This window comes from Syzygium oleosum, unplaced genomic scaffold, assembly GCF_021117445.2.
Source record: "Syzygium oleosum isolate NSW1041296 unplaced genomic scaffold, Sole_v2.1 Sole_v2.39, whole genome shotgun sequence".
Lineage (NCBI taxonomy): Eukaryota > Viridiplantae > Streptophyta > Magnoliopsida > Myrtales > Myrtaceae > Syzygium > Syzygium oleosum.
The window spans coordinates 1,959,236-2,031,324 of NW_026607523.1; the positions used below are offsets into that span (position 1 = coordinate 1,959,236).

A 72,089-nucleotide genomic window follows, 5' to 3' on the forward strand; every position below is an offset into this window, starting at 1 on the left:
CATCCAGTTCTTGGTGGCTAGATAGCGGTGCAACTAATCATGTTGCATATACCATACAGGGATTCACAAACAGAAGGAAGCCAAATCAAGATGAATTAAAGCTCACTATAGGAAACAACAAGAGAGTCAACGTGGAGTTCGTGGGAGATGTCATATTAATTTTGGATTCTGGTTTTAATATGATGTTAAGAAACACCTTTTATGTGCCTTCCTTCAGACGGAACTTAGTTTTCGTATCAAGTTTGGATGTTTGTGGCTACTCTTTTGAAATAAAGAACAATATGGTTTCTATGTTCTTTGATTCAAATAAGGTTGGATGCTGCAACATATCGAATGGATTGTATAGATTGTGTTTATCTCCCAATGATATATACGTCGCTTATACATCTGAAAGGGTTGTTTCCAAAAGACCTCTACCTAAGGAACAGTCTTATGCATTGTGGCATAAACGACTTGGTTACATTTCTAAGAAAAGAGTGGAAAGACTGATAAAGACAAACATCCTGCCTACTCTTGAAAGTGACCTAGATACTTGCGTAGACTGTTGTAGGGGTAAGATGACCAAGATAAAGAAAAAAACCGCAGTCCGTAGTTCTGACTTGTTGGAAGTCATTCATACTGACATCAGTGGACCCTATACTGCAACGTTGTGTAGAAATTTCTATTTCATCACATTTACAGACGACTATTCCCGATATGGTTATCTGTTCTTGATTAATGAGAAGTCTGAGTCTCTTGACAAGTTCAAGATTTTTCGGACTGAAGTCGAGAAACAGCTGGGAAAAGTCATAAAGGTTGTTAGGTCTGACTGAGGTGGTGAGTATTATGGCAAGCATGGCGATGCTGGACAGCTGAAAGGGCCATTTGCCAAATACTTGGAAGGTTCTGGAATAGTGGCTCAATTTACTATGCCCGGCAGTCCTGAACAAAATGGTGTGGTCAAAAGACGGAATCGCACCCTTATGGACATGATGAGGAGTATGATTAGCAGGACGAACTTACCTGATTTTCTATGGGGTGAAGCCTTGAGAACAGCTCTCTACATTCGAAATCGTGTTCCTACCAAGGTTGTTCCACAGACTCCTTTTGAATTATGGACTGGACGTAAACCTAGCCTAAATCATCTTAAAGTTTGGGGGTGTCCTGCAGAAGTAAAGTTATACAATCCAACATTGAGCAAGTTGGAATCCAGAACCACTCGATGTTTCTTCGTATCTTACCCAGATCATTCGAAGGGGTATCGGTTTTATAGTCTCCATGGAGGCACAAGAATTGTCGAGTCACAGACAGCGAAATTTCTGGAATTTGATGTAGCCGAGAAGGGTAGTTGCTCACAGACCATTGAGGATAATAATATGGTAGGTACTACAGTGTCGATTTCTCTACCTGTACATATGATAATGGAGACCCCTACACCACAGACTGAGCCTATTGTGGCTCAGGATCCTGTTATTTAAGCAGCTCCTGATGAAGTACTTCAAGCCCCTCAGGTGCAGGATGAGGAAGTAGTAGCTCCACTCAGGAGATCTATTAGGCAGAGACGATCGGCTATATCACCGGATTATATGGTCTATCTGGGAGAGCATGACTACGATATAGGCTGCGTGGTTGATCCAGTAACTCATTCAGATGTAATTTCTTGTCCTCAATCAGATATGTGGGTGGATGCAATGAAAGACGAGATATAGTCTATGAAATATAATGGTGTTTGGGAGCTTGTTGAATTACCTAAAGGTTTCAAGCCCATTGGTTGCAAATGGGTATACAAGACTAAAAGAGACTCCAAAGGAAAGATTGAGAAATTCAAAGCCAGACTGGTAGCCAAGGGTTTCACTCAAAGAGAAGGAGTAGACTATGAGGCGACATTTTCACCAGTATCTTCTAAGGATTCTTTCACAGTGATCATGGCATTGGTAGCTCATTTTGATATGGAGTTACACCAGATGGATGTTAAGACTGCCTTTTTAAATGGAGACCTTGATGAGGAAGTCTATATGGTGCAACCCGAAGGTTTTGCAGCTGATGATTCGGGTGAGCTTGTGTGTAGATTGAAGAAGTCTATTTATGGCCTCAAGCAAGCTTCTAGACAATGGTATTTGAAGTTTCACAGTGTTGTCACTTCATTAGGTTTTGTTGAGAACAAGTTGGATCAGTGTATATACAGCAAGGTCAGTGGGAGGAAATTTATTTTTCTCATACTCTATGTAGATGACATCTTACTTGCGAGTAGTGATATTGGATTGCTATATGAGACAAAGCAAATGTTGTCGAAGGATTTTGACATGAAGGACCTTTATAAGGCGTCGTTTGTCCTAGGCATTGAGATCCATAGGGATCGTTCTCGCCGAGTGTTGGGTTTGTTTCAGAGAACATATGTTAATCGTATTCTGGAAAGATTCAGTATGCAGGACTGCAAGCCAAGAATTGCTCCTGTCATAAAGGGTGATAAACTGAGTCTGTCACAGTGTTCTCATACGGATGTTGAGAAAACCCAAATGAAGGATATACCTTATGCTAGTGCACTTGGAAGTATCATGTATGCTCAAGTTTGCACTAGGCCAGACATTGCTTTTGCAACAGGACTTCTAGGCAGATATCAGTCAAATCCAGGACACAATCACTGGGTTGCTGCCAAGAAGGTTTTGAGGTATTTAAAGAGGACAAAAGACTATATGCTGATCTACAGACATGTTCAAGACCTACAGTTGGTAGGGTATTCGGATTCAGACTTTACTGGCTGTCAGGATGAAAGGAAGTCAACAGCGGGTTATATCTTTAAGTTAGCAGGAGGTGCAGTATCATGGAAAAGTGAAAAACAGAAATCAATGACATCCTCTACCATGCAAGCGGAGTTTGTAGCATGCTTTTCGGCCGCTACTCAGGCAATTTGGCTCCGGAACCTCATTAGGGAGTTGACTGTATTTGATTTTGTGGATCGACCCATACAGTTGTATTGTGACAATAACTCTGCAGTGTTGTTTGTTAACAACAACAGAGGTCTCAAGGGGTCTAAGCATATGGAGGTCAAGTACTTGACCATAAAGGAAAAAGTCAGGAATGGTGACATCACAGTAGAGCACATTTCCACAGATGATATGGTAGCAGATCCACTACCTAAAGGCCTTCGCCCTTGTATTTTTGAACGACATGTCGTTAGCATGGGCTTAGGAGTATCATGGGATATTGTTGTTTAGTGGGAGCTGTTTTTTTTAATTTATGCTCTCATAAAGTTTACATCTGTGTTCTGTTACTCTTTGTAACATTTTGGATGTGTATCAACTCATTTGCATTCAATAAGGTGTTTCTGAATGCATTGTTGTCATGTTAAATACACATATAAGGTGAAAATCTTAAGGTACTGTGTAAACCTTGAGTAAAGGCTATGGGCATTCAGTTATTGGTGTCACGCCCCGTACTCTACCGGAATGCAACATCCCGTCGACGGTCGATTATGGTGCAACGCTCCCAGGAAGCATTGCCGACCCAACGCCCAATCAGAGATCAAACACATACGGAAGCCACGTATATAAATAAATATATACACCCATACAATAAATCGCACGAGACTAAGGATAGCCAAGCAATAAACAACGATCAACGCAGAAAATATGTACATACTTATATCACTATTTTAAAACTCTTTTACAGTGCTCCCAACAACTCAAATAAAACACCAACTCCTAGGAATAACCAAACAACCACTTCTCCGATCTGCTCCGTCTCCACAGGGGTGCACGCTCAACGACCGCTGGATGAAATGCAGCATCCCAAAAAGTGGTGGTGTCCTCGGCATCCTACGGTTGGGGGTCTGAAAATGTTTCGGTTTACACAAACGTGAGACGAATCTCAGCGAGTATGACCCCCTAAACCTAGGTTAGGCTAACATGCAATCTCCTGACCGGAAACAAATATTTATAATCACAACACGACAATAATCAAACCATTCTTAGACCCTGCAGGTTAGACGGATCAACATATAATAATCACAGCACATACGTGGCACGCATGATCACCCGTATGCCAATCACATGCTCATGCACTGATTCTCACACCTTCGTATGCCAGTCTGTGCATGTTCATGCATGCAAATGTCGTCGACATGTCATGCGCATTTCTCCGGCCCACTGGCCCACACTGGCACACTTGCCCAATTCATTATTATTATAACTCGAGTCATTAATTTTTCACGGCCCGGTGCGTGTAGCCTGCTTCAAAGTGCATGAGGCGCAGCAACCGATCTGGCCCAGTGTCTCTAGCCTGCTTCAAAGTGCATGAGGCGCAACACTGTTCTCCTTGCGAACCAGAGCCTACTTCAAAGTGCATGAGGATGGTTGCCTTCCGGACGTACCGGGCATCGTCCTGCTTCAAAGTGCATGAGGACGGTATCGACCCGAAGGTCCTTAGGTGATCACACAACTTATTATTATCTGAACCCAGCGTATAACGCTTCAGGGTATTTTAGGTGATCACATGCTCATGGCAGACACGCATTCTCGCACAATTTCACCACATGCCACACTCTTGGCATACACAATGCGTGTCCATGTTATGCAATGCAATGCACCACGAGCGCCAATGAAATCCAATCACTCAATATCACAGCACGTGCTCAATTGACCCAATTAATACCGTGTGGCCCAACGTGCGATTCACAATTCAAACACATATTTCAAACCAATCATTGGCCAATCGCACTCCACAAAATCAGCCACACAATGTCACGAGAGATGAATACAAGCCAAGGCACTCAAGGTCGATCTCCGACACTAATATACCAAACATACTCATGCTCGATTTAGACGCATTCAACTCATCCTCAATACAATCAATTTATTTCCGTTCTCACCCAACCCATTCAACATTGATTCCGCACATTTATTACAATTCAATGTAATGCGCCTAAGGCCCGCCTTGGCAAATTAGACTTAGTCCTCATTCTCATTGGTACGGGGTCAATAGATAGGATTTATATAAGTCCTAAATAACTCCTAAAAATGCCTAATTCCTTGCCATCAACCAATGACTCAACTAAGTACTCAACTTGGACAAATTGCACAAATTCGGTACTCAATGAACAGTACCAGGGGAGGACACATTTTGTCTACTAAACCACAATTAAACACCCTCATTAGGCTCTAATCTCAAACTCCAATCACCCAACAACCAAATACACTTAATTAGGCCTCAATTAAGTCCAAATAACACTTGAATTGCCTAATTTCAAGTCTTGAATCATTGAACTCAATTAGTGCCACACTTAGACAAATTTGTGCAATTTCGGTACTAATAAACAGTACCAGGGCATATTAAGCCTTAGTCACTAGTTCACACTTAAACAATCACATTAAGGCCTAATCACGTACCCTAATCACCCGACTACCAAATACACTTACTTAAGCTTCAAATAAGCTTAATTAGCCCCTAAAATGTCCAATTCTAAGTCATTAACCATTGAACTCAATTAGTACAAAACTTAGACAAAAATACACAATTTCGGTACTCAAAGGAACGTGCTAATTCGAACAGGCGTTTTTGGGCCTTAATCCACCATTAAAACATCTCATTAGATCCTAATGACCCATACAAAACATCACACGCACAATTAAACCTAATTAACCCTCAATTAGACCTAATTAACCCCTAAAAATGCACAATTAAACTAATTAAGGGTTTAGGGGTTTATACTCGCCTATTAACGACTCGGGACGACGGGAACGGGCGGTCGATCACCGACGCGCGGTAAGGATCGACGGCGGCGTTCGGGTGCAAGCCGGCGGTTCGCGGCGACACCCGGCGGAGCGATTTGCTGCTGATTTTGTTCGTTTGGGCTGGAAATGGGATTGTGGATGGCCGAACGAGGTGAGAGAAAGGTCAAGGGTCGTGCAGGCGTGCGGTGGTAGGTGGCCAAGCGGCTCCGGGCCGAGTCTTTGTTCCGTCGTGAACGGTATCGAGAAAATGCGAAACGTGAACTGCAGAACCAGAAACGGAAGAGAAGAAGAAGATTTTCTGGGGAAATGACCGAATGAATCTCACGAGAGAGAGAAATGGTCTGGTCCAAGTGAGTCAACAATGGGTGAGTGGATTCCAAGTGTCAAGATCTAGGGCTATTGGACAATTCTGCCCTTGATCCAATGGCTATAATTCCTTCTTATCCAATTATTTAGGGGTAAAATGGTCATTGGTCCTTAACCCAAGCCGAGTGACCAGACCTGGTTTAGCCCTAACTCACCTTGGTTAGTCCCCTAATTAAATCCAAAATTCGGAATTACCAAAAATGGGTCCAAGGGCATTTTGGTAATTTTTCGGTCCCGGGTCAAAATTCCAATTTTCGCACACATGCGTTCCATATGTGCGTGGCCAACATAATATGGCGTCGGAATCGCAAAATTCACTTTTTAAGTCCTCGAAAACTGACTGCAAAGTTTCGGGAATAAAATAATATTATTTTTCCAATTTTTGTCGATATTCCACTTTTTGGCCAAAACCACTCTAAATGTGCGTGGCCACCCCAAAATGACATTGGCCGTGAAAAATAACCTCAAACGGCCTCCGAATCTGGCCTCGGTGCCCACAGGGGCAAAACCGTAATTTCTCACCCCCGGACCGAAATTCCAATTTTTACTCGTACTAACCCCAAACGTGTGTGGCCAGCGTAATAAGACGTCAGATTCCCAAAAATAGTCTCTTAAGCCTTCGAAAATCGACCTCGAAATCCGGGCTCAATTCCGTGAACAAAACTCGCTAAACTTTCAATTTCAGGGTCTCTCACTAACGGGCGGCTGTTTAGGAGTTACGCGTATCGACCTAGGGCTATCCATATCGTAATGGTCTCGATCATTGAGAGAATGAGAAATTATCATTAGTTCCAGAGGTCACGATCACTCGGTTCAAGTTCAAGACTGGTTGGCCACGTGTAATTTCGGTCTTGCAAAATCACCTGCGATCCGATGGTACATCGTTGGCCTTGGCCAAACCAGATCCGTTACCTTTCCTAAGATCGGTCCATACTGGTTCATAATATTCTCTCGTCATTTCTCGAGATCGGTGCCCAATTCACGATCGGGTCCCTGGTCCACGTACCATTTTTCTAGTTAGCCATACCCTATTGGTTAGTGTCCCGAGAGTGATCAGCTCTGGGCGAGACTTACTAAAATGAAATGCGAAATATGGTCAATTTATTGATCCCGGAATTACATCGAAATTCAGGCTGTTACAATTCTTCCCCCCTTACAAAAATTTCGTCCTCGAAATTTGTAATCTACGCTTACTCCTCAAACAAGTGGGGGTGTTGACGTTTCATAGCTTCTTCGCTTTCCTAAGTGGCACCTTCTGTTCCGTGGTGTTCTCAGACAACTTTGACCACTGGGACTGTCTTATTATGTAACCTATGATCCTTTCTGTCCTTAAGCTACACTAGCCTCTCCACGTACGATGCTTCGTCGTCTACGTCTGTCTTCTCTTAACGTGGGTCATATTTGGTTCATAATTTCTCCACATCGACTTGTGGAATACGTCATATACTTAGGACAGATTAGGCGGCGAGGTAAATCGATAGGTCAGATTTCCAATCTTTTCCAGCATATCAAACAATCCGACATACCTTGGCTCAACCTTTCTTTCTTGCCATATTAGGGCAATCTTTTCATAGGGAACACTTTGACTCACATTTGGTCCCCAATCTCAATACTCTAAAAGTCGTCGTCTCTGATCGTGTAAATTTTTCTGATGACTCTACTTATCTGTCCGACTCAAAGTCCCTTTCGCACTGCCAAAAAGTGCACAAACCTAATCGGTCTATCAGTTGTCGTCCCAATGGATCATGTCCTTTCTGACTTCTCAGTAATTCCTCTACAACATCCTTTGGGGCAGGTTCCCATTTTGACATTGGAAATTTTTCGACGGTCACATTAGCCTTCCCGGCTTATAGTGCTGCGCCATCTCTCATAGGCACGTCAAACACTTGATCATGAGCTTGGCCACATTTATTCTTATACTATTCCACCAGTAATGTTGTTACAAGTTTTGACACACCCTGGGTACTACTTGGGTGGACACTATACTTACTGTGGAAATTTCCACTCAAGATTTCCTCCTCGAGTTTTGCCTCATCGGGTACACACACTCACCCTTAGAACCTCAAAAATTTCTATCCCCGAATACATGAAAATTCGACTTCCGCTTATCAGCATTCACCTCAATGACTCTTCGTATCTTGTGATCCACATAATGCCGTTCCTTGTTCTGGGCTTAGATTTCCAAACTAATCCTCAAAGAGGACAACAGATTCAACATTTGGCTTACCTCAAATTTAACTTCCGAGTCCTTGAGCCTTCCTAACAAGGTTCATTCCTTGATCACCCCATAAGCCTCAATCGACTCACGACTTAACGCATCTATTACTCGTCTAGCCATTCCATGGCGACACCGATCATTGCAATCAATTCTCCGTCGTGCATCAGATAAATCATCTCGTACGGCCTCAACTGGCACGACGCATAATTTGTTACTCTATCGTGTTGCCTCAACACACATCTACATCTTCTTAGTGAAGCGTCACTATAGACCTCGAATCCTCCCGGTCCAGGTTGAATATTCAATACCGGGACAATCATCAGCCTACACTTCAACTCTTGAGAACTCTATTCACAGTGATCATTCCATTCAAACGGATTTCCTTCTCACTCAGTCGTGCCCATAACACGGCTATCAACGAGAATCTTCCACAAAACGTCGATAATCGTCAGTCAAATCTATAACACTGTCAACCTCTATTATTGGCATCAATCTTGGCCACTTAGTCCTCTCCTCAACCTTAGTCGGTTTCACTGTAATTCCATTTCCCCTAGATTACATGTCCAGGGAACGCTATTCTATTGAGCCAAAATTCACACTTGCCATACTTGGCATGGAGTGTGTGTTCTCTCAAGATTCGCAACACCTCAGTCAGACTTGCTTCTTGTTCCCAGGCTCCTCGAGTCTCCCAGTACATTATCAACGAAAATCGTTACGAACTAATCCCATAATTCTTGGAACATTCGGTTCATTAGGCCCACAGAAACAGCGAGGCATCCCTTAGACCAATGGGCATTACTATGAATACGTATAGTACCCATATCTCGTCTGTTAAGCAGTCGTAATTATATCCCCTTGTCATATCCTTAACGAAAAATTTCCAGTCCACAACACGATCTTAGGAACATTCTCGTTCTGAATTCTTTGTCGGTGACATCCGTCCATAGTTCAACCTCAGAGGATACTAAAGTTTATTGCAATTGATCGAACAGGCTATTGATCCTCGGTAATGGTTACTAATTCCTTTTTGTTACCTGGTTCTGTTGCCGGTAATTTACGCACCATCTCAAAGTCCTGTCCTTTTTTCTCATACCAAATATAGGAACTCCCCATAGAGATACACTAGGGCGAATAAAATTTTTGTCCCCGAGTTCTTACATCTGAACTTTCAATTCCTTTGATTTCCGGCAAGGACACTCAATACAATGCTCTCGAAATCAGTTCAACTCCCGGCCAAATTTGTCACGATTCCACTTCTCGTTCTAGTGGCAACCCTAAAATTTCTAAGGAAAGACCTCGGAAAGTTATCCAGCTTTAGTTCCGTCACGATCAGGTCAACCACGCCCACTAAGCGTCCTTTACAATCTTCATTTGACATCTAATCACCTCAAGCAAGGGCATCCAAGGAATCAAGATTCCTCCTTGACTTTCCTGAAATCCAAACCTAGAATGTCCATTCGGACTAAACTGGATTACCCTGTTGTCTGAATTCATTACAGCTTTCTGCCTTACAAATCACTCCGCATCAATCTCCATGACAAAATCGTACATGGCCAATACTACCAAGTCAACACTCCTTTCTCTACTATCAATTACTATCTCACAGTTAGGACACCTCAATGACACCATCACCTTATCATTCGAGGAATTGTCACACCAAACGTGACTCAAGTACAACAGACTCAATCCCGTCCAGTTTAACTAGTTGCTCCGACTCCCACCTTCGATGCAAGCCTCAGGACAGCTCATTCAATGGTTTGGCTTTCTGATATCCTCACTAACCGATGGGATGAACAATCTATTTCCATGCCATTTACTTCTTCCTGAAGCAACGATTATCCTTATTCTGAGCATACCATGATCCAGAAGTGGTTGCCCCTTCTCACTAATCTCGCTCTATCACATGAGCTCATTCAAGCATTTTCACATCATTCCCGATGTTCAATGAAAGCATTAGGTTTCGAGATCCGACTTCAGTCCGTCTTGGAATTTCCGAACCTTGTCCTGTGGATTCTCAACCAACCAAGCGGACTCCTTTCCATATCGTTCCACAGTCATCTGCCCCCAGTGAAATCATATAAACTCCGTCAGTTCCCTTTTTGGGCAGTCTCCGGGAAATATTCTCCCATAGGAACTCTTAACAATCATGGCCCAAATCTAAGTTGTACTCATTGGGGATGTCTTATCCCTGGTGGAAGGCCATCTACAGCTGGCATGATTCTGAAACGGATACACCGCCAACTTTACTTTCTTCATCTCGGTGCACCCCAATGTTTCAAAGGCTTTCTCAACTTTCGCTAACAATCCCGGTGCAACCTTGGGGTCACCCTTACTATTGAACTTAAGAAAGTTTCACTCGAGAGATTATTCCACTAGTTGATGCACTCGCCTATTAGCCACTATGTGAGCTTAACCCTACTGGCATTATTTCCAATCACAGCAGTAATCGCTGCAGCCCCAACAACCTAGGCAATAATGGCGCTCCCTTCCTGAGCTTGCCTGCCCACACATTCCCCCTTTCTAATAGGATCTGAGTCACAACCTCGAATCTTAGGTCTCAGGCTCATGGTCTACAGCACTCGACTGCTACCGAGTTTCCTTACTCATCACACTGCCATTCTTGACGCCTCACTATACAGCTACCTGCTATAAACCCCCCTAAGGGATTAGAGACTTAAACCAATCTATCTCAGTCTAAATCCTAGGCAGGTATCAAACAACAATCAACACTCAACATACGGCCTAACATTTATCCAACACATCACCCAAGGGGTTTGCATACTCACCTCAGGTCCTGCCGCACCTGCACTGCAAGGGTCACACCGAACAATCCAAACACAATCAATGCACAATGGTTAGGAGATGCATGTAGCACACGAGGTCACCCTATTGGCTACCCATGGTCTCATCGCTCCTTATCACTCCAAACCTCGACCAAATTGGACCGAGCTGACCTTGCTCTGATACCAATTCAAGAGGGGTTGTCACGCCCCGTACTCTACCGGAACGCAACATCCCGTCGACGGTCGATTATGGTGCAACGCTCCCAGGAAGCATTGCCGACCCAACGCCCAATCAGAGATCAAACACATACGGAAGCCACGTATATAAATAAATATATACACCCATACAATAAATCGCATGAGACTAAGGATAACCAAGCAATAAACAACGATCAACGCAGGAAATATGTACATACTTATATCACTATTTTAAAACTCTTTTACAGTGCTCCCAACAACTCAAATAAAACACCAACTCCTAGGAATAACCAAACAGCCACTTCTTCGATCTGCTCCGTCTCCACAGGGGTGCATGCTCAACGACCGCTGGATGAAATGCAGCATCCCAAAAAGTGGTGGTGTCCTCGGCATCCTACGGTTGGGGGTCTGAAAATGTTTCGGTTTACACAACCGTGAGACGAATCTCAGCGAGTATGACCCCCTAAACCTAGGTTAGGCTAACATGCAATCTCCTGACCGGAAACAAATATTTATAATCACAACACGACAATAATCAAACCATTCTTAGACCCTGCAGGTTAGACGGATCAACATATAATAATCACGGCACATACGTGGCACGCATGATCACCCGTATGCCAATCACATGCTCATGCACGATTCTCACACCTTCGTATGCCGGTCGTGCATGTTCATGCATGCAAATGTCGTCGACATGTCATGCGCATTTCTCCGGCCCACTGGCCCACACTGGCACACTTGCCCAATTCATTATTATTACGACTCGAGTCATTAATTTTTCACGGCCCGGTGCGTCTACCCTGCTTCAAAGTGCATGAGGCGCAACACTGTTCTCCTTGCGAACCAGAGCCTGCTTCAAAGTGCATGAGGATGGTTGCCTTCCGGACGTACCGGGCATCGTCCTGCTTCAAAGTGCATGAGGACGGTATCGACCCGAAGGTCCTTAGGTGATCACACAACTTATTATTATCTGAACCCAGCGTATAACGCTTCAGGGTATTTTAGGTGATCACATGCTCATGGCAGACACGCATTCTCGCACAATTTCACCACATGCCACACTCTTGGCATACACAATGCGTGTCCATGTTATGCAATGTAATGCACCACGAGCGCCAATGAAATCCAATCACTCAATATCACAGCACGTGCTCAATTGACCCAATTAATACCGTGTGGCCCAACGTGCGATTCACAATTCAAACACATATTTCAAACCAATCATTGGCCAATCGCACTCCACAAAATCAGCCACACAATATCACGAGAGATGAATACAAGCCAAGGCACTCAAGGTCGATCTCCGACACTAATATACCAAACATACTCATGCTCGATTTAGACGCATTCAACTCATCCTCAATACAATCAATTTATTTCCGTTCTCACCCAACCCATTCAACATTGATTCCGCACATTTATTACAATTCAATGTAATGCGCCTAAGGCCCGCCTTGGCAAATTAGACTTAGTCCTCATTCTCATTGGTACGGGGTCAATAGATAGGATTTATATAAGTCCTAAATAACTCCTAAAAATGCCTAATTCCTTGCCATCAACCAATGACTCAACTAAGTACTCAACTTGGACAAATTGCACAAATTCGGTACTCAATGAACAGTACCAGGGGAGGACACATTTTGTCTACTAAACCACAATTAAACACCCTCATTAGGCTCTAATCTCAAACTCCAATCACCCAACAACCAAATACACTTAATTAGGCCTCAATTAAGTCCAAATAACACTTGAATTGCCTAATTTCAAGTCTTGAATCATTGAACTCAATTAGTGCCACACTTAGACAAATTTGTGCAATTTCGGTACTAATAAACAGCCTGGGCATATTAAGCCTTAGTCACTAGTTCACACTTAAACAATCACATTAAGGCCTAATCACGTACCCTAATCACCCGACTACCAAATACACTTACTTAAGCTTCAAATAAGCTTAATTAGCCCCTAAAATGTCCAATTCTAAGTCATTAACCATTGAACTCAATTAGTACAAAACTTAGACAAAAATACACAATTTCGGTACTCGAGTGAACGATTGCGAACAGGGTGCGTTTTGGGCCTTAATCCACCATTAAAACATCTCATTAGATCCTAATGACCCATACAAAACATCACACGCACAATTAAACCTAATTAACCCTCAATTAGACCTAATTAACCCCTAAAAATGCACAATTAAACTAATTAAGGGTTTAGGGGTTTATACTCGCCTATTAACGACTCGGGACGACGGGAACGGGCGGTCGATCACCGACGCGCGGTAAGGATCGACGGCGGCGTTCCGGGTGCAAGCCGGCGGTTCGCGGCGACACCGGCGGAGGCGATTTGCTGCTGATTTTGTTCTGTTTGGGCTGGAAATGGGACTGTGGATGGCCGAACAGGTGAGAGAAAGGTCCAAGGGTGCTGTGGCGTGCGGTGGTAGGTGGCCAGCAGCTCCGTGGTCTTGTTCCATCGTGAACGATTACCGAGAAAATGCGAACGTGAAGCTGCAGAACCAGAAACGGAAGAGAAGAAGAAGATTTTACGGGAAATGACCGAATGAATCTCACGAGAGAGAGAAATGGTCTGGTCCAAGTGAGTCAACAATGGGTGAGTGGATTCCAAGTGTCAAGATCTAGGGCTATTGGACAATTTTGCCCTTGATCCAATGGCTATAATTCCTTCTTATCCAATTATTTAGGGGTAAAATGGTCATTGGTCCTTAACCCAAGCTGACCAGACCTGGTTTAGCCCTAACTCACCTTGGTTAGTCCCCTAATTAAATCCAAAATTCGGAATTACCAAAAATGGGTCCAAGGGCATTTTGGTAATTTTTCGGTCCCGGGTCAAAATTCCAATTTTCGCACACACGCGTTCCATATGTGCGTGGCCAACATAATATGGCGTCGGAATCGCAAAATTCACTTTTTAAGTCCTCGAAAACTGACTGCAAAGTTTCGGGAATAAAATAATATTATTTTTCCAATTTTTGTCGATATTCCACTTTTTGGCCAAAACCACTCTAAATGTGCGTGGCCACCCCAAAATGACATTGGCCGTGAAAAATAACCTCAAACGGCCTCCGATCGGCCTCGGTGCCACGGGGGCAAAACAGTAATTTCTCACCCCGGACCGAAATTCCAATTTTTACTCGTACTAACCCCAAACGTGTGTGGCCAGCGTAATATGACGTCAGATTCCCAAAAATAGTCTCTTAAGCCTTCGAAAATCGACCTCGAAATCCGGGCTCAATTCCGTGAACAAAACTCGCTAAACTTTCAATTTCGGGTCTCTCACTAACAGCATTGTTTAGGAGTTACGCGTATCGACCTAGGGCTATCCATATCGTAATGGTCTCGATCATTGAGAGAATGAGAAATTATCATTAGTTCCAGAGGTCACGATCACTCGGTTCAAGTTCAAGACTGGTTGGCCACGTGTAATTTCGGTCTTGCAAAATCACCTGCGATCCGATGGTACATCGTTGGCCTTGACCAAACCAGATCCGTTACCTTTCCTAAGATCGGTCCATACTGGTTCATAATATTCTCTCGTCATTTCTCGAGATCGGTGCCCAATTCACGATCGGGTCCCTGGTCCACGTACCATTTTTCTAGTTAGCCATACCCTATTGGTTAGTGTCCCGAGAGTGATCAGCTCTGGGCGAGACTTACTAAAATGAAATGCGAAATATGGTCAATTTATTGATCCCGGAATTACATCGAAATTCAGGCTGTTACAATTGGCCTTAAGGATATGTCTTATGACACATAAAGTAATGTTAACAATAAGGATAAGACATATGTAGGTTCATTGGAACCATAAAGATATTCTCTAGTGACACATCAGGTTTTTGTGACACTTAAGGAAAGAGAATGAGGACTGACAAAGGGGATGACACATGAGATATCACTTTTTATGAGGTGTCATCCGTTTGCCACACAACCATATCGAATCCATATCAGTAAAGTCTAAGGCACTTGTGACCATGGAAGGCTCTGCGTGATTACATGCAGTTACCGCCATGATTCGGTGTTTGAAACTTTATGGGATCGGATTGACTATTAAGAATTATCCATAGACCAAATAAAGGTGCACATAAGGTACGATTTCAATTAATATAACCCAAGTGGGAGAATGTAACGTTTTCCTGATGTGGGTTACATTAATTGAGATTGTTATTACCCGCTTACGGGTTTGGTCTAATAAGTTTGGATATAAGGTTTCTTAATTGGTCGGATATGGGCCCGGCTTGTGTGGGCCGAGTTCGGCCCGGCCCGTTATGAGAGGGCCTGGCTGGAAACTCTATAAATAGAGCTGCAGGTCCCTCCTCTGCACCTAACTCTCTCCAATCTCTCTCAAACGCTCTCAAACTCACCTAAGGCTTCCGTGAGTTGGCTGAGGCAGTCTCATAGCGCCGGGACTTCGGGGGTGACAGGGGAGAAGACATACGGCACCGGTTCATCGTCATTTCCGCATCCAGGCCGATGGAATCCAAATCAGGTGCACAAATTTTATCCATCTTTTTACCGTACCGTTAATATCTCGCTATGGTGATCCTAGGGCGCTCGGCCTAGCCATACGGGCTGGCCAACAGCAAGAAGACAACCGAGCAAGAAGAAACAAGTGATGGCAGTCTAGATGTATCGGGCGTCGGGTCGAAAACAGCCCTTCATCATTTAAACAGCTGAAAGTGTCCGTATTTTAACAGACATGTATTTTCAACAGGACAGATAGTCATGACAGCACACAGGTGCAGAGAGAGAGAGATCTACTTGCAAGATTCCTTAACAGACATTATTGAAGCTCCACTCCTTCCAATAACACGTCCCATCTTTCCGGGTGGAACATCAAGAACAGAGAGGATTTCGTCCTCTGGAGCATTTTCCGCTGCTGACATGTCATCTACACGTGAAGTACTCTGAAATTAGTCCTCGAGTCAAGGCTCTTGTTTTAGCATTCAAAGTACAAAACTCTTTTGACATTCTCATATTAACTCGTTTTTATAATACTATGCCACCTGCAAGTGATGCATCCCGAGTCATTAACAACAAAATCTGATGATTATTTTCATGTTGAAAAATAAAATATTAGCATTAAAAACTGAATCATAAGATGACATATCCGCAAGCAAAGCAATTTCTACAAGCCTAGTTAAAAGGTGGCACCTTATCTCAACAAAGACATGGTACTAAGCTAAAGTAACATCTCTATATTGCACATTTAGGACTTTAAAAAAATTGGAACTTAAATTTGATGCGACCATGCAATGTAGAAAGCAACATCACTTGAAGAAGACATTAATGGCCCTGAAAATAGTGATTTTGATTTATGCCAGCCACGTTAAGCAACCATTATACTATCCAAGTTAACTTCGCTGAGCTCTGAAAAAGCACCTCAGGAAGTCATTCACTGGAAATCTCCACCCATCTGTACGATCTAAATTGTCATTGATGTCTGCTCCAATTTGAAGACAGGAAAAAAAGTTGCACCAACCTTCTATCTTTTGAACAATTCCACATCTCAATCCTAATTCAGAGCATATTAAATACCAGCAGAAACCCTAGAATGACTTAGAAGGATGGGGTGACAAAGTCAACAAGTGCAAGCACTAGTTCCCCACACGATGCATCTAGCAGTTACCAAAAAATACAGAATAAACAAAAGCTAGTCCAAAAATTTTTATCTGTAATTTTTAAACCTGGAATCGGAGGCAAAGATGGCCAATCAGCATAATTATTGTCATTGATACAAAAACACCGACAATAAAGAGCACTGCCAACTGCCAGATACTACAAGGATCGTGGATTCAGTTTCTTCATCATCTTGCGATAGATGTAAACAAGAAATCGAACATCATCTGCAGCTGCACGTATCATCATTTCAGAAAATGGTCTGTATGTCCAGAACTTAGGGTCCTGTAAATGAAACACGCATATTAGTGAAAGGCAAAAGAATATTTTGCACTGGGCACATCGTGCGGCTATGTAAAAGGTGCACATTAGTAGTCACGAGCATAGTTAGAGCAACTGGAGCTATCATATAAATGAAACAATCACCAACATGTAAACTAATATATTTGTTCAAACTGGAGTTATTTTTTAACTGGCCATTTACTCCGAACTAATGAACCATACTAAAAAAATTATCATCTCTTGATTGGCTTCTGCTTAAGAACTCCATAATGTAACTCAGCTGATAGTATGTGAGTCTAGTGGATCAGATCACTAGTGAGATAATAGTTAGCATTCAAAATTCTATTCGGCAGAATTTGGGAAGGGTAGACACTGCTTCTGAGTTAATTAACAACTAATAATTCGCTTTTGCAGAGGGAAAATTGTGATTGCCACAACATTTGTAGGTAAAATAAAACAAGCTCTCTGTTGAACTCACTGTTGTTGAATAGCCTTAATATCAGAACTATAATTCCTGAGCATGGTCTGATCTAAAAGCAATGCACTGGTAGCAGCAAAAGCTCAAAGCAATCTCCAACAACAGAGATATTTGTTGTAGCGTATTTAGCATTTTTGTGTCAAGTATTGATGCATCACAGCTCATAGTTTGGAAAACTGAACCAGATATCAATCCTGGGGGAGTGAGTGCAAAGGCCAAAAACAACTGGTTTCCACACGATGACCACAACTAATCAAATACTTCAACTCACCTGCCTAAGGAGGATACGAACTTCTTCCTTCTCGAGATAAGATATGCCTGCATCAAAACCAGAGAAGAAGAAATTAAAACACCCCACATGATGTGCAATTTGGATGTCATTTCATATTGTAGTTCCCATAGACATTGACGTGTGAGAACCACACAAGAGTTGAAGGCAGATAAGAGGAAACATAAAGTTCTGGTCCAGAGTACTTTTCTTGATCCTAGAACATGCAAAAAAGTATGCCCCCCGACCTAAAGTAAGAGCCCGAGCAATAACAGAAGATGCACTATACCACCACAACGTGCATCTGCAAGAAGGCTGACAAAAGATATGTAATCATCGGGCAATCGCTTCCTTTCTTCTTGCTCCTCTATAAGGTGGTAAGCAATCTGCTTAAATCACAACAATTTGTTATTCCCAATAATTTTATAAACTTAAGTAAGCCTCCTCAATCAATTGTTGCATCAAGTTGCAAAAATGAAAGACAAAGCCTACCATAAGACTGAAATTTCATACGAAATGCTCACCTGAGTATCCACAACATTATTCAATTTGATGCCAAATTGGAAGTAAAGCCTACAAAATCAAATGTCCAAGCACAAGAACCGTGTGTCATAATGTATGTGAGAGTGGTTGAGATGCAAAAGCAAATAAAACCAGTTAGAGACCTCACTATCTCGTTTGCAGTCATGAATAACTTTGGTGACGTACATAGACTCGAGTGCAGGCTTGCAAGCTTTCATGAGCATCTCACCTCCCTGAATGGCATCAACCAAATATATAGCATCTGGAAAAGCTAGCTGCAGATTACACAATGCTTGAATCATCAGAAAAGAACTCTAATTTTCCAAAAAAAATGAGTTCTTAGGTGGAACTATTGGAAACTCTACTTGATTACAAGCACGAAAACCTAAAGGACATTCAACATTCAATGAACAGAAAGAGACTAAGGAAGCAACACAGCATGGAAAATAGGATCCAATTGCTTCTAAACAGCATATATGAACTGGACACATAAAATTATTCCTACAATGGACAAGACCTACCACATTACTTCATACATTCACTTAGGATAAAATCAGATGATCTGTGTATGTACACACGCATATAATTCTCTGGCTCTGCCATTGAATATTGAAATTACATAACCTATTAGCTGAACATTAACATTACGTGAGCCCAATTGTTACATTTTAGTTTAATTATGTGACTCTACCCCCATTTGCAAACCATCTGTCTGTATATTATGCTTATCTATTCTTCAATATGGGTGATAGGGCGTCTGTAGGAAAGCGAAAGTGTTAGTGATGTCATATTTACATCTTATCAAAAAGGTGAAAATGCAAATCATGTGGTTCATGTTTGATGTTAATCATCACTCTATATATGATAAATGATGCTGGATGTCTCAATGAAATGTCAACATCGTTGAAAAGGACTACATACCTCCATGATACAAAGCCTGCCATAGCAACATAGGTCAACACCCTCACAATCAAAACCAATCACTAATTGCCTATCAGAAGAGGGTTCCAGAAATTCAGCTGGAAGTTGAGTTGCACAACTAACGATGTGAATGGGAACCGATGAAAGTTGAGCTCCGTCTTCTACAGGTTTTTCACCTACAGTATGTGAACAAATTTGAAAACAAAAAAGAAGAGAGTTTCGAGCTCCATGAAATAGATCTTAGCGTACAAATGACATATGACAACGTATTCTAATTAGGTAATACAATTGATATAACTACAATGAGCAAACATTTTCTTATTATGGAACGAGTTGCTTTGACACAGACAAGTGAAAATGAAGTAAATCCCACTTGCTTGCTTATAAGATAACCGAAACAAGATGAAGATTTACTTTCTATTACAAATACCTCACTTCAAGACAATCTACAATATGTATATTCACATAATTTATTTATTTTTTTCTTTTACATCAAGCAGCCTTCAAGGTAGTGTAAATTTGGTTAAAATCCTTTCGCGATGCGTTGACAGAACAATACATAGTCAGAATAATGGCAAATCCCAATGCACCGCCGCCTTAGCCGGCTTCTCGAATAACTTTTCCCATCCCCCATCCACAAGCACAGTTTCACAAGATTCAACACAAAACCACCAAGCCAAAAGGCAGCGAGAATTAGCCAATCGGATTAAAAGCAAGCAGCTTCAACGCTGAACAAATTAGGTTTTTCACACACTCAAGAGCTCCGTTGCGAGCAAATTTTCTCGTGATCTAACACTATTACGTCACATCACGTCACGTCACATCGCATCACATTTTCCTTCTTTCCGGCATTTCACCGGAATCAACACAGGCGAGGAAGACGAAGAAACATCAACCTCACCACCCTACAAACGAAGGGCTCGACTCGAGAGAACAATCGACTCCCGAAATCGACACGGAGTGTTTAGCCAAATAGACACTTTCGCAAGAACGGCAGAATTCAGAGGATGATCGGAAGGCGGGCTTACCGGGGTCCGGCGGCAGAGGGACTTGCGTCTGGGCTGGCGGAGGAGGAGGAGGTGCGAAAGACCCCAGCTTTCTCTCTCTCTCTCTAGCGAAGCTGATCAAATCTCTTGCTTCAAAGTGAGAAATGAGTTGGTGACAACGCAACTATTTTCGAAGCTCATTTTGGAAGCTCGGCTGGCTACTTGCTCCACTTGGGCGACGGGTCCTACGGGGCGAGTAGCCACCCCGGAGGTGTAAAGTAGGTCGGGTCCGGGTCTTGGCAAGGACCAGCCGAGACGTCGAGGACGGTGACGTCGTCGACAGGGAGTTCGACTTCGCCTCTCCATTGGGTCGTCTGGCTAAAATCACGACTCGCGTCAGTCTCTCTCTCCGACGACCTTTTCTTTAGAGGAAAGCTCGTGCCATCAACCCTCCGACCCCGACTCCACTCCACCAAGCCTCCGTCGTTTTCCAGCAGCGCGACGATGGTCGTCCAGAGATGAACCTCAGATTTTGCGAGACGGAGAGAGGGAGGTGTGAAGCGTGAGGCTTGAAATTTTGAAATAAAGAAAGAGAGAGGGTGGGGGAGAAGACGCTGGAAAGGAAAAGAGAAAGAGAACGCGCACTTGAAAACTTCCAATTTTTCTTCTTCTTTTTTTTTTCCATGTCACTTGACACGTGTCACTTTTTTAATGGAACAGATACGCCACGTAGGACAATGACGTGGCAGTATGATACTAGTGAATATTTTCTCCTTAAAATCACCCCTTAGGTGGAGGGACCCTTGGATCACCGGTTGTGCCATCCCCAAACATCATATCCAAGTACACTTTTTGGGTACCTTGTACTCAAAATGTGGTATTTCACAAGCATTTTAGAAGGCTTTGATGAACGATCAAGATTTGTTCTTTTGTAATCTATCGGTCACCAACTTTCGACGATCCGGTCCTCTGAATTAATTCTTCAAAATCCAAGCCAAATAGGATTTTGTTTCCTCATAGCACAAAATCGAATTTAAAAAATCTCCGCAGTTGGATTAAACTATTAATGCTCACGTGACATGAGATCCATCGATATTTGCTTTAAAATCACCCCTCAGGTAAAGGGACCCTTGGATCACTAGTTCAACGGTCTCTAAACATCGTATCCAAGTCCATTTTATGGTACCTTATACTCAAAAAGTGGTATTTCACAAATATTTTAGAAAGTTTTGATGAACGATCAAGATTTGTTCTTTTGTAATCTAACGGTCACCGACTTTCGAGGATCTGGTCCTCTGAAATTTGTCGAAGTGTCTATTACCCATCTATCCTCGATTTGACAGTGGTTTCGCTGCATCAGGCATTGGGTGGCTCAAAGGAATTGAGGTCAGTATCACCATGGATCCAAGTCCAGAAACCTTAGCACTATGTTGATATTTCGGTTGCATCGGATAGGATTGGTAAGAGATGTGATTTACCTTGAAAACTTAAGTGATGTCGGCAACTTTGAGATGCTTATTTAAAACAAGACTCCAACTGTCTGAGAAAACGACGTTCGAACAACTAGAAAGATCAAATGCCAACCAGTGGATAACAAAACACAATAAAGATAGCTCAAGATGCTTGACCAAAACACGAGCACCACCCATTGTTAGCTTTCAGGATGCTTCAGCTCTCTGCCTTTTCCTTCATCCTTTCACTGTCTCTCTTTTTGTTCATTCTAATCAAAGTGATCTCTAGCAGACATGGAACAAAAGGGTTCAATCTGAGGTTGCCTCCAGGCCCTAAGAAGTTGCCACTGATTGGAAATCTGCACCAGATGTTCGGCGAACTCCCTCACCATCGCCTAAACAAGTTAGCCAAAACATATGGACCGGTTTTCTATCTTCAACTCGGCGAGCTTCCCGTCGTAACAATTTCCACTCCTGAAGCAGCCAAGGAGGTCCTCAAGACCCACGAGCACACTTTTGCCGACAGGCCACCGTTCCCACAATTGTCGAGCTACGACAACTCGAGCGTGTTCTTCGCTCGGTACGGAGAATATTGGAGACAAGTCCGCAAGATCTGCGTTTTGGAACTTCTGAGTGTTAAGCGCGTGCGGTCAATCACATGGGCGCGAGAAGAGGAGGTGAACAGTCTCGTTGAGTACATCGGATCGTCGTCGGGTCTCCCTCTCAATCTCAGCAAGAATATCTCTGCTTGCACGAATTCCATCATTTGCAAGGCGGCTTTTGGCCAGAGGTGCAAGCAGCAGGACGAGTTGATCTCGACGTTTGAGGACGCTATGAGGTTGGCAAGCGGGTTTGGCCTAGGCGAGCTTTTCCCTTCCCTATGGTTTCTGATCTACATTAACGGGATTAAATTCAAGTTGGACAAGATAAAGCGGAAGTACGACGAAATCTTCAATACTATTCTTGCTGACCACAAAATGCAACGAGAACAATGCTCTGGTAGGCCAGAAGTTGCGTCGGATAAAGAAGATCTGGTCGATGTGCTACAGCGTCTCCAGGAGTCTGACGAGATCGGGTTTCATCTTACCACGGACAACATCAAAGGCGTCATCTTGGTACGTTATCTTAATATATCTTATGATCACATCCCTGGCTATTAGCAAAAATCATTATTATATGAAGAAATCATTGACATCAAGTTGTGAATCGTTATTTTCTTTCTATATATTCATTTGCCAATGCACAATTCTTATGGAAAAATATGAAGAAATGCATTTACAATAAGGAAAAAAAAGGATATAATCAAAAGGATTAACCTACATAACCTACAATGTAACTGACGTATAACATAATATTAGTCATGTCTCGCAACTACCATTATTAACTTTTTTGTCAAATCTTATTACAAGGACGAATAATGTTCTTGTACACCCATAAAAAAACCATTCTGTGAAGAAACATGAAAGTCAAAGTCGTTAATGCATGACATACAGATTTCCTTAAATATGTAAATCATAATGTTAAAAATATATGCATTCATGTATGTATATATATACACACACAAAGCATTATTTGTACCATGTTATTTGATGTTAGAAGCACATGTACAGGATAACCAATGTTATATGATGCTCGAGAGAAAATATATTTTAATATGTATCTTTTGAAATAATAGCTTCCATACAATATTCCCATGTAACTTTTATGAGATTAAAAAGTTCAAATACTAAAAACTTATACTAGCATGTTGCATGAGACCTATGAATTTATGATTATGTGGAATTAATCACTCTTTTAACAATTTTTTTTATCTTATTGATACCTCATATTGAATATTATTTTTTCGAGAAAAATGAAACACAAATAGCAATAGGATGGAGTTGAGAAAAAAAAGGGGTATAAACATTAATTTTTATTTTAAATAATATATGTCAATTTAATCTCTTTATCAATAAGTCATTCAGTTATCTATACTATTTTTATATTAAAAAATTAGATGGCGATCCTTGATTGTGGTATTTTATTATATAGCAATCAACTTTAAGAGAGAAGCCTATTTGCGAAACAAATATGAGAGGTATTCTAGAGAAGGCTATGTGATTGGTTCAAGCAGAGGGATATTTTGGGTAATGAAGAAAATTTGGAAACACGCCTCCACTTGAAAACATCCCTTCATTTTATGTTTCGTCCAAATAAGCAACCAAGCAGGGGATGAAATGATTTTTTGAATAAGTAAAAACTGAACATATAGATGCAACCCGTTTAGAAAAAGTTTGTTTTTGAGCACAAGTAGCGATGTTAGTAGGAAAAGGGAAAGAGAAATTGCAAGCGAGAGTTAATATTGGTTCAGATTGAGTGTGCCTGTTGAACTTCACTGCACAAAATATTTATCACTGTTGCGGAACAACACCAAGAGATGAACAAATCGAAAAGCTCACATAGCAGGGATGAAAGCAAAATCGAATTACACGAGACACAAAATATATGTGAAAACCCAAAACGGGAAAAACCACGGGGAGAGAGAGGGGTTTCACTATCTTCAACAACGAATACAATCGAAAAGCTCAAAAAACTACTTGGTGAGCCACAAGATCTAATGATCAAATAAGAAGATAGAAAGAACAAATAAATGAGAGAATGTGGAGGCTAGGGTTAGAGATGCGTTGCGCAAGACATCTCTTTTATAGTCCCCCTTCAAAAAACCCCTAAAATAAATGTGCATGATCCAAAATACCCCTGTCATCAATTTGAAAGTCAAAACCCAACAAATCTCTACCTTGACTTCAAATCTCCGGAAGAGCAATATATCAAATGCCACAAAACCTCTCTCCCTCACCACCAAAAGTGACCACACAAGGCCACCCCAAAATAGCGGAATTGACGACGTACACCCCTAAGCCTACGTGAGCATACTCAGTGTAGGAAACAAGGGATGAAACACCACCAACTCCGCTTAGCCAACTCAAATGGTGAAAACGCCAATCAAGTCGAAGCAATGCTTGAACTTTGTCAAAGGAACTAGTTTGGTCAACATGTCTGCCAGGTTATCTGCCGTGGGTACTTTCTTCACCGTAATCGTACCCTTAGCAACCTCATCACGCACAAAGTGATACCGGATGTCAACATTTTTCGTTTTCTCATGATACATCGCATTCTTGATCAACTAGATTGCACTTTGGGTATCACAAAAGATAACGGAGGCCCCCTCCTGCTTCACTCCAAGTTCTGTAACCAAACGCTTCAACTAAAGAGCTTCCTTTGCCGCTTCCGTTGCTACAATATACTCTGCTTCAGTGGTAGACAAGGCAACCGTGTCTTGCAAGGTTGCTCTCCAACTAACCGCGGAACCACCAAGCATATAAACATAACCTGTCAAAGATCTCCTTTTGTCGAGATCGCCTGCATAGTTAGAATCAACGAAATTAACAACCGAATGTCTTATATCACAACTTCTATCAAAGACCAAACCTACATCCAATGTGCCTCGGATGTACCGAAGTATCCATTTCACGGCTTGCCAGTGAGCTTTCCCTGAATGTGCCATATACCTGCTCACAATACTAATAGCTTGGGAAATATCTAGACGAGTGCAAATCATAGCATACATAAGACTACCCACAGCACTAGAATATGGAACTCGAGACATCTCATCTTCCTCTTCATTGGTTTTAGGCGATAAAGAAGCCGAAAGCCTAAAATGGGATGCCAAAGGAGTACTTACCGGTTTGGCATTCTTCATGCCAAAGCGCTCAAGCACTTTCTCAATATACCTCTTCTGCGAAAGGTATAACTTCCCAACCTGTCTGTCTCTGCGAATCTCCATAACTAGAATCTTCTTTGCAGCTCCAAGATTCTTCATCTCAAACTCCTTGCTCAGTTGCCTCTTCAACCGTTGTATCTCTAACATGTTCTTTGCTGCAATAAGCATGTCATCCACATACAGCAGCAAATAAATAAAAGAACCATCATGTAATCTCCTATAGTACACACAACTGTCATGCGCACTGCGTGAGTGGCCATGACTTAACATAAAGCTATCAAACCTCTTGTACCATTGCCGTGGAGATTGCTTGAGACCATACAAAGAGCGTTTCAACCTGTAAATGTGATCTTCTTTATCCTCAACAACAAAACCCTCGGGTTGAGACATATATATTGTCTCCTCAAGCTCGCCATGTAGAAAAGTGGTCTTGACATCAAGTTGCTAAAGTTCTAGATCATAAAAAGCCACCAACGCAAGCAACACACGGATGGAACTATGTTTCACAACTGGGGAGAACACTTTATTGAAATCGATCCCCTCCTTTTAACTAAAACTCTTCGCTACCAAGCGTGCCTTGAATCTTTCATCTTCAACCCCTGGAATTCTGTCCTTTCTTTTGAAGATCCATTTCCATCCAACAGCTCTTTTGCCCTTAAGCAATTTCACAAGATCCCAGGTTTGGTTCTTATGAAGAGACTCAATTTCTTCATTCATCGCAACAAGCCACTTCTCAAATTTAGAACAAATGATAGCTTCACGGAATGTAGAAGGTTCTTCAATACTAAGCTCTTCAGCTACTGTAAGAGTATAGGCTACCAAATCAGCAAAGGCATATCTTTGGGGAGGCTTAATTTGTCATTTAGCTCTCCTTACAACCAAGGTCTGAGGTTGCTCAACTTCTTCAACATCATCTTTGACTGAATATAAGTCTTGTTGCTTACTATCACTTTCCGGCTGAATAGGAACATCTTCAAATGTTCTCTGTGGATGCTCCACGATAAACTCCACCTCCTTCCCAACATTTTCCTCCCGAATACCTCGTATACTCAATAACAACCTTTCTCCGATCAAGCATGGAATTTTCATCAAAAGTAACATCCCTACTGATTATAAACTTTGGTGATTGAGGATCAGAACACCACAACCTATATCCCTTAACCCCGTCTGCATAACCAACGAAAATACATTTCTTGGCTCTAGGTTCAAGCTTACCATCTTTTATATGATAATAAGCGGGACATCCAAAAACTTTCAAATTAGAATAATCGGAAGGTTTACCTAATCATACTTCATTTGGAGTCTTACATTCAATTGCGGTTGAAGGAGAACAATTCACCAAATAACATGTTGTGTTCACGACTTTGGCCCAGAAATCTTTCCTTAGTCCAGCATTAGAGAGCATACACCTAGCTCTCTCTAAAAGTGTCATGTTCATGCACTTTGCCACCCCATTTTGTTGAGGTGTGTGCCTAACTGTTCGGTGTCGGACTATCCCTGAATCTTCATAGTACTTGTTGAAATCACCTCCGCAAAACTCAAGACCATTATCTGTTCTAAGACGCTTTATCTTCTTTCCAGTTTGATTTTCAATCAACATCTTCCACTTCTTGAACGTATCAAAAACATCATTCTTACGCTTCAAGAAATAAACCCAGACTTTCTTAGAAAAGTCATCAATAAATGTCAGAAGATAAATTGCACCACCTTTAGATGTAACTTGTGCAGGTCCCCACAAATTGGAGTGAATATAGTCAACCGTGCCCTTCGTCGAGTGTACTCCGGTATTGAAATTAACTCTGCGCTACTTCCTGAAATCACAATATTCGCAAAAGTCAAGTGAGACCATATGATCCCCATAAAGTGAACCACATTTACTCAAGATACACATTCCTCTTTCACTCATGTGGCCCAACCGCATATACCACAACATTGATTTCTCAGATTCTGAAGAGGATGATATATTTAAAAAATCCACAATGGTACTTCCCTGCAAGACATAAAGACCATTTTTCTTGTTACCTCTCATCACAATCAAGGAGCCCTTTGAAATTTTCAAAACTCCACCTCCACCTGCGTACATGCATCTAGTGGAATCCAAACTATTCAACGAAATAAGGTTCTTCTTCAAATCTGATATGAGCCTAACTCCTGTCAAAGTTCTTACTATATTGTCATGACATTTGATCCTCACCGTACCAATACCCACAATCATGTAAACTGCATTGATGCCCATCAAAACTGAACCCCCACTTACTTTCTCATATGTGTAGAGCCAATCTCTATTTGGACACATGTGGTATGAACATGCTGAATTTAAAATCCATTCATCATCAACACGACAATTCGAAGATGAAACAGTAAGAACATTGTCTGCATCAGCTGACTCGTTATCTTTCACTAGACAAGCCGAATCGGAACTTTCCATCGATTTCTTCCCCTTAGCCTTGAGCAAAGGACACTCATTTTTGTAGTGTCCAAATTTATGACAATAGTAACACTCCACCTTACTCTTGTCTCGGTCTGATCTAAACTTCGAATGTCCTTTACTACTAATGTGCTTATCAGGATGATTCGACCTTCTCCTAACAACTAAGCCTTCTACTTTATCACTGGCAAAAGTACATCAGAAGTGCCACAACTTGTGTACGGCGATCACTTTGGTGCCATAACTTTTTTTCGGATCACTTTGGTGCCAACTTTTTTGAAAAACGATCATTTTAGTACCAATGCTGACGTGGCTCACCGGAAATCCGATGTGGCGCTGACACGGCTCGCCGGAGAGGTCCAGTCAGCATTAAAAACCAAAAACGACGCCGTTTAGCCATCTGACGTGTACTTTTTAAAAAAAAATTATATTATATTAATAAAAAAAAATGGTTGCAGCAACGGCGAGGGAGGCCTCGCCGCTACTGCCGCCAACCCACCACCACCAGGAAGGGCCGGCGGTGGTGGGCACAATGGTCGGCGAGGGTCGCCAGCCCCTAGTCAGGGCCCAGCGACCCTCGCCTCGCCCAGCGAGGGCCAAATCCGGCGAGGTCGGCCTTGCCTCGCGGCGAGGCGGACCTCGCCGTCGCCGGGTCGCGACGGCGAGGTCGGCCTCGCCTTTCTTGGCGAGCCGAGACCTCGCCGTCGCGACCCGTGCGATGGCAAGGTCTAGCCTCGCCCAACAAAGGCGAGGCCGACCTCGCCGTCACCGGGTCGCGACAACGAGGTCGGCCTCGCCTTTTTGGGTGAGTGAGACCTCGCCGTCGCGACCAAGCGACGGCGAGATCTCGCCTCGCCTTTGTTGGGCAAGGCGAGACCTCGCCGTCGCTTGGGTCGCGACGGCGAGGTCGGCCTCGCCTTTGCTGGGGGAGGCGAGACCTCGCCGTTGCGACCCAAGCGACGGTGAGGTCTCGCCTCGCCGGATCCGGCCCTCGCCGACCACTGCCGGCCCTTCCCGGCGGTGGTGGGTTGGCGGCAGCAGCGGCGAGGCCTCCCTCGCCGCTGCTACAACTTTTTTTTTATTATATTTTTCTAAAAATTCGAAAAAAAGCCACATAATTTTCACGTGTACAAGTCAGGCCATTTTTTTTAAATATAAATGCCAGGTTAGCTTTTTGGCCGGAGTCACTAAAGTGATCTATTTTCCTCCGACTTGACACCAAAGTGATCCGAAAAAAAGTTATAGCACCAAAGTGATCGCCGTACACAAGTTGTGGCACTTCTGGTGTCCTTTTGCCCTTTATCACTACTACCACTCACATTCAACTTTGTATGCATCTCCCCAGAATTCAACATGGCCTTCACATCCTCAAGAGTTATGGATTCCCTCCCATATAGCATAGAATTCACAAAATTCTCATAGGAGCTCGGTAATGAGCATAACACAATTAGGGCTTGGTCTTCATCATCTAACTTCAAATCTAGATTTTTCATATCCATCACAATCTTATTAAATTCATCTAGATGTTCTTAGATAGGAGTACCTTATTGCAACTTTAGCGTGTCAAGACGCTGCTTCAAGAATAATCTTGTTGTAAGAGATTTCTTCATGTAGAGGCTCTCCAGCTTATTCCACAATCCTGAAGCCGTTTCTTCATCGCAATCGAAAAGCTCAAAAAATCACTTGGTGAGCCACAAGATCTAATGATCAAACAAGAAGATAGAAAGAATAAAGAAAGGAGAGAATGTGGAGGCTAGGGTTAGAGATGCGTTGCGCAAGACATCTCTTTTATAGTTCCCTTTCAAAAAACCCCTAAAATAAATGTGCATGGTCCGAAATACCCTTGTCATCAATTTGAAAGTCAAAACCTAACAATTACAAATGCACACACTTATGTGACCCCTCACTCGCCCACAAGTCTCTCACTTCACTCACACACTCCTCACTTTAATAGATTCACTTCTCATACTCGGCCTCACTCCTGTTCGCGTCGCTGACAACACCACAACAACACACTCTTACACCACCCACTTCACCAACATAACATTACTCTACACACTCTCTCACTGGACGCATCACATGGAGCACTCCTATTTATAGGGAGCTAATGTCGGTGGAGTCATGTAAGCATTATTGCTTGCCCACTTGCTCTGGCAGATTTCTTTCCAGAGAAATCTAGAGGTGGCGCAAGTTGACAAGTAGCTCAACTTGTTACCTGAATTTACTTTGGAAATATCTAGAGATCGAAGCTTTAAGAAAATCTAGTGGAGGAGAGAGAGGGGGCGGTGCTCTCTCCAGCAATGCCTACTAGGGGTGAGCGGTTTCAGGTTCCCTACAGGTTCCATGTAGAACCTGAAACCTGTCCTTGGGCATAGGTTTCTCATTTTTTGGAACCCGGAACCTACCCGTCGGAACTTAAAACCTGGAATCTACCCTGGAACAGGTTCCAGGGTAGGTTCCAGGGTCTAACAGATTCTTTTTTTATTAATTTAATTTTTAGTTAAACAAAACGAAAATGAACGCAACAATACTGAATGAGCTTATCATTCGTCAAAGAGAATACAAAAGATTAGTTTTCCTGGCATTACGATTCAAACAACTATAATTAAGATGAGAAGTCATTGTGTGAATCGATACTACGGGTGAGCGGTTTCATGTTCCGTATAGGTTCCACCCATGATAATAGGTTCCTCATTTTTTGGAACTTGGAACCTACCCTATTACAAGTTCGAGGGTCGGTTCCAAGGTTTACCCAGATTCCACCTGTATTATTAATTAAACAATTATAGTGAATCATCACCTTTAATGACCACCACTTGCTGCTATAATCCACTAACCACAACTTATATTTAGACACGTGAAGAATATGAAATATTAACAAGTTATAAAATGAAAGCTCAGATTAGTGATTCCAGATTATACACTTATCATCTAACGCCATGAAACACTGCGGGATCACGCGAAGACATAGACCAAGTTAAAATACAAAAAACTTATTTAGGTTTCAGGTTCCAAGTTCTAGGACCTAGAATCTACCCGTCAAAAAAGGCTCCTCAATTTTTGGAACCTAGAACCTATCATGTATACCTTGGAACCTGGAACCTATAAGTTTCCACAGGTTAGGTTCTCAGATTTCAAGTTCTATCCTGGAATCACGATCTGGCTATTGTAGCCCAAATAGGTTAAATCCGCTAGTGTAGTGCAAATACCGCCTTGCGTGGAAATCGCCTCCTTCTGCAACTACCTCATTATAGATTGCGTCACTAACGGACTCTTCCAACGGTTGTTCTCACATCTTGTCCACACGACGTCGTAGACTCACTCCCAAGACCATAAACTACGTCTCCGAAGAGCATACGAAGATCTTCCCACACACTTTTTCTCTCACTTAGGCAAATGTCTTCACTCTAAGTATTACCACTTATCTCGTATGTTTACAAAGGGGGTTGACACTCTTGCTAGCTCTTTGGATCAACACTTAATCGACTGCAATGCAACAATGGAGAGACAGACTCGAGAACTCTCTAAAAATGCTTCGATTTCTCGAATTCAAGCACTTATAGATGGACTCAGTTTGGCTCATCGTTTGGTCTTCTTATAGGCATCCAAATTTGAACGTTAAGCATGGATCTAGTAGCCATTAGTGTCCATCTGTCTACAGGTAACAGAGCTAAGAGAAAATTTCTCAATAAAATAAAGTGTAGAACCTTCAATCAATCTGGCCAGTCAAACAAATCCTCTCTATATGGCAGGTTCTGAGCACATCAATTCATCAATCTCTATAGATGGAAAGTTTGTATTGACATCATTCGTCGTTGCAATGCTTCCACACTTGCTTCTACGTTCTCCAGTACTTAAAACATTTTTCTTCCTATAAGATTGTCTCTACCTTGATTGTTAACGAAGTCTCTATTAGAATAGCCTCGGGTTCATTTTAGATCGATATTCATATAATATAGCTTCATACTTGATCAAATCGATTAAATACTCAAATAAGTTTTACTATCGTCAAAATCATTTCCGAGATGCTCGCAAAATATTATATATAGTGGGGTATATTTGCATGACTCTCGCAGGATATAATTGCCGCGGGAAGCGAGACATCATCGACAATGCTCATATGGGCGATGTCGGAAATGCTCAAGAACCCAAAGGTGATGGCCAAGGCGCAAGACGAGATACGGCGGGTTTTAAAGGGAAAGGACCGTGTTCAAGAATCAAATACCGAAGAACTCCATTACCTGAAGTGTATTATCAAAGAAACTCTCAGAATGCACCCACCAGCACCATTGATCCCCAGAGCACCGACGGAAGGATGCAAGGTCAACGGATACGATATTCCTATGAACTCGAGGGTCATTATTAATGCATATGCTATAGGAAGAGATCCAAGATACTGGACAAATCCGGAGACATTCGAGCCGGAGAGGTTTGTCGAATCTTCGGCGGATTATAAGGGGATGCACTATCAATTCCTTCCATTTGGATCTGGTCGGAGGATCTGTCCAGGCATTGCATTCGCGGCAGCCAGCATCGAACTTATACTTGCATCACTGTTGTATCATTATGATTGGAAGCTAGCAAATGGGCAAGCCCCGGAACAACTCGACATGACTGAAGTTTTCCGTGCTACAGCTGGGAGAAAGGATGATTTGTATGTAATTGCTTCACCATGTGCTTTGGTTTCACCTTGATAAAAGAAGGCATGTGGGAGACCGTCCTTCATTGAAAAATGTATCATTTAAGAACTTTGTGTGAGATTGAACTGAAATAAGATTGAGGTTGTCCGTAGTTCTGAACCAAAACTTTTAAACGACATCCAGCCTGTCTCTTCTTTTTCTGGCCATTCGAACTTTCACTCGTCAAAAGCAACAAAATAACATCAGCCCACTATAAAATGAGAGATCAGGAGGGAGGATGAGGGTGTGAAAATTCATGATACACCCCGACAAATTTGTTACATAAATATGTTCAAGAGAACATTAAAACAAATTTGTAGGTGGTCAAGCCATATGACACTCGATGCATGAGTAATATCCACAAATGCTTGTGAGAGCACATATATTGATATCATGTTTGATTTCAACTAAAAGTTTATTTGTACACATATAGATTATCTTTTTTGTGTTACACTATTAATGACGTTGACCCATTTATGCTAAACAAACCAATTTAATTACGTGCAAATGGTTCGTGTTGAGAATCGTTGCCTCTAAATAGATTGAGAGAAAAGGCTCTTAAAACGAAAATGAAACACATTCATTATGAAGATGAGAACAGCCGATACATCATTATGTGATGTCTGGGGAATAAGTACAGCGCAAGTGCCATAACTTTTGTACGGAGGACACTTAAGTGTCATAACTTTTTTTTGGCTCACTTGAGTGACATAACTTTCAAAAAAATGATCACTCAAGTGCCACTTACGAGGTGATCGTGAGGGCCCGAAACCGCGGCTTTTCCGGTCGAACGGTGACATTCCCGGCGAGGCGAGCACCACCAGCTTGAAGGGGGGGTGTCGGTGAATCATTCCATGACCTCCGTTCATCTCGAAATTTCTGTTTTAGCCTCCGTTGACGAAGGTAAAAATGTTTCGTAGTCACACAAATCGGCTCGATAAATGTGTGACTACGAAGCATTTTTACCTTCGTCAACGGAGGCTAAAACGGAAATTTCGAGATGAACGGAGGCCATAGAATGATTCACCGACACCCCCTCTTTAATCTGGTGGTGCTCGCCTTGCCGGGAAGCTCACCGTTTGGCTGGAAAAGCCGCGGTTTCGGGCCCTCACGACCAACCCCTCTGACAAGCTGGTCGTGAGGGCCCGAAATCGCGATTTTTCCGATCGAACGGTGACCTTCCCGGCGAGGCGAGCACCACCAGCTTGAAGAGGGGATGTTGGTGAATCATTCCATGGCCTCCGTTCATCTCGAAATTTCCGTTTTAACCTCCGTTGACGAAGGTAAAAATGCTTCGTAGTCACACAAATCGGCTCGATAAATTGTTTGACTACGAAGCATTTTTACCTTCGTCAACGGAGGCTAAAACGGAAATTTCGAGACGAACGGAGGCCATGGAATGATTTACCGACACCCCTCTTCAAGCTGGTGGTGCTCGCCTCGCCAGGAAGGTCACCGTTCGACCGGAAAAGCCGTGGTTTCGGGCCCTCACGATCAGCTCGTAAGTGGCACTTGAGTGATCATTTTTTTGAAAGTTATGGCACTCAAGTGATCCAAAAAAAAGTTATGGCACTTAAGTGTCCTCCGTACAAAAGTTATGGCACTTGCTCTGTACTTACCCGATGTCTGGGAAAGATAAAGAGAAGATAGATTTTAGATGATCGTATCATAACCACAACTTAATGGAAACATGTATGCTCTAGTTAACGGCCATTATGTATGATTGCTTGTTGGGTGGTTGATCCAAATAGTTAATACTTCAACAAGCATCTAGCTAGGATTCAAAATTTTTTACGGGTTGCTGAAGATGGAATAAAGAGTCTAGAAGGTTAAATAATTCATCACATTAAAGGGATGTTATGCCTATTTTGGAGGCAAAACGAGCCTCTCACAACTCGATATTGGCAAAAACCAACTGATTATCTGCAAAAGAACAGTAATTGAGTTTGATGGTCGCATTCCATATACAAAGTTTTGGTAGCCAACTTTGGGATACAAGCTTGGAATCCCAGCTATGCTTGCTAGTGATAAACAAAAATATTAGAGTTAAATTGCATAGCATATAGATATTAGAAGCATTTACGTATTTGTCGGACCAGCGGTAGATGGTTCCATGCTCAATTGAATTATATATACAAAGTTTTGGTAGCCAACTTTGGGATACAAGCTTGGAATCCCAGCTATGCTTGCTAGTGATAAACAAAAATATTAGAGTTAAATTGCACAGCATATAGATATTAGAAGCATTTACGTATTTGTCGGACCAGCGGTAGATGGTTCCATGCTCAATTGAATTATCTAGACTAAAGCCCCCATTAAAGACCTGATGGACGAAATTAGCATGTGGATTATTAAATGTTGGGAAGATTTAATCCTCTCAACAAATTTGGAAATCAAAAGGTTATATCTTCGGTCACAAGAAAAAGGGGAGAGATTGGCATCGTTGGGGAAATTCTGATGTGCACGAGGCGTGAAAATCAAGAGAAGATATAGAGGGAGCGACTCGCCAATGTTAGAAAAAGAATGAATATCTTTCCTTTTCTTTTATTAAACAAGCGATTCTGGTCAATAAAGAAGAGGGAAACTGTGATATTCTTTCCTTGAAAAGGCCCCACAATTTCAGCGATCCGGGCACAAGAATTTCCAAGAGAGAAAGGGACATCTTCTGCTAATATAGAGTTCCCCGATAAGGCCACCATATAAGCAGCATGAAGAGACAATAAAGAGGGAGGCAAAACATTTGTGACACACGACAATGAGGAGGATCTTGAAAGGGAGCCGCGACTAGCTTAGCTCCTCCTCACCGTCGATACCCGTGACACACCCCCAACGACCGACAAGCTACCGAGCTGCTGCCCTTCGTCCCGACGAGCCCAGTCCGCCACGCCCGTTGCAGCCGAGACTCGCCGCAACGCTAGAGCCCCGCGACAAGCCATGATCTGTTACAACCGATGCCGAGATGAGCTGCTGTCCCCTCCCTGTGTGGCCAAGTCGTCGAGCCGTCGTCTCCCTGCACCGCCGTGTCGACCTGCCACCGAGTCCCATTAAGAGCCGGGACTCGCCAAGCTTCTGTTTTTCTGTCCCGTCGTCTTTGCTGCCACCTAGCCTGACATCATCGAGTCGCTGCTCCAGCGTCGGCTGAGCCTTGCCGGCTGAGAATCACCACGAGCCACCGTCCCGTCAAGTCTCGTGATCCGCAATCCTGATCCCTATCGTTCGAATTTGGAAAGTTATCCACAAATTAGGTAAGATTATCTTCTAGTTTGATCTTTTAAACTTGTTGCCTATTTTGTAGATTTCTGCTATCTTTGAGTGAGTACGTAATATCCATAAAAATTTAAGAATCACCCCAAGTTAAGATTTCGTAAATTAACAATCCGATCTCTAAACACCAGAAGCACTACTCAACATGGAAAATTTTCCATCATATCCATAACACTTGGATTCGATCATTGATTTATCTTGTTTCCATGGCAGGCTGATCAGGTGGTTTGGAAGGAAGCTACTTCAACGAAATTTTTGGTTATTAGTGCATGGAGCAGTATAAGAACTCGAGCAAGGAAAGTGGCATGGCCCAAATTAATGGCATTTACTCCTAACATTTCAAAGCATGGTTTCATCTGGTAGCTTACATATTGGGTAAACTCTCAACGAAGGACAGAATGATGAGATGGTTTGCTGGTATAAATGACACTAGTGGTTAGAGGAGTGCCTCTCTGAATCCAGAAATCATTTGTTCGTGGAACATGCTGTTGCTACGGAGGCTCAAAGCAAAATTTATGCTAGGTCTGGAGTTACTCGAGTTGTATTCGGCTGGGACTTGGAGTAGTAATGGGCATGTAGTACTTGGAAAGGCAAATCCATCTCAAATGTGATCTTTAAAGTGACTTGATACGATGCAACAAATCCTATATGGCTATACAAGATTTAAAAGGGTTCATGGCAGGAGTCTTCTGTTTTCTAGCATTATTATTTTCTCCGATACTTACCTTGATGTTTATGTAGGCTAAGTGATTTGAAGACTAGTGAAACGTCATCTTCACATCATGTGGAGATCTGTTGAGCTTGGAGGTTGATAAAAAGTGAGGCTTGATACTGCATTTTGGTTCCTCCTGTAGCAGATTTACTTTGCTTTGTTTAGTACATCAGAAAAGAAAAGAAATTCTAGTGATTTACTCTTGCTTTCTACTATTGTTTTTTTTCTTTTTCTTTTCTGTATTCTAGTGATTTGCTCCTCCAAAGTAACGCAAGCAGAACAAAAGCTAGAAGCAGAGTGAGAAGAAACTCCTCCCTCTCCTTCATCTTCGCGAATCAATCTAACAGATTCTACAAGCAAAAACCATTACAGCTTCGATTTGCATCCTCAAAGACTCTCGGACTCACGACCCAAGGGATTAGTTTAGAGATTTTAGGAATTTGAGATCGAACAAATTCGGATGAAAATGCTCCTATCCATGGTGAGTATGATGGCACGCGACATGCATGTGGTTGCCGTTTGCTGAAGTTTTATGCCGCCGGTGAACTGGGCGATCAATTGAGACAATCACCAAATTCACGACCTATATTGACACAAACATTATAGGATAATTGTTGAAACCTATTTTTAATTTGCCCAAAATTAATTGCACAAAATTTAGGAATTAATTTTCTTTAATTCTTAAAACAAAAAAATATTTCTATTTAAATGCATTGCATATAGAAATTAGGTACATTTGCACTAATAGGGTCTATTAGAGAAGATTAATTAAAAAAGATTAAAAAAAAAAAACCGGATCGGGGCCGGGCCGACCCGGCCCTTTTTCTTTTTCCTTTCTTTTCCCCCGGGCCCCTTTTTCCTTTTCTTTTTTCCCCCTCCGCGGGCCCGGGCCCTTTTCTTTTCTTCTCCCCTTTTCTTCTCCCCCTCCGCGCGGCTGGGCCTGGCCCGGCCCGGCCCTCCTCCTTCCTTCTTCCCCCCGTCGCTCTCGTCGCCCCTGTTCGCCTCTGTGCTCGACGGCAGCGTGACGTACGGCGGCGCTGCTCCTCACCGTCGCTATCCGGCCAGAGGAAGGCCGGATGAGCACGCCGACGGGACTGGCATTAATTGCCAGTCCCGTCCTCCCCGATTTCCCGTCTCCCTTATCCCCTCCTCCTTCCTCTCTGCCTCTGTTTTGAACCGGCCCCCCTGCTCTGCTCTGCACCGGCCTGTAATGGCCACGAAAGTCGGGGGTGGCGTAGGCCGGTGCAGGCCGTCGTCACGCCGACGCAGAGGAGCAGAGGGGGTCCGTCGTCCGGCTATAAATAGCCAGAGAGAGAGAGAGAGGCCAGGGTCGGCCGTTTTAAAAAAAAGAAACAGAACAGAGAGAAGCCGGGAGAGAAAGAAAGAGATTGAGCGAGACAGAGAGACGGAGAGCTCATCCGGCGGCCACCGCACCTCAGTCGTCCATCCCCGTCGCCGAGCCGACGGCGGCGACACAGAGAGAGAGAGTCCCGGTCGGCCATTTTTAAAAAAAAACAGAGCAGAGGGAGAGAGAGCGTGAGCCGAGAGAAAGAGAGAGATCGGGTGAAAATTTTCCGATATTTTGGCTTACAGGTGGAAGAATACAGCCGCAGGAGTATCCCCGGCGAGCCAGAGTCGCCAACGATCCACCGAGCCGACGTCCCCGACCGATTGGTCATTCTCGGCCAAAACAGAGCACCGGAGGAGAGGGAGAGATTGAGCGAAAATAGAGAGATAGAGAGTGAACTGAGAGTCCTCAGGCCGTGAGAAGGAAGCCCGTCGCCTCGCCAACGCCCCCGACCAGCCGGAAGCCTCCCAGACGCGCCGTCGACGGTGAGCTCTCCCCCCGGCCCGAACTGCTCTGTTCTCCCCTGTTTTTGCTCCCGGTTTGGCCGGGACCCGCGCCGGCCGTTTCGCGCGAGTCCCGGCCCATACCGCCGTCCCCCGCCGTCCGTGCATCATCGTTAAAGGTAAGAACAGGTTTCCCGAGGACGGCGGGGCCTCGAAACAGGTCGGAATCTCCTGTTTTTGGTCGAGCACGCCCGGTGTTCGACAAAATGCCTCAAAGAGGCCGGCCTTTAATTCGGTCGCCGGCCGGCGAACGGCGGTCAAACGGCGACCCAGGTGGACGGCGAGGCTTGGCGGTGTTCCTAGAAGCCGATTTGGGGGCGGCGCTGGCCTGGGTCAGCCGGTGGACGGCCAATTTTGGCCTCTCCGGCGCCCCCTCCCCACGGGTCTGTATGTTCGGGTCGGATCCGTTGACTCGGGTTGAATCCGACCCGAACATGATTGACCGATCCGACCCGGGTCAACGGCCGGGTCAGATCCGTTGACCCGGGTCGGTTCCGACCCGATCCGGATTGACCGATCCGACCCGGGTCGGTTCCGACCCGACCCGGATCCGCAACCCGACCCGGTTTAATATTATATTAATATTTTTATTTTATTTTATTATTTTTTTTAAAAAAAAATTAATTAAAAAAATTTTAAATTTTTTTTTCTTTTTTCTTCTGCACTATATATATTTCGAAAAAAAAAATCTTTTTTTAAAAATTATTGTGTGATATATTCTAAATGTTTAATTTATTGTAGTATTATTGTGCATATTTTTGTCTTGTTTAAATTAGACAAGGCTGAGATTGCGCAGTAATATTTTGCATGTTATTTTTATTATCGTTGTATTGTTATGCATGTTTTTAATACAATCGCATGAGTTGTGTTTTGAATGTCATCTGACTTAGTTAAGGTTAAAACCTTAGGCTGCATGAATTGTTGTATTCCTGACTGCTGATCGTTTCTGATTATGCACTCGCTTGATCACCTCACATGTTAGGAGAAAGGTCCTAAAATTAACCCAAATTGCCTGACAAATGTTTTCAGAAATGAACAGGGTAAAATGGTACCGAAAGGGCATTAGTTATCCAACTAGTGTAACCAAGTCCCCGAACTCATTTAATCTCTGGTTCGTAGGAATATGGTGATTCTCCCATCACCCTATTTGGGTTTCTAATCGACCCACCTCAAATCGATTAGTGGCGACTCCTTGATATAAATCACTTGTATGTTAAGAAACTTAAACCCTAAGTCGCGATATGGTATGGGCTTGGGAGAGCCCGAGTTAAGTCACAAACCTAGACTTAGCACGTACCAGGCGAGCCCCCCTTTTAGCATGTTCGATAAAAAAGGGCTCGGGAGTTCGGTCACGACAAACTGGCGACTCCGCTGGGGACTTGCATTTTTTTCAAAGTGGACTTAAGCCAAAAAATTTTATCCTGTTCAAAATAATTTTTGTTTGGCAGGAAGGACTCCAGGTATGATCCGAACATTAAGGTGTTATTTGTCTTGCAGGTTCGAATTGATTGTTTATAATTTGTTGTGCATGCTTTAATGATTTAGCACTACACCGTTGCACACACAACCACGCTGCCGGACCTGGGCCGCGATAGGGCATGTCAGGATGGTGTTAAGAAAGATACGACCTCGAACGCGAGCCCGCGATGTAGAGGTTGCCTTTCTTTTCCCCGAAATTTATTTCTAAAAATCGTAAAGAAGTATCTTTAGCCGCTATTCGCGTGACTATAAGATATTCCTTTCGATCTGGCCGAGGTTAAAAGGACTTGACACCAACGCGAGACTGCGACGGTCAGGCACCCTTTTAACTTCATGTTGCTGAGCCAGTCTAGATAGAAATCGAACCTCACTCCTCATGTGCATGTTGTTGCGATTGCCATGGTTCAAGGAAAGGTATATATTCTATCCCTTCTCATTTTTTTTATATATACGGCCTACTTATTCAATTGATTTGTTACTGTTAGGCCACCCGTTGATTGCAGTCTATATACTAGGGATACGCTTATTGCGGAGCTTGTCCGTAAAAATAAGCGCCTCTCAGAGACCGTGATTTCCCCATCGTTTATAAAATGAGTATCCGGGAAGGGCACCCTTTTGTTAAAAGCTTGTCTTTTATATTTCCTAGTAATTATGTTCAGGGGTTTTGGTTATCTCCTGTAAAAATGTTTTCGGGTTGTACTAATGTTAATATAACTCGGACCGTTTTTTATTCTATAAATAAAATTTTTTTCGCCCCTTACTGACACCACCGCGGCCTTCGGCCCAGTGGTATCCGGGGATGTAGCCTCAGGGTCCGAGGCGACCGGGGTTCGAACCCCGGGGACGCCGCCTGTAATGTTAATATTAATAAAAAACCCTTTTTGCTTATTTTTTCTTTGCAAATAAGTAAATTATGCAATAATAATATGACTAAGTCATAGAATGATTCTTTATTGGGCATTATACTCATTCATATACGCGTTTTCGCAGGTAGTTACAAAAAATGGCCGACGAAAACATCCGTCTCAATAACATGGAAACCGAAATGAAGCAGGTCTTCGCCTTTCTTCAACGACTCTCAAAACAAGTGCAACATCTGTCGGTCCGCTTAGACCAACTCACCATGACTTCGCTTCGCTATCCAAGACCAGGGGTGATGATTCAAATGGAGCCATCCAGTGTCAACCAGAAGGGTAAAGATGTCATAGTTGACAATGTCCACGAGTCCCCTGATCCTAAGGAATTGAGCACCATATGCCCAAAGTTCATGCAACGTGAACAATGCAAACCCGGTATCCCTCCACCCCAAAGGCGAAATAACAAAAAACAGTTCACGCCACTCCCTTTGCCTATGTCTCAGATCCTGCCTATTCTCCTGGACAAGAGGTTGCTTGCTAAAGAGCCAAAGCGTAAAAATCCTGAGCGTTTCCCCAACTACAATCCCTCCAAGGCATGTGACTATCATTTGGGCGAAATAGGACATTCCGTCAATGACTGTGTCGTCCTGAAAAATAAGGTCCAGAAAGTATTGGATGCAAAGATGCTTTCATTCCACAATGCACCACCCAATCAAGCAGGAGGCGCGGATGTCGTCATTGAGTAAACTGTAGACTCAATTTTCCTCCCTTAGAATAGAGGCATATTTAATAGTTTGAATCCTCCCATACTTGGGAACTTTTCTTGCTTTCTAAAGTCTCAGCTGTTTTCTAGAATTCCCAGTTTTCTGAATTTGTAATTATGCTTGGAATTTTAGTATTGCAATTTCCATTCCAACAAATGTAATTCGCCTGAACTATTCAAAAGAATTACAAATGTTTTGTTTTGAGGGCCTAAGGCAGTATTCCAAACCGGCCCGTTGATGATATCCAGCCACGAAAAGGAAAGTGTTCTGAGGCCCGGGCTTCCTCATGTTTCCTCGTTTCTAAGCTTTTGAAAATAAAACAAACGTTTTATCATTTTTCAAAAGGACTGAAAAAGAACGGTGGTGAAAAAGCATGCATGCTTATAGCCCTGTTTGTCTTTCTAACTCGCTCACTTCGTGTCTCAGAGCATACTCCTTTTTGATTTATTATTATGAATGGGACATTTGAAAATGACACAAACTGAAGAGCACATCAGACCCTGATGATGCTAGCGGACCAACTCATCTGATAGGGGCAAACCGAGCGAAGATCATCCAATCTTCAAATGAAACATGGAGCAAATCTCATTACTACCAGTGGGTGATATCAGCCCCAGAGAGTCAAAGGGAGTGCTGAGCATTCCTTGACTCCATGATGAGCGAAACATCATTTCGTACAAAAGTCGAGGGCAGATCAAGAAAAGATTACCCCTTTTGAAAGAAAAAGGTATGTCTTATTCCTTAACAAATTTTGAAAATGACATTCCATCCATTTTCTTTTACAGATAATGAACTGGAGAACATGCTAGACTCTAACTGCTAGCAAGCCGGATAGAGCACCAATGTCGGGACCTATCGAATGAAGCATGACGAAGGAGTGCTTAATTGGGAGAGTAGACTATGGGGCATGCAATCCCCCAGTCCATCAAAAAGGGTGTATTTCGTTCCTAAAGTTTATCCACTTTAGCATAGAAATGACACATTCTTTCCTTTTATGTAGGACAAATTTGAGTAAAGATCCTGTGCAAGCAGCTGGAAAAGACTTCTCACATGACAAAATAGCGTCAAGGCCGATCCTGACAACCATGGAAGTCTCTATGGCAGTTACGCCCATATCCGTCAAAGACCTTTAAAGCAGATATTAGCTTTGCTGCGAAGTTCCTCATGCAAGCAATTGCACATGCCTGTGCAGTCAGGAATCCGAGAATCCACAAGAAACTCCTCAACATGCTGGAACCGCATTGACATAGCATGCGCTGACAATAGAACCCTCTATTTGGAAGCACCCCTGATTATAGAGGATTTCATTCGAGCTTCGAGACCAAGAGTACGGAGGAGCAGACTGAGACAGAGAAGGCTGAACAAAGTAAAGAGGAGAAAAGACTGCTAGCTTTGAAGGCAAAATGGAAGAAGGGTAATTTGTATCGTTCTCAATTTACCCTCAATCATCTCATTTCTAACATAAGCTCCTGTTTTTGTCAGAAGGGAATTATCAACATCCGAGAAAACTCAAGGAGCTGTCAATCTAATCTCAAATGAAGGGAATTACGAAGGGTAATGTTGTATCGTTCCCAATTCCTGTCCCTCAAAGAGCCGTTCATTAATACGGTCTTTCCTATTACCTTGCAGGTTTGCCCTACTGTTGCAGCATAGGTAAGTATCTCTTTCTCTAAAAAAATTCTCTCATAAGAGTACAAAGAAACAGAGAAAGAGGAAACATGTTAAAGCAAATAAATGCTTAACCCTCCCCCAAGTGCATTGCATGTCTTTTGGAAAGAATTTCGCATGGTAATTTTACCTGTTTAATTCACCAATTCCCTGTGAAAATTTTGACAATTCGACGAATGGTGTCGAACTGCTCCGATGTATTGAACGAGGTGTGTCAGGATGATGAGAGGCAATCCTTAGTCTATACACATTCTCACGTACCAAACCCTTGCAAGATGAGCGAAAAGGTGTCATTTCTACAAGGTAAAGGGATTTCTCGCATAAGGTACGGTAGCCAAAATGACGAGAGGCAGTTCATTTCTCTGCCCCATACACTACCATTAATCCTTTGCTTGACCATTTGAGCCCATACACTTGGAGGTTCCTTTCAAATTACCCCTGTCAAGAACCACCCCACATTGGAGCAGCTTGAGATAAATCAGCATCACAGGGAGAGTTCAAATTCAGAAGGAGCAAGAAGAGCATCCCTCCCTTTCGATCACCGCTCCCGTGGCTTCGGCCTCGTCGCCTTCACGGGTCCGGCGGTCCTCGACGGAGTCTTCCAAGACAAGCACACCATCGACGGCTGGACAGTCGAGGCTAAGAGGGCTTTGTCAAGAGAGAAACAGCAAACTAAAGCTTGTCCAAAATGCCAACATCTTATTGATAACAGTGATGAGCAAGACAAGAGGGATAAGGAGTTTGTAATATCTAAAATTTTCTGTGATCATCGGCTGCAGCAGCTCACACAAGGTGAAAAGATGAATAGAAATTTTCTTGCTCTCATTTGCATTAATCTTTGAGTGTTTTTATTGCAGATGAACTCTCACAATAATTTAAGTGCCCTAGGATGACGAAGAGCGGTTCTTCTTCTATCCCATACACTCATATCCCTTGCTAGCCCAATTGAGCCGGCGATTTCATTTCGTACCAACCTAGTTGGTGATCATCCCCTACACCGGGGCAAGGCAAAAGTCACCACAGCTTGAGCATCAGGGTCCAAAGTACCGAATCAAGATGAAGACTCCAAGAGCCTAATAACATTGTTCTGCTCAAACTTGTTTAGGCTAGTCCTGACAACACCAAAAGAGCAGCAATAAAATGCTGAAAACTAGGGGCATGAAAAAGCAGTGTGCCTGGTAAAAGCAAGGCCAATGCCCATGAATAAAAAACAAAGAAAAAGAAAAAGGAGAAGAAGAAAAACGATGAAAAGACGACCCCAAAGGGTTAAACTTGAGTTCTTCTTCGATACAAATTCCTACTTTAGGAACTCTGTCTTGATAAAGATCTGTCACATGATAGATGAAGACAAGCCTATTCTTGAGAAAACAATTGGAACAGAGATAGAATGGTATCCAGGAAAATGCTTGACGCAGAAGCTCCTCAAGAAAAAGTTGTCAAAGAAGCTAAACACGCGATTACCCAGGGAGTTTTCCAAAAGAGTCCCGATGGTGGAGAAAAAGGCTGGTGACAACGCTAAGATGATCACCAATTTTCACCCTTACACACATTTTTTAGCCTAACGATCCTTTCGTTTCTCAACATGTGAACTGAGCCCACGTTACATCCCTCATGAAGTCTCTTCTGATTAGGGCACTTGATTTAACGTGGAATTTCAAATGTTTATAAATAACGCTCGAGGAAGTGCGAGCAAGACTATTTCTATCTCGTTTTGCAGGGTTCTTGACTTGTAAACCCGGAGATGATTGCAAAATATTTTCTTTCATGGCCTTGACTCGGACAGTCTCCTTCGTTAAGCCATTGACCAAGCCTACATTACGACCCTGAAGAAGACCTCTCAGATTTGCAGCGTCGTACCGCTTGCGAGAAAACTCAAACCCTTGCGGATGTGATAATGGTCAGATTGAGTGTTTTCGATGTTCCCGCATTAATGGACGGGACAAATAGCCCTTTTCAATGAGAGCAAGTGGAAAGTCCTTTCTGACTGAGAATCCCTCGTTCAGCATCTCGAGAAGTCCACCTCCCAAGCGAAAATTGTCTTGATTGACCCTCGGTGGATGTTTGGTGATGCAAACATGGCAAAATCATCATGCATGAACTTTCAAATACACATTCTGGGATAGCCTAGCTTGTCTATCCTTGATGAATGCATGCATGTTTGCGCTAATCCTCTTTGACAGGTAAAATACCTCAAAGACTCAAAGAACATATGACCTTTGGAGCGTCTCCAAAGATGTCACAAAAATTTCTTCCGCTCCCCAAGTGGAATTGACACAGCATGCTTTTGCAGCTCAGAGTTCTAATCCCCAGTGATAGAACACGAAAATTCGGGCGTTGCAGAAGCCCTCATTATCATTCCAAGAGAGATGCCCCGAAAAAGATCGGGTATTCAGCAGATGATATATCAAACCTCCGGGTAAGAAATCCCAGGTATTTCATCAGAAGTCTTTTCAAACTACCCAGAAGGTAAGCAGAGTGTTCCTTTGAAAAAGAAAAGCATCTTGACTTGCTGGTCAAGATATTTCATACGATATTCAAGAATAGCTTCAGTTGTCTATTTCTTCGATGAATACCTATGTCTTCGCACAAAAAACTTGTCTGACAAGAGACACGCCCTTAAGAGGCAGGAACATGCCCAGGTAAGTACATTTACCCATACCTGATTCCAAAAATCCATGTACCTATGATTGTTATGGTACCCTTTGAACATCGGAGTGACCCCGTTGTTCACCCTCTGAACATCGGATTGACCCCGTTGTTCACCCTCTGAACATCGGAGTGACCCCGTTGTTCACCCTCTGAACATCGGATTGACCCCGTTGTTCACCCACTGAACAACGGATTGACCCCGTTGTTCACCCTCTGAACATCGGAGTGACCCCGTTGTTCACCAACTGAACATCGGATTGACCCCGTTGTTCACCAACTGAACATCGGATTGACCCCGTTGTTCACCAACTGAACATCGGATTGACCCCGTTGTTCACCCTCTGAACATCGGATTGACCCCGTTGTTCACCAATTGAACATCGGATTGACCCCGTTGTTCACCCTCTGAATATTGGATTGACCCCTTTGTTCACTCTCCTGAGCATGGGACTGACCCCCATGTTCACATCAAATCCTCGGGCGAGGACCCCAGGTGCTCATCGTTTGAGTCTCTCCAAGACCTGCTGGCGAGGACCCACTAGGCAAACCATCAATCCCCGTCAAGGCGACCGAAGAAAGGTTCGGGTCCTAGACAAACAAAATCCAGTCAAGGCGACCGAAGAAAGGTTTGGGTCATAGACAAACAATTTTTCCCGTCAAGGCGACCGAAGACAGGTTCGGGTCCTCGACACATAATATCAACTATCTGGAATTACTCTACCCTTCGGCAAGGTAAGTAGCCCCAGGTATGTTTTTATTTACTTTAGCATGCATCATCTTATATCGCATCATAAAAATGGGACTCCGGTCTCGCCAAAAATAACATTCATTGAACATGCATGGGCCAAATTTAGGTGCCATTTTATCTTTGAATGTAACCTCTGCGAGCTCAAACTCTGCGAGCTCACCTTCAAAGAGGGGCAGCTGTTGACACCTATTTTTAATTTGCCCAAAATTAATTGCACAAAATTTAGGAATTAATTTTCTTTAATTCTTAAAACAAAAAAATATTTCTATTTAAATGCATTGCATATAGAAATTAGGTACATTTGCACTAATAGGGTCTATTAGAGAAGATTAATTAAAAAAGATTAAAAAAAAAAAAACCGGATCGGGGCCGGGCTGACCCGGCCCTTTTTCTTTTTCCTTTCTTTTCCCCCGGGCCCCTTTTTCCTTTTCTTTTTTCCCCCTCCGTGGGCCCGGGCCCTTTTCTTTTCTTCTCCCCTTTTCTTCTCCCCCTCCGCGCGGCTGGGCCTGGCCCGGCCCGGCCCTCCTCCTTCCTTGTTCCCCCCGTCGCTCTCGTCGCCCCTGTTCGCCTCTGTGCTCGACGGCAGCGTGACGCACGGCGGCGCTACTCCTCACCGTCGTTATCCGGCCAGAGGAAGGCCGATTGAGCACGCCGACGGGACTGGCATTAATTGCCAGTCCCGTCCTCTCCTATTTCCCGGCTCCCTTATCCCCTCCTCCTTCCTCTCTGCCTCTGTTTTGAACCGGCCCCCCTGCTCTGCTCTGCACCGGCCTGTAATGGCCACGAAAGTCGCGGGGTGGCGTAGGCCGGTGCAGGCCGTCGTCACGCCGACGCAGAGGAGCAGAGGGGGTCCGTCGTCCGGCTATAAATAGCCAGAGAGAGAGAGAGAGGCCAGGGTCGGCCGTTTTAAAAAAAAGAAACAGAACAGAGAGAAGCCGGGAGAGAAAGAAAGAGATTGAGTGAGACAGAGAGACGGAGAGCTCATCCGGCGGCCACCGTACCTCAGCCGTCCATCCCCGTCGCCGAGCCGACGGCGGCAACACAGAGAGAGAGAGTCCCGGTCGGCCATTTAAAAAAAAAAAACAGAGCAGAGGGAGAGAGAGCGTGAGCCGAGAGAAAGAGAGAGATTGGGTGAAAATTTTCCGATATTTTGGCTTACAGGTGGAAGAATACAGCCGCAGGAGTACCCCCGGCGAGCCAGAGTCGCCAACGATCCACCGAGCCGACGTCCCCGACCGATTGGTCATTCTCGGCCAAAATAGAGCACCGGAGGAGAGGGAGAGATTGAGCGAAAATAGAGAGATAGAGAGTGAACTGAGAGTCCTCAGGCCGTGAGAAGGAAGCCCGTCGCCTCGCCAACGCCCCCGACCAGCCGGAAGCCTCCTAGACGCGCCGTCGACGGTGAGCTCTCCCCCCGGCCCGAACTGCTCTGTTCTCCCCTGTTTTTGCTCCCGTTTGACCGAGACCCGCGCCGGCCGTTTCGCGCGAGTCCCGGCCCATACCGCCGTCCCCCGCCGTCCGTGCATCATCGTTAAAGGTAAGAACAGGTTTCCCGAGGACGGCGGGGCCTCGAAACAGGTCGGAATCTCCTGTTTTTGGTAGCGCACGCCCGATGTTCGACAAAATGCCTCAAAGAGGCCGGTTTTTAATTCGGTCGCCGCCGCGAGCAGCGGTCAAACGGCGACCCGGGTGGACGGCGAGGCTTGGCGGTGTTCCTAGAAGCCGATTTGGGGGCGAGCGCGGCCTGGGTCGGCGGCGGACGGCCAATTTTGGCCTTTCCGGCGCCCCTCTCCCCGCGGGTCAGTATGTTCGGGCCGACCCGAATCAACAGATCCGACCCGGTCAACGCCCGGGTCGGATCCGTTGACTCGGGTAGGTTCCGACCAGGCCGGATTAGATGATCCGACCCGGTCAACGCCGGGTCGGATCCGTTGACCCGGGTCGGTTCCGACCCGATCCGGATTGACCGATCCGACCGGGTCAACGCCGGGTCGGATCCGTTGACCCGGTCGGTTCCGACCCGATCCGGATTGACCGATCCGACCGGGTCAACGCCCGGTCGGATCCGTTGACCCGGTCGGTTCGACCCGATCCGGATTGACCGATCCGACCGGGTCAGCGCCGGTCGGATCAGATTGACCCGGTCGATTCCAACCCGGCCTGGATCCGCAACCCGACCCGGTTTAATATTATATTAATATTTTTATTTTATTTTATTATTTTTTTTAAAAAAAAATTAATTAAAAAAATTTTAAAAAAAAATTTTTCTTTTTTCTTCTGCACTATATATATTTCGAAAAAAAAAATCGTTTTTTAAAAATTATTGTGTGATATATTCTAAATGTTTAATTTATTGTAGTATTATTGTGCATATTTTTGTCTTGTTTAAATTAGACAAGCCTGAGATTGCGCGGTAATATTTTGCATGTTATTTTTATTATCGCTGTATTATTATGCATGTTTTTAATACAATCGCATGAGTTGTGTTTTGAATGTCATCTGACTTAGTTAAGGTTAGAACCTTAGGCTGCATGAATTGTTGTATTCCTGACTGCTGATCGTTTCTGATTATGCACTCGCTTGATCACCTCACATGTTAGGAGAAAGGTCCTAAAATTAACCCAAATTGCCTGACAAATGTTTTCAGAAATGAACAGGGTAAAATGGTACCGAAAGGGCATTAGTTATCCAACTAGTGTAACCAAGTCCCCGAACTCATTTAATCTCTGGTTCGTAGGAATAGGGTGATTCTCCCATCACCCTATTTGGGTTTCTAATCGACCCACCTCAAATCGATTAGTGGCGACTCCTTGATATAAATCACTTGCATGTTAAGAAACTTAAACCCTAAGTCGCGATATGGTATGGGCTTGGGAGAGCCCGAGTTAAGTCCCAAACCTAGACTTAACACGTACCAGGCGAGCCCCCCTTTTGGCATGTTCAATAAAAAAGGGCTCGGGAGTTCGGTCGCGACAATAATTGTCCAAAAAATCTTAAATCTATTGTATGGTGGCTGATTTAGTATTAAAATTTTTAATTTGACCAGTTTAGTTCTAAATCTTTTTGACAATTTGCCAATGTAATCCTTCTGGCCAGTTTTGGCCGAAAATCGCTGATATGGACACTAGTCGTCCTACGTGACACGATCAGCATTGATTGGAATATCACATCAACAATTTCTGGCCAAATTGGTTGGAATGATTACATTTACAAATCATTAAAATGTTTAAAACTAAATTGACCACATTAAAAAATTTATGATCGAATTAGCCGTTATATAATATGTTTATGATTGATTTGACAATTTTCTTCTGACAATATTCTTGGAAGTAATTTACGAAAAGCATTTTTTGAAACTTTCCCTCTTTTATTTGTCTATTTGGATTGGAAGGGACTTTTATTTAACTCCAAGTTGACAGTAATTTTGTTTAAAATTTGACTGGTGGTTTTTTTTTTGGAAAACATTCAACTCATCTCATCATTCAACACATTTAGAACAAGGTAACTGGGCTACTAAACACAAAATATGCCATAGGGGGCCTGAAGTCTTTGGGCCTTCGCAACAAATCATCTCTGACAACCTGCAACTCTTTTGCAAACCCATCAACTGGAGTACCTTCGAAATCGCCACAAGTTTTACCTACGGCTCCTACGGATTACCATTTTGCTAGACATCTATTTATTTCGTGAAAAATAAATAATTTAAAAAATAATTTCTTAAAAATGATCACTTATATCTTTTGAAATAATTAGTCAATTAAAGATGTTACATTATGAACAACAATTTATGTTTAAATATTTTCGTGAACAATGAATTTTTTTTTCGTTTATTTATTTTTGTAAGTGATACAAGCAATAATTTTTTAAAAAATATTTTTCAAATTATTTATTTTCCATGGAATAAATGTGCCATAACCTTCGAGGATCCTCTTTCTGGTGGTTTCCACTTTACAGGTTGGTCGCCTCGCTTGTTCCTGTGAATTCCAGTAGTTGGGTTCCTTCTCGTGAAGGGAAAAATGTCAGAAAAGTATTAAACATATTGCATTTGTGCTAATTTATTCATAACCCTTTTTTGTGCAAATTTAGTTTTAAACTTTTTTTGTGCCAATTTAGTCCTAAACCTTTTTTAGTACCAATTTATTCCTAAACCTTTTAACGTAGTGCCAATTCAATCCTTCCGGTTAATTTTGACCGAATATTGCTAACGCGAACGTCGGCCGTCGCTTACGTGAACAATTTTTAATAATATTTTAATATATTTCAAAATTTTATTTTTTTAATTTTAATATATTCTTTTTCAAATTTTACTTAAATTAGATTTAATAAATTAAAAATTAATTTTTTTTCTAAAACCAAGTAAAAAAAACAAAGGACCAAGCCCTCATTGGTGGCCACTGCCACCACCGTCGGGAAGGGCCAGCAAAAGTTGCTTGGGCCTTGCCGGAGCTCGACAACTCTTGCCGGTCCCTGGCAAGGGCCTACTAGCGCAAATTTAGGGGAGGGCACAACCCTCACCCCAGAACTGAGCAAGGGTCGCCGACCCCCGGTGAGAGCCTGGCGCCCTCCCCAAGATCTAGGCTAACAAGCCCTCGTCGGGGGCCGGTGAGGCTCTTGCGATCTTCTGCCAATCCTTTCCGATGGCGGCAGCCACTTGCAAGGGTTGTGATGTGATTTAATTTTGTTCTATCTTTTAAAATTTGTGTGTTTTTTTTATTTGAACTTTTAGCCTTTTTATTTTTAAATCTAATTTAGTTGTATTTTTTTAAAAAAAATTTCTAAAATGTCGCTTGGTGAGCGCCACATCGTTGTCACATGTTTTAAAAAGTAATAAAATAAGACACTTTGGCATTTTCTAAGAGCCTAATTGGACAGAGTTAACAGAAGGGCTTTATTGCACTAATTTGACAAGTTTTTGCACTTTTTGAAATTTTTAGCACTCAATCGCACTTTCGTGGAAAATTTTAGGAATTTTAGTACAGTTATCCCTTGATTAAATCAAAACTCCAAAGTTGCAATTAGTATGGGTTTGGGAGAGTCCACACTAAGTTTTTGGCTTAATAATCCATTAGTTTTCCCTTGGGTGGTTCACCTCTAGGAAAGTCGCGATATACTTATTAACAAAAGTGATCTTTAGGAGACATGCGTGGGTCAAATATTAAGCTAACTCTAGATCCGAAGAAGTTACCGATTATCAGAAATTTGCACTAGATGATCGGCGAATTGCCGCACCATCGCCTAAACAAGTTGGGCAAGATATATGGATCGGTCTTCTATCTTCAACTCGGTGAGCTTCCTGTTGTAACAATCAAAACCACTAAAGCAGTCAAGGAGGTCCTCAAGACTCAAGAGATCGCCTTCTCGGACCATCTACTGTATCCAACCGCTCAAATGACCACTTACAAGAACTCGAGTATGTTTTTCGCTTCATACGGCGAATATTGGAGGTAACTCCGGAAGATTTGTGTACTCGAACTCCTTGGGGTTAAAACTGTGCGGTCATTCGAATCAATAAGACAGGATAAGGTAAACTATCTCATTGTATGCATCGAGTCCTTCTCCCTTCTCCCTTTCAATCTTGGCGAGAAGATAATAATCCGTAGTATTAAAGCGCCACGTCACCCGCTGACGTAATTTTGGCCGAAAATCACCGAAGGGTTACGTTGGCAAATCATTAAAAGATTTAGAACTAAATTGGCAAATCATCAAAATGTTTATGACTAAATTGGTACAATTGAAAGGTTTATGACTAAATTGGCCGTCTCACAATAGGTTTAGGACTGAATTGACACAATTGAAAGACTCAGCACTGAATTGACCGACGTACAATAGGTTTAAGACTTTTTGAATAATTTTCCCACTTGAAAACTCTTTTTCTCTAAGCACTAACGTTTCCAATTGATAAAGCCTTTAAATAAATAATTATTTTCTGATTTTGTTTTCAATTTTTGTGAGTCCCACACATATTGAGTATGACATAGATATGATTAGGTGAACATTTTCCACTCCATATCCAGCAAATTTATAGTAAAAGAATGGGGACTGAGAAGACAATGAAACATCCTTAGTTTTCGAGAAAGATGTCCTTTAGATGAATTAAGCTCTTATTCGATGAAAGAGCACTAAGCACGTGTCATAGTTAATTCATGCTTTACGAAAATGTCATGATCAGTTCATGTCATAATCAACAACTTAGGTAGCATGGACTTGGAGTAGCATGATGAACAGCTTCCCCTTAATCTGAACTTTTGCTGTGAAGAGCCTTTGCTATTTTGAGGATTTACAACATGCAGCTTTTAAATTTTTCCTTTGATATAATATCTAAAACAAATAAAAATAGCGAGGGCAAATTTGATCACTTGAATAATTTATAAATTCCTGCATTTGAGGGATCATGATATTCTATCACACTCTTATACATGCTAAAAATCATATAATGCGAAAAAACATTTAAATAAGTGGTTTGGATATAATATTCACTATTCCATGTTTTTTCAGCTCTCCTGCACGAGAAAACATTCTAATAATCGTCCATGTCATATGTTGTACGAGATAATTTCTTTCTTTAGGGTGCGTTTCTTTTGCGGAAATTAATGGTTTGGAAAACATTTTCCTAAAAATAAGCATTTGTTTACTTTGAAAAATGAATAAACGAAAAATGTTCCCATCGTCCATGAAAATGTTTAAATATAAATTGCTATTGCTAATCGAAATATTTTTCGATGACTAATTATTTCAAGCAACGTAAGCAATAATTTCTAGAAAAATGTTATCTAAATCATTTGTTTTTCTAGAAACAAGTGGAGCTTTAATGTCACTTTTTTTCCCCGCACATATGCAGGTCATTTTTAGTTTGTGCTAAAGAAAGAAAAACCTTAAAAAGGGTGTGTGCTAAAAAGGTACATACTGACCACATGACATATATAATGACGAATGGATCACTTCAAACTTAAGCATGTTTCACGAGTTCTAATTCATAGTCAAATTTGAAACGGTATTCTTTTTTTAAGATAAAGTCAAATCAAGGACTTTTGGCAAATACCAACCGAATTCTTTTCCTACAAGCAAAGGTCAGTTGAAGAATGGCATCCCAAATCTTCGAAAAAATCTATGAAGTCACCCTCAATTTTGTCCTTAACCAAGATACCTATTATCATCATTGTCCATCCACGATGGAAACATCATCGTTATTGGTGCTAACTTAGCACTGCTAAGCATGAATTTGTCACCGTTTCTTCCGCGACTACACACGCACACGACAATGTTGTATGTGTTTCGAAAGCCAAGCAGTCGAACAGTAAAATTGACAAAATAAGAAAATAAATTGGATACCAGATTTACGCGATTCGATCATGTGACCTACATCCATAGGGAGAATAATACGGAATTCCACTATAGATCAAGTAATATAACGGAGATTACAATTACACTCGAGTAACTTAAACACTATCAGTGTTTCTCAAATCCTAATTACACTTAATAACTCACATAGTGTTTAGCCCCACATGTAGCATGGAGTTGGAGTAGCATGATGAATAGCTTCCCTTTATCTGAACTTTTGCTGTGAAGAGCCTTTGCTATTTTGAGGATTTGGAACATGCAGCTTTTAAATTTTTCCTGTGATATAATATCTAAAATAAATAAAAATAGCGAGGCCAAATTTGATCACTTCAATAATTCTATAAATTCCTGCATTTGAGGGATCATGATATTCTATCACACTCTTATATATGCTAAAAATCATATATGTTCAATACGGTGAAAATATAAATGTGAAAAAAGACGTTTAAAATAAGTGGTTTGGATTTAATATTCACTATTCCATGTTTTTTCATCTCTCCCGCATGAGAAAATATTCTAATAATCGTCCATGTCATCTGTTGCACGAGATAATTTGTTTCTTTAGGGCGCATTTCTTTTGCGGAAATTAATAGTTTGGAAAATATTGTCCTAAAAATAAGCGTTTGTTTACTTTGAAAATGAATAAATGAAAATTGTTCCCATCATCCACGAAAATGTTTAAACATAAATTGTTGTCGATAATGGAAACATTTTTCGTTGACTAATTATTTCAAACGATGTAAGCGATAATTTTTAGGAAAATGTTATCTAAATCATTTATTTTCCTAGAAACAAACGGAGCTTTAATGTCACTTTTTTTCGCGCACATATGCGGGTCATTTTTATTTGTGCTAAAGAAAGAAAAACCTTAAAAAGGGTGTTTGCTAAAAAGATACCGAAGTACTGATCACATTATTAGGAAAACCTCCTAATAAATTTTAAAGTTGACAAAACTGTTCATGAGTGTTTTGTAAGTCTGATAAATGCTTTGAAATATTTTGATTCAGGAAGTTATTCTTCGAAGAGAAGATGTGGCAATCTTGTTCAGATTGTGAAATTACTTCAAGAGGTTCAGACTTTATACTAAAGACGAAGATGTTCAGACTTTATACTATAGACGAAGAGGTTCAGATTTTATACTGCAGATGAAGAGGTTCAGACTTTATACTGCACGTGATGAACTTGAGACTCAAGTTTAGAACATTAGTCCAAACAATGGCACAAGTTCAGAATGTAAAGTCCAGAATGTGATATAAGATCAGAATGTACATAACGGCTAGTAATCTGGTTTGGATTTTACACTTCAAATAGATTGATTGACTCAATCTTAAAGATTGTTTTGCAACGGTTTAATATGCAAAACATGTTGATTGATTGGCAATTAATCTCGAGACAAGCTATTTTCCAAGCGAAGAAGTTCTACTTATGGAAACCAAGACTTTGATTGTATGGGCGATCAAATTCAGCGGAGATTCAGATTTTGTCCCTCAACGACTACGCAATATTCTTGATACAGTTCTGTCCAACGGGTAGATTGGAAGACGATCCTCTAAAGACTGTCCAACAGCTAGTTTGGAAGTGGAGAAGTATAAAACGAAACCAACGTGCCAAGGAGCAGAAGTAAGAGACGAGATCTAGAATCTAGAATCCTAAAGTCTGAGCGATTTTCAATCTATATACTTGTCTTTCGTGAGCTTTAAAGTATAATCTTTGAGAGAGACTGAAAAGAGTAATTGAGTGAGATAGTGAGATCTATCATACACTATGGATTATCACTCACAATTGTAATCTCTTGATTGATCATCTAGTGGAATCCAGTCAGGAAGCTATTAGCGTGGATGAGTGGATGTAGGCTTGTTCTAAGCCGAACCACTATACGTCTTGTGTGCAGATTTTCTCATTCATTAAAACTCCTTTTATTTATTACATTGCACACGTGAACAATTGCTATCAAAGTCTATTTAAAATCTGAACGTTGTTCAGACTTTATTCTTGATCTTTTACTGCCGCTTTAAATTGGTTAAGAATTTATTTAAATCACCTATTCAGCCCCCTCTAGGTGATCCTTGCTAGCCTCCTCACACATGACATACATAATGACGAATGGATCACTTCAAACTTCAGCATGTTTCACGAGTTTTAATTCATAGTCAAATTTGAAACAGTATTCTTTTAAGTTCAATTCAAATCAATGACTTTTGGCAAATACCAACAGATTTCTTTCCTACAAGCAAAGGTCAGTTGAAAAATGGCATCCCAAATCTTTGATAAAATCTATTAAGGCACCCTCATTTTTGTCTTTAACGAAGATACCTATTATCGTTATTGTCCATCCACGATGGAAACATCGCCATCATTGGTGCTTCGCATGAATTTGTCGCGGATTATTCCGCGACTATACTCACACACAACAACGTTGTACAGATGATCGAAAAGGGCCTCTTTATCACAATTTAATATGAACTTTATAGTTTAGAGCTCAATTGGCGTAGATTAAGCAGCAAAAGATTTCATGACGTAGTAGTTGTGTTATTATCATCCTAGATTATACATAATTATTGACTATCTTTCTTTATATTCTTTTCTATTGCTTGGTGTTGTCTTTACTTAATATTATTCATGTTTTTCCGTTGCGCCAGATTGCCTATTCCTTCGCTTGTAATATCAAAGTCATCTTGGAAAGATGTCCAATGTTAATGTGATAATTGCATCTGCAGCTCCTATGTCATACCTTGTACTTAAATGAGGTGAATAGATTGTGCAAGTAGATTGGGGGTAAACATCATCTGGTAGTCCGACTCCAGAGTTGGAACCAGCAACGATACCGGGGGGGGGGGGGGGGGGGGGGGGGAACAGTTGTAGAAAATCTGGAATCGGGAAGCAATCGATCCCCTTTGGAAATGATCACGAACTTAACCGAACCCCTTTCTTTTTTCCTTTTGTTTAAACAATCCCTTGATTTTTGCGAAACTGTAGAGATCAGAAGAGAGGCAAAAGTAGGCATGGGCAAGGAGCGAGGCGGAGCCAAGGATCGCATTCCCTGCCCCGTGAGGAGGAACTTTGCCTTGCCACCACCGCATGCCCCACGTTAGGCACGGAGTGCCTCATAGGGCACCATGCCCTGTGGGGAGAATATTTCACTAATGTTTGTCAAAATAATATGTAAAAAATATATAATTAATTATAATGTTGTTGACACCCAAAATTACCCCTAGAGGGAGTGGGCCGTTTACAAGTTACAAAAGATATAAAGTACGGCCCACATAGCGAAAATCCAAAAAAGGCTGCAAATCAGGCCCAGAGGCATTAAGAAGACCTAAGATAATTATCGACAAGACACGTCATAGAGGTGTCGACAAGTTCAAAATCACGAGCCTTGCACGTGACATCGACGAGTTCAAGATCACAAGCTGTGCACGTGACGTCGACGAATCCAAGACCACGAGCTTTGCACGTGATGTCGACGAATCTAAGATCACGAGCTTTGCACGTGACGTCGACGAACGAGCTTTGCACGGAATCATGGTAATACATGGCGGAAAATTCATTTACACGTGTCAAAAGGTAGAGATATGACCGTGGGCGTGAAGATCAAGAAAGAAATAAAGGGACACGTGGAAGAAAATTAGCTACTACGTGATGCCCAAGGAGCGTAAGCAACATCGATAAGTCAGGAAGCAGTTAAAACGCGAAACGTAAGGAAGTGAAAAACGACTTTCAAGGAGAAGTGCGGTCAACAGTTATCAAGCTGCTCTATAAATACTCAAGGATTTCCAACGAAGAAAGGACTTTTTGCAAACAACACAACATATCTTTTATCAAGCTTTACTTTTAGCACATTAGGAGTAGTTTTATCTGTAATTTTCAGATTCTGCGTCGTAGATTCAATTCCGGCAAGAGTCTTTATCAGGTTCAACATTGTAGATTAAATTCCAATGTTGTGCCATTAGTTCAGCGTCGTCGATTAAATTCCGGCGTTGTGCTTGGAATATAGCTGTTGATTAGATTCCAGTCATATTCTCTCAAGTTACGTCATTGATTAGATTTAGGCGTACCTTAAATGGTAATACCGCATATTAGCTGTGTCGTTGATTAGATTCCGACATAGCTTGGTCTCGGTATTTGCAAGTTGTCGTTTCATTGATTAGTATTGTCGAGTTTGGTATCATATCGAGTCTGGGTGTAAGATCTAAATTGGGATTAATAAACGCATTTGACATTCTCTGTCCAAGCTTGACTCAAGACCCTGATCTCCTCTAACAAAATCCGAAACGCAGCGTTCGGTGAAAGATTTTCGACGGAGTAAAAACCGGCGAAACAAATGTTCATGACGATGATGAATTATGCTACTTTAAAATTATTCATGTTCTATAATCAGTCATCAAAAGTACTATAATCTCATAAGCGAGACACTCACGATCTCATAAATGCAACTCTACTTATGTATAATATATTTTTTGTACTATACACTTAACAAAATATACATTTTATCTTTTGCTAGTCGTAAAATAAGTGGGTAATAAATTATAATGGATAATCGATATTTTAATGTATTACTTGTCACTAAATTATATTAACAGATATTTATTCAACAAAGTAAAATGCCCCGCCCCGTTTTCACGAGGATAATTTGCTTCGATCGGGCTAGGGCACCGCGGGGGCAAGATTTCCCCATGCCTCGTGCCCATCCATAGTCAAAAACTAGAATGAGTGAGCAGATTGTGATCTTGTTTTTGTGTTCTTTGAGTTCTATAGTTGTTAATGAACTTAAATTTTTGCTAGAAAATAGTCTTGACCGGTTCAAAATCGTTTGACCCGAGAACCAACCTGGTCAGTTCGATTTCTGGGTAGAACATATGAGTTCAACTCTCAACCTAGGAATCGAACTTGGTTTCTCTGGAACCGTGAACCTGCACGATTCTCTTTGGAACTAGCTTCGAACCAAACCAACTAGGCCGGTTCCTCAATTGAACATGGACAGTTTCTCAGTCCTAACGTGACTAGGCAAGGAGGGCCAAGAAGGTGTTGGGAATGTTTGAACTTTAAAGACTTTTGAATGAAAGTGAGTCTCAATTACATAGATGAAATTGAAAAAGAGTAGCCAATATATTCGATTGAATATAACTCATCGGTTTGTGTGTCACCCAATTATGAGGTACTGGATTTTGTCTAGTGCCACAATAGAATATGTTGGTTTTTCTTTTTCAATTTCATCTATGTAACTGAGATTCACTTTCACTCACATGTCTTGCATGCATTTCAATAGAACTGACTTTTACTCCTTAAGTTAAAGTTACGTACCCCGTCACGCTATTGCAATTAATTTCTAAGTTTAGCTTGTTTTCCTATTGGTCATGCCTTGAAATTAATTCTTCAAAATCCAAGCCAAATAGGATTTTGTTTCCTCATAGCACAAAATCGAATTTAAAAAATCTCCGCAGTTGGATTAAACTATTAATGCTCACATGACATGAGATCCATCGATATTTGCTTTAAAATCACCCCTCAGGTAAAGGGACCCTTGGATCACTAGTTTAACGGTCTCTAAACATCGTATCCAAGTTCATTTTATGGTACCTTATACTCAAAAAGTGGTATTTCACAAATATTTTAGAAAGTTTTGATGAACGATCAAGATTTGTTCTTTTGTAATCTAACGGTCACCGACTTTTGAGGATTTGGTCCTCTGAAATTTTTCGAAGTGTCCATTACCCATCTATCCTCGATTTGACAATGGTTTCGCCGCGCCAGGAATTGGGTGGCTCAAAGGAATTAAGGACAGTATCCCCATGGATCCAACTCCAGAAACCTCAGCACTATGTTGATATTTCGGTTGCATTGGATGGGGATTGGTAAGAGATGTGATTTACTTTGAAAACTTAAGTGATTTAGGCAACTTTGAGATGCTTATATTCAAACCCAATGATAGGTCATATTTAAAACAAGACTCCAACTATCTGAGAAAACGATGTACCAACAACTAGAAAGATCGCATGCCAACCAGTGGATAACAAAACACAATAAATGGAGCTCAAATGCATGGCAAAATCTTCACCAAAACACAAGAACCGCCTATTATTAGCTTTTCAGGATGCTTCAGCTCTCTGCCTTTTCCTTCATCCTTTCACTGTCTCTCTTTTTGTTCATTCTAATTAAAGTGATCTCTAGCAGACATGGAACAAAAGGGTTCAATCTAAGGTTGCCCCCAGGCCCCAAGAAGTTGCCACTGATTGGGAATTTGCACCAGATGTTCGGCGAACTCCCGCACCATCGCCTAAACAAGTTAGCCAAAACATATGGACCAGTTTTCTATCTTCAACTCGGCGAGCTTCCCGTCGTAACAATTTCCTCTCCTGAAGCGGCCAAGGAGGTCCTCAAGACCCAAGAGCTCGCTTTTGCCAACAAGCCACCGTTTCCAGTGGCCGAACTGACGAGCTACGACAACTCGAGCGTGTTCTTCGCCCCCTACGGAGAATACTGGAGGCAACTCCGCAAGGTCTGCGTTTTGGAACTTCTGAGTGTCAAGCGCGTGCGGTCATTCACATGGGCACGAGAAGAGGAGGTGAACAGTCTCGTCAAGTACATCGGATCGTCGTTGGGTCTCCCTCTCAATCTCAGCGCTAGGATCTTCGCTTGCACGAATTCCATCATTTGCAAGGCGGCTTTCGGCCAGAGGTGCAAGCAGCAGGACGAGTTCATCTCGACGCTCGAGGAAGCCTTGAGGTTGGCAAGTGGGTTCGGCCTAGCCGAGCTTTTCCCTTCCCTTTGGTTTCTGATCTATATTAACGGGATGAAATTCAAGTTGGACAAGATAAAGCGGAAGTACGACGAAATCTTGAATACTATTCTTGCTGACCACAAAATGCAACGAGAACAATGCTCAGTTAGGCCAGAAGATGCGTCGGACAAAGAAGATCTGGTCGATGTGCTACAGCGTCTCCAGGAGTCTGATGAGATCGGATTTCATCTCACCACGGACAACATTAAAGGCGTCATCTTGGTACGTTATCTTAATAATTTCTTATGAACACATCCCTGGCTCTTAGCAAAAGTTTGACTAGAAAGATTCTCTTTCATTTGGTCATATTGCGATTATAATGAAGAAATTATCGTATCAAGAGTTAATATCACGAAAAACCCCAAACCGGTACACTTGCGATAAATTTACTCCAAACTAATATTTTGACTACCGAAAATCCCAAATTGGTACACTTGTGACAAATTTACCATCCGTTAGTTTCCATTAAATTTACTCCAAAGCATTATTTGTACCGTGTTATTTGATGTTAGAAGCTCATGTACAGAATAACCAATGTTATGATGCTCCAGAGAAAATATATTTTACTATGTTTTTAGACTTAATAGCTTCCATACAATATTCCCATCTAACTTTAATAAGATTAAAAAAGTCAAATACTAAAAACTTATACTAACTTCTGTTTTAATATGCGTAAGCTACTACCTCTAAATTTATGATTAAGTGGAATTAATCACTCTTTTAACGATTATTTTTGTCTTATTGATACCTCATATTAAATATTTTTTTTCAAGAAAAATGAATCACATTTTCGCCTTAATTTTCCGCACAACAACTGTTCAAGTACCATGACAAGCAATAGATTAACTATAACTAAGTTTTATCAGAACTAAACATAACACGTTAATAGAGAAGCTTGTCATCCTCAAGAGCCAATGCATTATAATTTACACTTGACCGAACTCGAGTTTTTATTAAATGTTTCCAGTCTCTTTCAATATTCCGTCAAGCATATTGAAAGATAAGACATAAGGCAATATAACTATGAATGAATTATATATCAAATTGATATGGCTTTAATACCTATAGAGTTGAAATTTTATTCTGATATTTACATTAATTTGATTATGGTTCAGTATTCCAATTTTATGTGTATTTGTACCAGTCCATTTAAAAACATGATGTAAGACAACATAAAGATTGAAAAACTGCATTTAAAATAAAATATCTCCATACAATCCCTTTATTAATAAATTCATTATATTATCTTTTCTATTTTTATTTTTAAAAAATATGGGAATTTTGGTTCAAATTTGCTTGCCATAGAATTTTGTGTTATGCTCTTTGCAAACAGATTCACTTCAATGAATAGAAGCTGATAATCTTTCTATTTTCTCGCTTTTTCCAATCTCCCACTGTCTTTATTACTATCTGCAAATCTCACATAATACACAGGATGGTTGTTACTTTAAATTCAATGGGGATTTCGCACTATTTGCGGGGGGTAAACCCTTAATTTATAAATTCAATGGGGCGATTTTATTTGAAAGTAGACTTTCTTTGCTTCAAGGGAATATTAACAAACATTTGCTACGTTAGTAGCAAAAGGGAAAGAGAAATTGCAAGTGAAGAGTTGTTATTGGTTCGGATCGGGTGTGCCTACTCGTTCTCTTCCGGCTATAGCAGCCCAAATCGGTTGAAATCCACTAGTTTAGCCAAGAGTGTGAATACCGCCTTGCGTAGAAATTGCCTCCTTCTACAGCTACCTCATTATAAATTCCGTCGCCAATAGACTCTTCCGACGGTTGTTTTCACACCTTGTCCACATGAAGTAGTAGACTCTCTCCCAAGACCATAAACTACATCTGCGAAGTGCATACAAAGAGCTTCCCACACACTTTCTCTCACTTAGGCAAATGTCTTCACTCCAAGTACGACCACTTATCTTGTATGCTTACAAAGCGAGTTGACACTCTTGCTAACTCTTTGGATCAACACTTAATCGACTGCGATGCAGCAATGGAGAGACAGACTCAAGAACTCTCTAAAAAAGCTTTGATTTCTCGGTTTCAAGCACTTGTAGATGGATTCAGGTTTGCTCCTTGTTTGGTCTTCTTATATGCATCCAAATTTGAACGTTAAGCATGGATCTGGTAGCCATTATGTCCATCTGTCTACAGGTAAAAGAGCTCAGAGAAATTCCTCAATAAAATTAAGTGTAGAACGTTTAATCAATCTGGCCAGTCAAACAAATCATTGGATTGACATGGTTCGTTGTTCCATTGCTTCCACACTTGCTTTTACGTCCTCCAGTACTTAAAACATTTTTCTCCCTATAAGATTGTCTCTACCTTGATCGTTAACGAACTGTCTATTAGAATAGCCTCGAGTTCATTTTATATCAATATTCACATAATATAGCTTCATACTTGATCAAATCCATTAAATATTCAAATAAGTTTTACTATCATCAAATCATTTTGAGATGCTCGCTAAAAATTATATATAATGGGGTATATTTGCATGACTCTCGCAGGATATAATTGCTGCGGGAAGCGAGACATCATCGACAATGCTCATATGGGCGATGTCGGAAATGCTCAAGAGCCCGAAGGTGATGGCCAAGGCGCAGAACGAGATACGGCAGGTTTTAAAGGGAAAGGACCGTGTTCAAGAATCGGATATCGAAGAACTCCATTACCTGAAGTGCATTATCAAAGAAACTCTCAGAATGCACCCACCAGGACCGTTGATCCCCAGAGCACCGAGGGAAGGGTGCAAGGTCAACGGATACGATATTCCTATGAACTCGAGAGTCATTATTAATGCATATGCTATAGGGAGAGATCCAAGATACTGGACAAATCCGGAGAAATTCGAGCCCGAGAGGTTTGTCGAATCTTCGGCGGATTATAAGGGGATGCACTATCAATTCCTTCCATTTGGATCTGGTCGGAGGATCTGTCCAGGCATTGCATTCGCAGCAGCCAGCATCGAACTTATACTTGCATCACTGTTGTATCATTATGATTGGAAGCTAGCAAATGGGCAAGCGCTGGAACAACTCGACATGACTGAAGTTTTAGGTGCTACAGCTGGGAGAAAGGATGATCTGTATGTAATTGCTTCACCATGTGCTTTGATTTCACCTTGATAAAGAAGGCATGTGGAAGACCGTCCTTCATTGGAAAAATGTATTATTTAAAAACTTGTTGTGACATTGAAGTGAAATAAGATCGAGGTTCTCCGTTGTTCTGAACCAAAACTCTTAAGCGACACCCGCCTGTCTATTTTTCTGGCCATTCAAACTTTCATTCGTCAAAAGCAAGAAAATAACATCAACACCCTATGGAATGAGAAACCAGGAGGGAGGATGAGGGTAGTAAAACCCGATCGAAGCTGCATATACTCCTCCTTTGTATGGACAGCAACCCGATTAGCACAAGAACTTGCATCTCTACTGATCGGGTTGTACTCGAGAGAGCTGAAAGCCCTTGCGAATTCCCGGATGTCTTCGAGAACGGCCCAAGTTTTCCGGTTGCTAAGCTTTTGAGGACGTGACGAATCTGTCATACAAGTCCGCCATCTCCATGCATCTCCACTTTAATCTCCTTCCACTGCTCTTGTTTTAGCTAGAGAGAATGCCGCTTCAATGGGATGTCATCACCTTGCCTAACCCGAAATTTAAACCAAACGCGACGAACAATTACTAAGGGCGACACATTTTTCATTGCCTTTTGGTGCCAATTTGGCCTGAAAATTGACCTAAGGCGACGAATTTTTATCGCCATAGACCCGATAAACGCAACGAATTTTTGTCGACTTTGGCTAGTGTATGGCTACAAAAATGAGTTTTGCTGCCTTCGAGTAAGGCAACCTTATTGTTCCGCCTTTGGTTTCCAAAGGCAACAAATTAGTGTCCGTCCCGCCTTTCACTACCAAAGGCAATGAATCATTGTCCGTCGCCTTTGGTATCTAAAGCAACAAATAGGTATCAAACGCAACAAAATAAAAAGGGTTTTGTCACCTTAGGTAAAGAAAATGAAGCAAACGCACGAAACGGTCGACAAAAAAATTGTCGCCTTTACCTAAGGGGACAAAATTTGTAACAGCCCGAATTTCGATGTAAGTCCGGGATCAATAAAACGGATATTATTCGCATTTCATTTTAGTAAGTCTTGCCCAGAGCTGATTGCTCTCGGGATACTAACCAATGGGGCATGGCTAACTAGAAAGCGGTACGTGGATCGGAGACCCTATCGTGAAACGGATACCGATCGCGAGAGATGCTGAGGGAATATTTTGAACCGATGTGGGCCAATCTTAGGAAAGGTAACGGATTTGGTTTGGCCAAGGCCAACGTTATACACTCGGATCGCAGGTGAATCTGCATGACCGAAAAGTGCACGTGGCCAATCAGTCCTGAACCTAAACCGAATGATCGTAGCCTCTGGGGCTAGTGATAATTTCTCATTCTCTCAATGATCGAGACCATTACGATACGGGTAGCCCTAGGTCGATACGCGTAATCTCTAAACTGCCGCCCGTTAGTGAGAGACTCTGAAATTGAAAGTTTAGCGGGTTTTGTTTACGGAATTGGGCCCGGATTTCGATATCGATTTTCGAAGGCTTAAGAGACTATTTTTGGGAATCTGACGTCATATTACGCTGGCCACACACATGTGGAGTTAGTACGAGTAAAAATTGGAATTTCGGTCCGGGGGTGAAAAATTACGATTTTGCCCCCGGGATGCCAGCGTCGCTTTTCGAGGCCAAATGAGGTTATTTTTCGTGGCCGACGCCATTTTTGGGTGGCCACGCATACCAGGAGTCGTTTTGGCCAAAAATTGGAATTTCGACGAAAATTGGAAAAATAATATTATTTTATTCCCGAAACTTTGACGTGGATTTTCGAGGGCTTGCGCGATGAATTTCGCGATTCCGACGCCATATCATGTTGGCCACCCATATATGGAACGCGTATGTGCAAAAATTGGAATTTCGGTTCGGGATCGGAAAATTACAAAAATGCCCCTAGGCCATTTTTGATTAATTCCGAAAATTGGATTTAATTTTGGGATTAACCAAGGTGAGTTAAGGTTAAACCAGGTCTGGTCAACCATGGTTGGGGACAAAAGACCATTGTACCCCTAAATTATTGGATTTGATCAAATCTAGTCCATTAGATCAAGGGTAAAATTGTCAAATGGGCTTAGATATTGACACATGTCTTCCACTAATCCATCTTTGACTCATTTGACCAGACATTTCCTCTCTCTCTCGTCCATTTTCTGTTCAGCCCAAGCCATTCCCCCTCTTTCCTTCACCGTATCTCTCTTTTCCCGTTTTCCATTTCTGCAATTTCCGTTTCTGCACGTCCTGGTACTGTTCACGCCGGAACAGTACCAGCCGGAGCTGTCCCCGCCGAGCCAGCACCACCAGCAGCTAGTTTCACCCAAGAGCAGCCACCATCAGCCCCGGTTTGAGTCCAAAAACAGCTCTCTCTCTCTCTTTTTCCCTCTTTTCTCATTTTTTCTGTTTTACAAACAGTACCGCCGGAGCTTCGCCGGAGCTCCGATTGCCGTTCCGTCGACACCCAGGCCTCCAGAACGTCCATACGTCGCCGTTCAGCCCGTCCGTACAGTGACCGTACGGTCATTGTTCACCGTCCGTACGGTCGCTGTTCATCCAGACCGTATGACCGTCGCCGCCGTGACCGGCGCCTCGCCGGCCACCGTCCCAGCCGGTCCGTACAGTGTCCGTACGGGGATCACTGTTCATCCCCACCGTCCGTACACCGCGCCCGCCGTCCCGTCGGGAATTCCGCCGCCGGTTTCACTGTTCACCAGTGATCGGTCGCCATTCCCCGTCGTCGTGACTTCGGATTAGGTGAGTAAAATTCCTAAACCCGGATTAGAACTGATATTGCGTTTTTCTGGACTGGTTTAGGTGTTATCGGTGCATGTTGGACTGGCTTAGGTAATATCGGTGTGTATTTCAGACTGGGTTGAGGACCGATTAGTAGAATTTATTATCGGGAAAATTTAGTGGTTTAATGAGAACTATTGGGGAGGAAAATGGGGTTTAATGATCAATTTAGGAGCTTGTTGGTGAAATTGCCGGGTGTACCCGGGTTGACTGATTGTACGTCAATTGTGCTTAATTGTGGTTGATTTCGTATTGCTATGTCGTATGTTGTGTGGTTGATTTTGTGGAGTGCGATTGGCCATTGTTTGGTTTACAATGAATTGCTGATTTGTGAATCGCACATTAGGCCACACGGTATTAATTGGGCCAATTAAGCACGTGTTGTGACATTGGGTGTCTGAATTATGTTGGTGCTCGTGGTGCATTGCATTGCATAACATGGACACGCATTGCGTATGCCAAGAGTGAGGCATGTGATGAAATTGTGCGAGAATGCGTGTCTGTCACGAGCATGTGATCACTTAAAATACCCTGAAGCGTTATACGCTGGGTTCAGATAATAATGAGTTGTGTGATCACCTACGGACCTTCGGGTCGATACCGTCCTCATGCACTTTGAAGCAGGACGATGCCCGGTACATCCGGAAGGCGACCATCCTCATGCACTTTGAAGCAGGCTCTGGTTCGCAAGGAGAACAGTGTTGCGCCTCATGCACTTTGAAGCGAGGCTAGAGACACTGAGCCGAGATCGGTTCTTGCGCCTCATGCACTTTGAAGCGGGCTAGACGCACCGGGCCGTGAAAAATTGATGACTCGAGTCGTAATAATAATTAATTGGGCAAGTGTGCCGGTGTGGGCCGATGGGCCAAAGAAATGTGCATGACATGTCAATGACATTTGCATGCATAAACATGCATTGAATAGCATGCGAGTGTGTGAGACTCGGTGTATGAGCATGTGATTGGCGTACGTGTGATAATGTGTGCCACGTATGTCTCATGATTATTACATATTGAACTGTCTAACCTGCAGGGTCAGAGAATTGTATGATTATGGTTGTGTTATGATTTTAAATGTTTGTTTCCGGTCAGGAGATTGCATGCTAGTCTAGCCTAGGTTTAGGGGTTGAACTCATTGAGATTCGTCTCACGGTTGTGTAAACCGAAACATTTCAGACCCCCAGCCGTAGAATGTCGAGGGCATCACCTCTTTTTGGGATACCGCACAATATTCAGCGGTCGTCAGGCGTGCACCCCTGTGGTGATGGAGCAGCCTATGTGAGATATTATGCTGTTTTGTTTGTAAATGTGGGGAGGCGCACTACCACACCCAAGAATATGTGGCTTGGTGCTATCGAGGAGCCGACGGAGCAATCGGACCCCCGCTCAGGACCTTTGATGTCCCGGTAGACGTGAATAATGTCATGATCCCACGGATGGTAAGTGGTGAGATTTCCGATCCTCCAACTACGCTCGATTGGAGCGACGTGGCGAAACCGTGGACGGACTCCGTCTGCTATGGTCGAGGAGGCTGAGGAACCTGAAGTGTTGTATGCTGATCCGGAACCCTTGGACCACCAGAATGAAGAAGAGCCGATAGCCATGGAAGTAGATCACGAACAGGATGGAGAGGTTGAGGAACTGGGATCCGATCAAGAAATAGGAGCCGAGGACGAGCTGGGATTATACTTAGACCCTGAGTTAGAACCGGATTCGGTGGACGAGAGTGAGGACATGGATTCCGAGGAGTCCGAGTCCCAGGAGAGCTCGATAGAGGAGTCCTCAGGGTCCGACCCGGACTGGGGTCCCTAGGTTAGCAATACTCCTAAGTAAAGCGAGTACACCTTTTTGATTGAAGCCTGTCTTAGTCCCATCCAGTATCTCTAGCCACTGACCCTTTTGACCTAGAGGCTGCTATTATGAGTGTTGACTGCTGTTGTTGTATAAACGAATATTGTAAAAGGTTTTTATAGCAATGTAAGTATGTACCTATTTTCTACTGCGATCGTGTTTATTGCTTGGCTATCCTTGGCTCGTATTTTATAATTGTCAGGGTTGTTTATTTAATCGCTTCTGCATGTGTTTGATCTCTGATTGGGCGCTGGGTCGGCGATGCTTCCTGGGAGCGTCGCACTGCAATCGACTAAGGTAGGGATGTTAGCGCTTCGTAGGGTACGGGGCGTGACAAAATTAGACCTTTTGTCACCTAAGCCCATTTCTTTAGTGAGTTAAGGACTCAAGATTGAGATTGGTTGTTGGTGGTGAAAATGTATTGAACCACATGGCATGAGTCAATCAAAATGATGTTCTTCTCCTTAGGAACGAATTCTCAAAGTTACATCAAACAATTAATCTTATGTCATACACATGAAACTACTTTAATTTCATCCATAATACCTTTAAATGGTCATAGTCTTTGGGAATATTAATTGGTGAAATAGTTAAAATTGAAGATGTGAAATTCATGATACACCCCAATGAATTTGTTACTTAAATATGTTAAAGAGAAAATTAAAACAAATTTGTAGGTAGCCAAGCCACATGGCACTCGATGCATGAGTAATATCCACAAATGTTTGCAAAGGCACACATATAAATATCATGTATGATTTCCACTAAAGGTTTATTTGTACACATATAGATTATTTTTCTCGTGTTACGTCATTTATGACGCTGACCTATTTATGCTAAACGAACCTATTTAATTACGTGCAAATGGTAATTCATAGTCAAATTTGATCACTTCATATTTAAGCATGTTTAACAATTTAATTCATAGTCAAATTTGAAACAGTATTCATTTTTTTAAGTTAAATTCAAATCAAGGACTTTTGGAAAATACCAACCGATTTCTTTCCTACAAGCAAAGGGCAGTTGAAAAATGGCATCCCAAATCTTTGATAAAATCTACGAAGTCACCCTCAATTTTGTCTTTAACGAAGATGCCTATTATCACTATTGTCCATCCACGATGGAAACATCGTCATTATTGGTGCTAAGCAAGAATTTGTCGCAGTGTATTCCACAACTATAGTCCCACACAACAACGTTGCATAGACGATCGAAAAGGGCCTCTTTATCACGATTTAATATGAACTTTATAGTTTAGAGCTCGACCGACGTAGATTAAGCAGCAAAAGATTTCATGAAGAAGATTAAACTTGTCGGTGCAAAATGACGTAGTAGCTGTGTCATTATCATCCTAGATTATACATGATTATTGTTACTATCTTTCTTTAAAATGATTATATATTCTTTTCTTTTGCCTGGTGTTATTTTTATTTAATATTATTCACATTTCTCCGTCGCGCCACATTGCCTATTTCTTGAGAATTCAAAGTTATTTCACTAGATTACTGTTAGCCCGTCTTACTTTTGCTCTGTGTCGTCATCAACTTCGGAATCCCAATCAATTAGGCCATATGCAGTTTGTTTGTAATATCAAAGTCATCTTGGAAAGATGTACAATGTTAACGTGGTAATTGCATCTACAGCTCCTGTGCCGTACCTCGTAATTAAATGAGGTGAATAGATTGTGCGTGTAGATTAGGGATAATCATCATCTGGTGGTTCGGCTCCAAAGTTGGAACTAGCAACCGAACCGGAGGAACTGTTCTAGAAAACATGGAATCAGGAAGCAATCGATCCCCTCTGAAACTGATGTGGAAGTCAACCGAACCCTCTTTCTTTTTTTCCTTTTCCTCAAACAATCCCTTGATTTTTGCGAACCTGTAGAGATCAGAAGACAGGCAAAAGTAGGCATGGGCATGGAGCGAGGTGGAGCCAGGGATCGCATTCCCCGTCCCCGCCCCGTGAGGTGGAAGTTTGCCTTGCCACCACCGCATGCCCCATGTTGGGCTGCCCTGTGGGAAGAGTATTTCATTAATGTTTATCAAAATAATATGTAAAAAATGCATAATGAATTACAATTTTCACGACCATGATGAAATATACTACTTTAAAATTTTTCGTATTCTACAAGGTTAATACCAGGAAAAACCTTAAACTGGTACATCTATAACAAATTTACCCTCCGTTGATTTTTGTTAAATTTTTACTGTTAAATTACTGAATTGGATAATACATGACAGTTGACGGGTGTACTGATTTTGAGTTTTATCCTCCGTTTGTCAGAGGCATACCAATTTGTGATTTTTCATGGTATTAATTCAACTTAACGGAAACTAACGGATGATAAATTTATCACAAATATATTAGTTTGGGGTTTTTGGTAGTTAAAAAATTAGTTTGGGATAGATTTGTCACAGATATATCAGTTTAGGGTTTTTCGTGATATTATGCATATTCTATAATCGGTTATCAAAAGTATCATAATGTCATAAGCGAGACTCTCACGGTCTCATAAACGCCACTCTACTTATTTATAATATTTTTTTTGTATTATACTGTTGCGATATGAACTAATGCGGAAACTAACCCGGGATCCTGTAAATTAAGTCAATGCGAGAATTACCGGAGAAATAACAAGGAACAATAAAAGATGCCCAAGACTTACGTGGTTCGGTCCGATGTATCAGTACCTACGTTCATGGAGAGAGCCAACGGTACATAATCCACTACTAATTGGAAAATTCAAGCTTACAATCGCTCATAATTCTCGAGCATTTCCCGTACCTAAAGTAAATTCAAATTTTAAATGTTTACAAATAAATAACTCATTTGGATAAAAAAACCCTAAAGACAAATCCACGTGTGTTCTCAGCTCTTATACATGGCCAAGCAAAGAGCTCCCCATTATTTGATTTCTTCCTTTTCGGTCTTCGTGCAGCGACTCAACAGGAAGCCAACGTGCGGCTTCACTGTGCGGCCATTCTTCAAGACTCCAAAAAAGAACCCATGGTGGCTACAGCTACAGTACTCTCCATCTCGTGGTCTTGTCAATGAACTCAATAGGCGGCTATTTCCAAGAGAGAAGACAATCTCCCCTTCCCTTGTGCGGCTTCTCTAAAAAAATCGACAACCTAGGAGCCATCAAGCAGCTATATCAAGAGACAAGGACTGATGAGTCAACAATATTACCTCTTGATTTTTTTTCTTGAATCTGCACCACCAATGAAGAAATGTGAGCCCCATCTTTTGGCTTTTAGTGGCAAAGATCTTTCCCTTCATTTTTTTCTTTCATTCGTGCAGTTCATATTTGTATATTTATCCAACGGAATCGTATTCCATAATGGTCCAAACTCGAGACATATAATTTAATAATTCTTCATTTTGACTTGACATTTAAAGTCAAGTTATAGTGCTCGTCATCCATGCTGCTCCCAACACCTTACTGGATGCTCATCCATCACATATATCTATCAAGCTCAAACAAAGCTTGAACTTGTTTAGAGGAATAAAGTCAGCCCACATGTCCACAAGATTCACCACCAG

The 72,089-nt window shown here is 42.1% G+C and overlaps 3 protein-coding genes across 3 annotated transcripts; 2 read left to right on the top strand and 1 right to left on the bottom strand.

Moving 5' to 3' along the window:
* Nucleotides 1–17,076: 17,076 nt before the first annotated feature.
* LOC130135917 (uncharacterized) lies at nucleotides 17,077–21,688 on the bottom strand. The gene is made up of 6 exons (XM_056305783.1): nucleotides 21,641–21,688; nucleotides 20,406–20,547; nucleotides 19,378–19,553; nucleotides 18,600–18,731; nucleotides 18,224–18,320; nucleotides 17,077–17,191 (listed from the first exon to the last, which is right to left on the bottom strand). The coding sequence occupies exons 1-6, from the start codon at nucleotides 21,686–21,688 to the stop codon at nucleotides 17,184–17,186; spliced, it is 603 nt and encodes a 200-aa protein (XP_056161758.1). The 3' UTR covers nucleotides 17,077–17,183.
* Nucleotides 21,689–21,898: 210 nt separating this feature from the next.
* Nucleotides 21,899–32,818, top strand: LOC115669528 (premnaspirodiene oxygenase-like). Its single transcript, XM_056305744.1, has 2 exons — nucleotides 21,899–22,929; nucleotides 32,079–32,818. Exons 1-2 carry the CDS (start codon nucleotides 22,027–22,029, stop codon nucleotides 32,694–32,696), a joined length of 1,521 nt encoding a protein of 506 aa, XP_056161719.1. The 5' UTR covers nucleotides 21,899–22,026; the 3' UTR covers nucleotides 32,697–32,818.
* Nucleotides 32,819–60,052: 27,234 nt separating this feature from the next.
* LOC130135897 (premnaspirodiene oxygenase-like) lies at nucleotides 60,053–64,033 on the top strand. The gene is made up of 2 exons (XM_056305743.1): nucleotides 60,053–61,011; nucleotides 63,305–64,033. The coding sequence occupies exons 1-2, from the start codon at nucleotides 60,103–60,105 to the stop codon at nucleotides 63,920–63,922; spliced, it is 1,527 nt and encodes a 508-aa protein (XP_056161718.1). The 5' UTR covers nucleotides 60,053–60,102; the 3' UTR covers nucleotides 63,923–64,033.
* Nucleotides 64,034–72,089: the final 8,056 nt, after the last annotated feature.

What these genes read in the sequence shown, in the direction of transcription:
- LOC130135917 (XM_056305783.1), bottom strand. Translation starts at nt 21,688, where the DNA reads ATGGGTAATAGACACTTCGACAAATTTCAGAGGACCAGATCCTCGAAA. An exon ending in CCCTCTGCCGCCGGACCCCG is followed by an intron (nt 19,554 to 20,405) that starts GTAAGCCCGCCT and finishes CACATACTGTAG; the next exon opens with GTGAAAAACCTGTAGAAGAC. An exon ending in GCAGGCTTTGTATCATGGAG is followed by an intron (nt 18,732 to 19,377) that starts GTATGTAGTCCT and finishes TGTAATCTGCAG; the next exon opens with CTAGCTTTTCCAGATGCTAT.
- LOC130135897 (XM_056305743.1), top strand. Translation starts at nt 60,103, where the DNA reads ATGCTTCAGCTCTCTGCCTTTTCCTTCATCCTTTCACTGTCTCTCTTT. An exon ending in ACATTAAAGGCGTCATCTTG is followed by an intron (nt 61,012 to 63,304) that starts GTACGTTATCTT and finishes TGACTCTCGCAG; the next exon opens with GATATAATTGCTGCGGGAAG.
- LOC115669528 (XM_056305744.1), top strand. Translation starts at nt 22,027, where the DNA reads ATGCTTCAGCTCTCTGCCTTTTCCTTCATCCTTTCACTGTCTCTCTTT. An exon ending in ACATCAAAGGCGTCATCTTG is followed by an intron (nt 22,930 to 32,078) that starts GTACGTTATCTT and finishes TGACTCTCGCAG; the next exon opens with GATATAATTGCCGCGGGAAG.